Below are 60,948 nucleotides of genomic sequence, written 5' to 3' on the forward strand. Positions count from 1 at the left end.
CCTGAGACCTCTTGATCTGCAGTCAAATGCTCTACCACTGAGCTATACCCCCACAGACATGTGAAAATGGATATACCATGCGATTTTTTTTGAACATGTTATTGTTGATAGTGAACATGTCATTGTAACTCAGTATCGGAACAAGTCAAGAACAAAAGCCAAAGCCTTTGCCCGACTTGAGAATTGCCAACATGCAGCTCTCTTCACAAGACCGTGTCACTTTGCTTCCCCACCACACCCGACAAATAAACGTGTCTTTCCTCCTGATGTGGAGGCTTCTCAATTAAAGGGGGCACCAGGATTTGAACCTGAGACCTCTTGATCTGCAGTCAAATGCTCTACCACTGAGCTATACCCCCACAGACATGTGAAAATGGATATACCATGCGATTTTCTTTGAACATGTTATTGTTGATAGTTAACATGTCATTGTAACTCAGTATCGGAACAAGTCAAGAACAAAAGCCAAAGCCTTTGCCCTACTTGAGAATTGCCAACATGCAGCTCCCTTCACTCGACAGTGCCACTTTGCCTACCCTTCACAACCGAAAAACCTATTAAGGAGAGTTCTCAATTAAAGGGGGCACCAGGATTTGAACCTGAGACCTCTTGATCTGCAGTCAAATGCTCTACCACTGAGCTATACCCCCACAGACATGTGAAAATGGATATAAAATGCGATTTTCTTTGAACATGTTATTGTTGATAGTGAACATGTCATTGTAACTCAGTATCGGAACAAGTCAAGAACAAAAGCCAAAGCCTTTGCCCAACTTGAGAATTGCCAACATGCAGCTCCCTTCACTCGACAGTGCCACTTTGCCTACCCTTCACAACCGAAAAACCTATTAAGGAGAGTTCTCAATTAAAGGGGGCACCAGGATTTGAACCTGGGACCTCTTGATCTGCAGTCAAATGATCTACCACTGAGCTATACCCCCACAGACATGTGAAAATGGATATAAAATGCGATTTTCTTTGAACATGTTATTGTTGATAGTGAACATGTCATTGTCACTCAGTATCGGAACAAGTCAAGAACAAAAGCCAAAGCCTTTGCCCAACTTGAGAATTGCCAACATGCAGCTCCCTTCACTCGACAGCGCCACTTTGCCTACCCTTCACAACCGAAAAACCTATTAAGGAGAGTTCTCAATTAAAGGGGGCACCAGGATTTGAACCTGAGACCTCTTGATCTGCAGTCAAATGCTCTACCACTGAGCTATACCCCCACAGACATGTAAAAATGGATATAAAATGCGATTTTCTTTGAACATGTTATTGTTGATAGTGAACATGTCATTGTAACTCAGTATCGGAACAAGTCAAGAACAAAAGCCAAAGCCTTTGCCCGACTTGAGAATTGCCAACATGCAGCTCCCTTCACTCGACAGTGCCACTTTGCCTACCCTTCACAACCGAAAAACCTTTGACTGCCAGCCATGTTCAGAGCGAAGAGCTCAACACTGCCAGACTTTTGGGGCATTTTCGCTGAACTTTGAAGACCCACCAAATATTGACTTTTCGGACTACATAAACATTGAACATATCTACCAAAACTTTAGACTCTCTTCTTTCATCAGAAAAAGAAAGTTTGTTTCTAGCCTCTTTGAGTGTTTAGAAATCGGCCGTAGAACATAGGGTGGTTTCAGCAAAAACACCTGATTTTGACCAATAAACAGAGAAAACAAGCTTTTTCTTCAGATTTTTTTTTTTTTTTTTTTTTCTGCACTTTTTCTGTATCATCCGACTCTGAACTGTTTGAAGAGTCGCGCGATGGCCGCGATGCTCCGCGATGCTCCGCAATGCTCCGCGCCGCAATGCTCCGCTCCGCGTTTGGCACATACCCTGATCCGTTTCGCCATTACTACAACCCAAAGCAAGCCACTTCCTTCTCCAGGCTTTTATCGAACTACTGCCCCCATCTGGGACCGAAATACATTACACCCAAGTCTGAAATTCACTCGCTAGGTGTAGAACATGTCAATAACGCGAACCCCGCGAAGAAAAAAAAAATTCTATAAGACGCCATTTGGCGTCTTTGGCAGTCGACGTTACTATTCTATAAGACGTCTTTGGCAGTCAATGAGTTAAGGAGAGTTCTCAATTAAAGGGGGCACCAGGATTTGAACCTGAGACCTCTTGATCTGCAGTCAAATGCTCTACCACTGAGCTATACCCCCACAGACATGTGAAAATGGATATAAAATGCGATTTTCTTTGAACATGTTATTGTTGATAGTGAACATGTCATTGTAACTCAGTATCGGAACAAGTCAAGAACAAAAGCCAAAGCCTTTGCCCGACTTGAGAATTGCCAACATGCAGCTCTCTTCACAAGACCGTGTCACTTTGCTTCCCCACCACACCCAACAATTAAACTTGTCTTTCCTCCTAATGTGGAGGCTTCTCAATTAAAGGGGGCACCAGGATTTGAACCTGAGACCTCTTGATCTGCAGTCAAATGCTCTACCACTGAGCTATACCCCCACAGACATGTGAAAATGGATATAATATGCGATTTTCTTTGAACATGTTATTGTTGATAGTGAACATGTCATTGTAACTCAGTATCGGAACAAGTCAAGAACAAAAGCCAAAGCCTTTGCCCGACTTGAGAATTGCCAACATGCAGCTCTCTTCACAAGACCGTGTCACTTTGCTTCCCCACCACACCCGACAAATAAACGTGTCTTTCCTCCTGATGTGGAGGCTTCTCAATTAAAGGGGGCACCAGGATTTGAACCTGAGACCTCTTGATCTGCAGTCAAATGCTCTACCACTGAGCTATACCCCCACAGACATGTGAAAATGGATATACCATGCGATTTTCTTTGAACATGTTATTGTTACTCAGTATCGGAACAAGTCAAGAACAAAAGCCAAAGCTTTTGCCCGACTTGAGAATTGCCAACATGCAGCTCCCTTCACTCGACAGTGCCACTTTGCCTACCCTTCACAACCGAAAAACCTATTAAGGAGAGTTCTCAATTAAAGGGGGCACCAGGATTTGAACCTGAGACCTCTTGATCTGCAGTCAAATGCTCTACCACTGAGCTAAACCCCCACAGACATGTGAAAATGGATATGAAATGCGATTTTCTTTGAACATGTTATTGTTGATAGTGAACATGTCATTGTAACTCAGTATCGGAACAAGTCAAGAACAAAAGCCAAAGCCTTTGCCCGACTTGAGAATTGCCAACATGCAGCTCCTTTCACTCGACAGTGCCACTTTGCCTACCCTTCACAACCGAAAAACCTATTAAGGAGAGTTCTCAATTAAAGGGGGCACCAAGATTTGAACCTGAGACCTCTTGATCTGTAGTCAAATGCTCTACCACTGAGCTATACCCCCACAGACATGTGAAAACGGATATAAAATGCGATTTTCTTTGAACATGTTATTGTTGATAGTGAACATGTCATTGTAACTCAGTATCGGAACAAGTCAAGAACAAAAGCCAAAGCCTTTGCCCGACTTGAGAATTGCCAACATGCAGCTCCCTTCACTCGACAGTGCCACTTTGCCTACCCTTCACAACCGAAAAACCTATTAAGGAGAGTTCTCAATTAAAGGGGGCGCCAGGATTTGAACCTGAGACCTCTTGATCTGCAGTCAAATGCTCTACCACTGAGCTATACCCCCACAGACATGTGAAAATGGATATACCATGCGATTTTTTTTGAACATGTTATTGTTGATAGTGAACATGTCATTGTAACTCAGTATCGGAACAAGTCAAGAACAAAAGCCAAAGCTTTTGCCCGACTTGAGAATTGCCAACATGCAGCTCTCTTCACAAGACCGTGTCACTTTGCTTCCCCACCACACCCGACAAATAAACTTGTCTTTCCTCCTAATGTGGAGGCTTCTCAATTAAAGGGGGCACCAGGATTTGAACCTGAGACCTCTTGATCTGCAGTCAAATGCTCTACCACTGAGCTATACTCCCACAGACACGTGAAAATGGATATACAATGCGATTTTCTTTGAACATGTTATTGTTGATAGTGAACATGTCATTGTAACTCAGTATCGGAACAAGTCAAGAACAAAAGCCAAAGCCTTTGCCCGACTTGAGAATTGCCAACATGCAGCTCCCTTCACTCGACAGTGCCACTTTGCCTACCCTTCACAACCGAAAAACCTATTAAGGAGAGTTCTCAATTAAAGGGGGCACCAGGATTTGAACCTGAGACCTCTTGATCTGCAGTCAAATGCTCTACCACTGAGCTATACCCCCACAGACATGTGAAAATGGATATACAATGCGATTTTCTTTGAACATGTTATTGTTGATAGTGAACATGTCATTGTAACTCAGTATCGGAACAAGTGCCAAAGCCTTTGCCCGACTTTAGAATTGCCAACATGCAGCTCCCTTCACTCGACAGTGCCACTTTGCCTACCCTTCACAACCGAAAAACCTATTAAGGAGAGTTCTCAATTAAAGGGGGCACCAGGATTTGAACCTGAGACCTCTTGATCTGCAGTCAAATGCTCTACCACTGAGCTATACCCCCACAGACATGTGAAAATGGATATAAAATGCGATTTTCTTTGAACATGTTATTGTTGATAGTGAACATGTCATTGTAACTCAGTATCGGAACAAGTCAAGAACAAAAGCCAAAGCCTTTGCCCGACTTGAGAATTGCCAACATGCAGCTCCCTTCACTCGACAGTGCCACTTTGCCTACCCTTCACAACCGAAAAACCTATTAAGGAGAGTTCTCAATTAAAGGGGGCACCAGGATTTGAACCTGAGACCTCTTGATCTGCAGTCAAATGCTCTACCACTGAGCTATACCCCCACAGACATGCGAAAATGGATATAATATGCGATTTTCTTTGAACATGTTATTGTTGATAGTGAACATGTCATTGTAACTCAGTATCGGAACAAGTCAAGAACAAAAGCCAAAGCCTTTGCCCGACTTGAGAATTGCCAACATGCAGCTCCCTTCACTCGACAGTGCCACTTTGCCTACCCTTCACAACCGAAAAACCTATTAAGGAGAGTTCTCAATTAAAGGGGACACCAGGATTTGAACCTGAGACCTCTTGATCTGCAGTCAAATGCTCTACCACTGAGCTATACCCCCACAGACATGTGAAAATGGATATACCATGCGATTTTCTTTGAACATGTTATTGTTACTCAGTATCGGAACAAGTCAAGAACAAAAGCCAAAGCTTTTGCCCGACTTGAGAATTGCCAACATGCAGCTCTCTTCACAAGACCGTGTCACTTTGCTTCCCCACCACACCCGACAAATAAACTTGTCTTTCCTCCTAATGTGGAGGCTTCTCAATTAAAGGGGGCACCAGGATTTGAACCTGAGACCTCTTGATCTGCAGTCAAATGCTCTACCACTGAGCTATACCCCCACAGACATGTGAAAATGGATATAAAATGCGATTTTCTTTGAACATGTTATTGTTGGTAGTGAACATGTCATTGTAACTCAGTATCGGAACAAGTCAAGAACAAAAGCCAAAGCCTTTGCCCGACTTGAGAATTGCCAACATGCAGCTCCCTTCACTCGACAGTGCCACTTTGCCTACCCTTCACAACCGAAAAACCTATTAAGGAGAGTTCTCAATTAAAGGGGGCACCAGGATTTGAACCTGAGACCTCTTGATCTGCAGTCAAATGCTCTACCACTGAGCTATACCCCCGCAGACATATTAAAATGGATATACCATGCGATTTTCTTTGAACATGTTATTGTTGATAGTGAACATGTCATTGTAACTCAGTATCGGAACAAGTCAAGAACAAAAGCCAAAGCCTTTGCCCGACTTGAGAATTGCCAACATGCAGCTCTCTTCACAAGACCGTGTCACTTTGCTTCCCCACCACACCCGACAAATAAACTTGTCTTTCCTCCTGATGTGGAGGCTTCTCAATTAAAGGGGGCACCAGGATTTGAACCTGAGAGCTCTAGATCTGCAGTCAAATGCTCTACCACTGAGCTATACCCCCACAGACATGTGAAAATGGATATAAAATGCGATTTTCTTTGAACATGTTATTGTTGATAGTGAACATGTCATTGTAACTCAGTATCGGAACAAGTCAAGAACAAAAGCCAAAGCCTTTGCCCGACTTGAGAATTGCCAACATGCAGCTCCCTTCACTCGACAGTGTCACTTTGCCTACCCTTCACAACCGAAAAACCTATTAAGGAGAGTTCTCAATTAAAGGGGGCACCAGGATTTGAACCTGAGACCTCTTGATCTGCAGTCAAATGCTCTACCACTGAGCTATACCCCCACAGACATGTGAAAATGGATATACCATGCGATTTTCTTTGAACATGTTATTGTTACTCAGTATCGGAACAAGTCAAGAACAAAAGCCAAAGCTTTTGCCCGACTTGAGAATTGCCAACATGCAGCTCTCTTCACAAGACCGTGTCACTTTGCTTCCCCACCACACCCGACAAATAAACTTGTCTTTCCTCCTAATGTGGAGGCTTCTCAATTAAAGGGGGCACCAGGATTTGAACCTGAGACCTCTTGATCTGCAGTCAAATGCTCTACCACTGAGCTATACTCCCACAGACACGTGAAAATGGATATACAATGCGATTTTCTTTGAACATGTTATTGTTGATAGTGAACATGTCATTGTAACTCAGTATCGGAACAAGTCAAGAACAAAAGCCAAAGCCTTTGCCCGACTTGAGAATTGCCAACATGCAGCTCCCTTCACTCGACAGTGCCACTTTGCCTACCCTTCACAACCGAAAAACCTATTAAGGAGAGTTCTCAATTAAAGGGGGCACCAGGATTTGAACCTGAGACCTCTTGATCTGCAGTCAAATGCTCTACCACTGAGCTATACCCCCACAGACATGTGAAAATGGATATAAAATGCGATTTTCTTTGAACATGTTATTGTTGATAGTGAACATGTCATTGTAACTCAGTATCGGAACAAGATAAGAACAAAAGCCAAAGCCTTTGCCCGACTTGAGAATTGCCAACATGCAGCTCCCTTCACTCGACAGTGCCACTTTGCCTACCCTTCACAACCGAAAAACCTATTAAGGAGAGTTCTCAATTAAAGGGGGCACCAGGATTTGAACCTGAGACCTCTTGATCTGCAGTCAAATGCTCTACCACTGAGCTATACCCCCACAGACATGTGAAAATGGATATAATATGCGATTTTCTTTGAACATGTTATTGTTGATAGTGAACATGTCATTGTAACTCAGTATCGGAACAAGTCAAGAACAAAAGCCAAAGCCTTTGCCCGACTTGAGAATTGCCAACATGCAGCTCTCTTCACAAGACCGTGTCACTTTGCTTCCCCACCACACCCGACAAATAAACTTGTCTTTCCTCCTGATGTGGAGGCTTCTCAATTAAAGGGGGCACCAGGATTTGAACCTGAGACCTCTTGATCTGCAGTCAAATGCTCTACCACTGAGCTAAAACCCCACAGACATGTGAAAATGGATATAAAATGCGATTTTCTTTGAACATGTTATTGTTGATAGTGAACATGTCATTGTAACTCAGTATCGGAACAAGTCAAGAACAAAAGCCAAAGCCTTTGCCCGACTTGAGAATTGCCAACATGAAGCTCTCTTCACAAGACCGTGTCACTTTGCTTCCCCACCACACCCGACAAATAAACTTGTCTTTCCTCCTAATGTGGAGGCTTCTCAATTAAAGGGGGCACCAGGATTTGAACCTGAGACCTCTTGATCTGCAGTCAAATGCTCTACCACTGAGCTATACTCCCACAGACACATGAAAATGGATATACAATGCGATTTTCTTTGAACATGTTATTGTTGATAGTGAACATGTCATTGTAACTCAGTATCGGAACAAGTCAAGAACAAAAGCCAAAGCCTTTGCCCGACTTGAGAATTGCCAACATGCAGCTCCCTTCACTCGACAGTGCCACTTTGCCTACCCTTCACAACCGAAAAACCTATTAAGGAGAGTTCTCAATTAAAGGGGGCACCAGGATTTGAACCTGAGACCTCTTGATCTGCAGTCAAATGCTCTACCACTGAGCTATACCCCCACAGACATGTGAAAATGGATATACAATGCGATTTTCTTTGAACATGTTATTGTTGATAGTGAACATGTCATTGTAACTCAGTATCGGAACAAGTCAAGAACAAAAGCCAAAGCCTTTGCCCAACTTGAGAATTGCCAACATGCAGCTCCCTTCACTCGACAGTGCCACTTTGCCTACCCTTCACAACCGAAAAACCTATTAAGGAGAGTTCTCAATTAAAGGGGGCACCAGGATTTGAACCTGAGACCTCTTGATCTGCAGTCAAATGCTCTACCACTGAGGTATACCCCCACAGACATGTGAAAATGGATATAAAATGCGATTTTCTTTGAACATGTTATTGGTGATAGTGAACATGGCATTGTAACTCAGTATCGGAACAAGTCAAGAACAAAAGCCAAAGCCTTTGCCCGACTTGAGAATTGCCAACATGCAGCTCCCTTCACTCGACAGTGCCACTTTGCCTACCCTTCACAACCGAAAAACCTATTAAGGAGAGTTCTCAATTAAAGGGGGCACCAGGATTCGAACCTGAGACCTCTTGATCTGCAGTCAAATGCCCTACCACTAAGCTATACCCCCACAGACATGTGAAAATGGATATAAAATGCGATTTTCTTTGAACATGTTATTGTTGATAGTGAACATGTCATTGTAACTCAGTATCGGAACAAGTCAAGAACAAAAGCCAAAGCGTTTGCCCGACTTGAGAATTGCCAACATGCAGCTCTCTTCACAAGACCGTGTCACTTTGCTTCCCCACCACACCCGACAAATAAACTTGTCTTTCCTCCTGATGTGGAGGCTTCTCAATTAAAGGGGGCACCAGGATTTGAACCTGAGACCTCTTGATCTGCAGTCAAATGCTCTACCACTGAGCTATACACCCACAGACATGTGAAAATGGATATACCATGCGATTTTCTTTGAACATGTTATTGTTACTCAGTATCGGAACAAGTCAAGAACAAAAGCCAAAGCCTTTGCCCGACTTGAGAATTGCCAACATGCAGCTCCCTTCACTCGACAGTGCCACTTTGCCTACCCTTCACAACCGAAAAACCTATTAAGGAGAGTTCTCAATTAAAGGGGACACCAGGATTTGAACCTGAGACCTCTTGATCTGCAGTCAAATGCTCTACCACTGAGCTATACCCCCACAGACATGTGAAAATGGATATAAAATGCGATTTTCTTTGAACATGTTATTGTTGATAGTGAACATGTCATTGTAACTCAGTATCGGAACAAGTCAAGAACAAAAGCCAAAGCCTTTGCCCGACTTGAGAATTGCCAACATGCAGCTCCCTTCACTCGACAGTGCCACTTTGCCTACCCTTCACAACCGAAAAACCTATTAAGGAGAGTTCTCAATTAAAGGGGGCACCAGGATTTGAACCTGAGACCTCTTGATCTGCAGTCAAATGCTCTACCACTGAGCTATACCCCCGGAGACATATTAAAATGGATATACCATGCGATTTTCTTTGAACATGTTATTGGTGATAGTGAACATGGCATTGTAACTCAGTATCGGAACAAGTCAAGAACAAAAGCCAAAGCCTTTGCCCGACTTGAGAATTGCCAACATGCAGCTCCCTTCACTCGACAGTGCCACTTTGCCTACCCTTCACAACCGAAAAACCTATTAAGGAGAGTTCTCAATTAAAGGGGGCACCAGGATTCGAACCTGAGACCTCTTGATCTGCAGTCAAATGCCCTACCACTAAGCTATACCCCCACAGACATGTGAAAATGGATATAAAATGCGATTTTCTTTGAACATGTTATTGTTGATAGTGAACATGTCATTGTAACTCAGTATCGGAACAAGTCAAGAACAAAAGCCAAAGCCTTTGCCCGACTTGAGAATTGCCAACATGCAGCTCTCTTCACAAGACCGTGTCACTTTGCTTCCCCACCACACCCGACAAATAAACTTGTCTTTCCTCCTAATGTGGAGGCTTCTCAATTAAAGGGGGCACCAGGATTTGAACCTGAGACCTCTTGATCTGCAGTCAAATGCTCTACCACTGAGCTATACTCCCACAGACACGTGAAAATGGATATACAATGCGATTTTCTTTGAACATGTTATTGTTGATAGTGAACATGTCATTGTAACTCAGTATCGGAACAAGTCAAGAACAAAAGCCAAAGCCTTTGACCGACTTGAGAATTGCCAACATGGAGCTCCCTTGACTCGACAGTGCCACTTTGCCTACCCTTCACAACCGAAAAACCTATTAAGGAGAGTTCTCAATTAAAGGGGGCACCAGGATTTGAACCTGAGACCTCTTGATCTGCAGTCAAATGCTCTACCACTGAGCTATACCCCCGCAGACATATTAAAATGGATATACCATGCGATTTTCTTTGAACATGTTATTGTTGATAGTGAACATGTCATTGTAACTCAGTATCGGAACAAGTCAAGAACAAAAGCCAAAGCCTTTGCCCGACTTGAGAATTGCCAACATGCAGCTCTCTTCACAAGACCGTGTCACTTTGCTTCCCCACCACACCCGACAAATAAACTTGTCTTTCCTCCTAATGTGGAGGCTTCTCAATTAAAGGGGGCACCAGGATTTGAACCTGAGACCTCTTGATCTGCAGTCAAATGCTCTACCACTGAGCTATACCCCCACAGACATGTGAAAATTGATATAAAATGCGATTTTCTTTGAACATGTTATTGTTGATAGTGAACATGTCATTGTAACTCAGTATCGGAACAAGTCAAGAACAAAAGCCAAAGCCTTTGCCCGACTTGAGAATTGCCAACATGCAGCTCTCTTCACAAGACCGTGTCACTTTGCTTCCCCACCACACCCGACAAATAAACTTGTCTTTCCTCCTAATGTGGAGGCTTCTCAATTAAAGGGGGCACCAGGATTTGAACCTGAGACCTCTTGATCTGCAGTCAAATGCTCTACCACTGAGCTATACCCCCACAGACATGTGAAAATTGATATAAAATGCGATTTTCTTTGAACATGTTATTGTTGATAGTGAACATGTCATTGTAACTCAGTATCGGAACAAGTCAAGAACAAAAGCCAAAGCCTTTGCCCGACTTGAGAATTGCCAACATGCAGCTCCCTTCACTCGACAGTGCCACTTTGCCTACCCTTCACAACCGAAAAACCTATTAAGGAGAGTTCTCAATTAAAGGGGGCACCAGGATTTGAACCTGAGACCTCTTGATCTGCAGTCAAATGCTCTACCACTGAGCTAAACCCCCACAGACATGTGAAAATGGATATAAAATGCGATTTTCTTTGAACATGTTATTGTTGATAGTGAACATGTCATTGTAACTCAGTATCGGAACAAGTCAAGAACAAAAGCCAAAGCCTTTGCCCAACTTGAGAATTGCCAACATGCAGCTCCCTTCACTCGACAGTGCCACTTTGCCTACCCTTCACAACCGAAAAACCTATTAAGGAGAGTTCTCAATTAAAGGGGGCACCAGGATTTGAACCTGTGACCTCTTGATCTGCAGTCAAATGATCTACCACTGAGCTATACCCCCACAGACATGTGAAAATGGATATAAAATGCGATTTTCTTTGAACGTGTTATTGTTGATAGTGAACATGTCATTGTAACTCAGTATCGGAACAAGTCAAGAACAAAAGCCAAAGCCTTTGCCCGACTTGAGAATTGCCAACATGCAGCTCCCTTCACTCGACAGTGCCACTTTGCCTACCCTTCACAACCGAAAAACCTATTAAGGAGAGTTCTCAATTAAAGGGGGCACCAGGATTTGAACCTGAGACCTCTTGATCTGCAGTCAAATGCTCTACCACTGAGCTATACCCCCACAGACATGTGAAAATGGATATAAAATGCGATTTTCTTTGAACATGTTATTGTTGATAGTGAACATGTCATTGTAACTCAGTATCGGAACAAGTCAAGAACAAAAGCCAAAGCCTTTGCCCGACTTGAGAATTGCCAACATGCAGCTCTCTTCACAAGACCGTGTCACTTTGCTTCCCCACCACACCCGACAAATAAACTTGTCTTTCCTCCTGATGTGGAGGCTTCTCAATTAAAGGGGGCACCAGGATTTGAACCTGAGACCTCTTGATCTGCAGTCAAATGCTCTACCACTGAGCTATACCCCCACAGACATGTGAAAATGGATATACCATGCGATTTTCTTTGAACATGTTATTGTTACTCAGTATCGGAACAAGTCAAGAACAAAAGCCAAAGCCTTTGCCCGACTTGAGAATTGCCAACATGCAGCTCCCTTCACTCGACAGTGCCACTTTGCCTACCCTTCACAACCGAAAAACCTATTAAGGAGAGTTCTCAATTAAAGGGGGCACCAGGATTTGAACCTGAGACCTCTTGATCTGCAGTCAAATGCTCTACCACTGAGCTATACCCCCGCAGACATATTAAAATGGATATACCATGCGATTTTCTTTGAACATGTTATTGTTGATAGTGAACATGTCATTGTAACTCAGTATCGGAACAAGTCAAGAACAAAAGCCAAAGCCTTTGCCCGACTTGAGAATTGCCAACATGCAGCTCCCTTCACTCGACAGTGTCACTTTGCCTACCCTTCACAACCGAAAAACCTATTAAGGAGAGTTCTCAATTAAAGGGGGCACCAGGATTTGAACCTGAGACCTCTTGATCTGCAGTCAAATGCTCTACCACTGAGCTATACCCCCACAGACATATGAAAATGGATATACCATGCGATTTTCTTTGAACATGTTATTGTTACTCAGTATCGGAACAAGTCAAGAACAAAAGCCAAAGCTTTTGCCCGACTTGAGAATTGCCAACATGCAGCTCTCTTCACAAGACCGTGTCACTTTGCTTCCCCACCACACCCGACAAATAAACTTGTCTTTCCTCCTAATGTGGAGGCTTCTCAATTAAAGGGGGCACCAGGATTTGAACCTGAGACCTCTTGATCTGCAGTCAAATGCTCTACCACTGAGCTATACCCCCACAGACATGTGAAAATGGATATATAATGCGATTTTCTTTGAACATGTTATTGTTGAAAGTGAACATGTCATTGTAACTCAGTATGGGAACAAGTCAAGAACAAAAGCCAAAGCCTTTGCCCGACTTGAGAATTGCCAACATGCAGCTCCCTTCACTCGACAGTGCCACTTTGCCTACCCTTCACAATCGAAAAACCTATTAAGGAGAGTTCTCAATTAAAGGGGGCACCAAGATTTGAACCTGAAACCTCTTGATCTGCAGTCAAATGCTCTACCACTGAGCTATACCCCCACAGACATGTGAAAATGGATATAAAATGCGATTTTCTTTGAACATGTTATTGTTGATACTGAACATGTCATTGTAACTCAGTATCGGAACAAGTCAAGAACAAAAGCCAAAGCCTTTGCCCGACTTGAGAATTGCCAACATGCAGCTCCCTTCACTCGACAGTGCCACTTTGCCTACCCTTCACAACCGAAAAACCTATTAAGGAGAGTTCTCAATTAAAGGGGGCACCAGGATTTGAACCTGAGACCTCTTGATCTGCAGTCAAATGCTCTACCACTGAGCTATACCCCCACAGACATGTGAAAATGGATATACCATGCGATTTTTTTTGAACATGTTATTGTTGATAGTGAACATGTCATTGTAACTCAGTATCGGAACAAGTCAAGAACAAAAGCCAAAGCCTTTGCCCGACTTGAGAATTGCCAACATGCAGCTCTCTTCACAAGACCGTGTCACTTTGCTTCCCCACCACACCCGACAAATAAACGTGTCTTTCCTCCTGATGTGGAGGCTTCTCAATTAAAGGGGGCACCAGGATTTGAACCTGAGACCTCTTGATCTGCAGTCAAATGCTCTACCACTGAGCTATACCCCCACAGACATGTGAAAATGGATATACCATGCGATTTTCTTTGAACATGTTATTGTTACTCAGTATCGGAACAAGTCAAGAACAAAAGCCAAAGCTTTTGCCCGACTTGAGAATTGCCAACATGCAGCTCTCTTCACAAGACCGTGTCACTTTGCTTCCCCACCACACCCGACAAATAAACTTGTCTTTCCTCCTAATGTGGAGGCTTCTCAATTAAAGGGGGCACCAGGATTTGAACCTGAGACCTCTTGATCTGCAGTCAAATGCTCTACCACTGAGCTATACCCCCACAGACATGTGAAAATGGATATACCATGCGATTTTCTTTGAACATGTTATTGTTGATAGTGAACATGTCATTGTAACTCAGTATCGGAACAAGTCAAGAACAAAAGCCAAAGCCTTTGCCCGACTTGAGAATTGCCAACATGCAGCTCCCTTCACTCGACAGTGCCACTTTGCCTACCCTTCACAACCGAAAAACCTATTAAGGAGAGTTCTCAATTAAAGGGGGCACCAGGATTTGAACCTGAGACCTCTTGATCTGCAGTCAAATGCTCTACCACTGAGCTATACCCCCACAGACATGTGAAAATGGATATACCATGGGATTTTTTTTGAACATGTTATTGTTGATAGTGAACATGTCATTGTAACTCAGTATCGGAACAAGTCAAGAACAAAAGCCAAAGCCTTTGCCCGACTTGAGAATTGCCAACATGCTGCTCTCTTCACAAGACCGTGTCACTTTGCTTCCCCACCACACCCGACAAATAAACGTGTCTTTCCTCCTGATGTGGAGGCTTCTCAATTAAAGGGGGCACCAGGATTTGAACCTGAGACCTCTTGATCTGCAGTCAAATGCTCTACCACTGAGCTATACCCCCACAGACATGTGAAAATGGATATACCATGCGATTTTCTTTGAACATGTTATTGTTGATAGTGAACATGTCATTGTAACTCAGTATCGGAACAAGTCAAGAACAAAAGCCAAAGCCTTTGCCCGACTTGAGAATTGCCAACATGCAGCTCCCTTCACTCGACAGTGCCACTTTGCCTACCCTTCACAACCGAAAAACCTATTAAGGAGAGTTCTCAATTAAAGGGGGCACCAGGATTTGAACCTGAGACCTCTTGATCTGCAGTCAAATGCTCTACCACTGAGCTATACCCCCACAGACATGTGAAAATGGATATAAAATGCGATTTTCTTTGAACATGTTATTGTTGATAGTGAACATGTCATTGTAACTCAGTATCGGAACAAGTCAAGAACAAAAGCCAAAGCCTTTGCCCAACTTGAGAATTGCCAACATGCAGCTCCCTTCACTCGACAGTGCCACTTTGCCTACCCTTCACAACCGAAAAACCTATTAAGGAGAGTTCTCAATTAAAGGGGGCACCAGGATTTGAACCTGTGACCTCTTGATCTGCAGTCAAATGATCTACCACTGAGCTATACCCCCACAGACATGTGAAAATGGATATAAAATGCGATTTTCTTTGAACATGTTATTGTTGATAGTGAACATGTCATTGTCACTCAGTATCGGAACAAGTCAAGAACAAAAGCCAAAGCCTTTGCCCAACTTGAGAATTGCCAACATGCAGCTCCCTTCACTCGACAGTGCCACTTTGCCTACCCTTCACAACCGAAAAACCTATTAAGGAGAGTTCTCAATTAAAGGGGGCACCAGGATTTGAACCTGAGACCTCTTGATCTGCAGTCAAATGCTCTACCACTGAGCTATACTCCCACAGACACGTGAAAATGGATATACAATGCGATTTTCTTTGAACATGTTATTGTTGATAGTGAACATGTCATTGTAACTCAGTATCGGAACAAGTCAAGAACAAAAGCCAAAGCCTTTGCCCGACTTGAGAATTGCCAACATGCAGCTCCCTTCACTCGACAGTGTCACTTTGCCTACCCTTCACAACCGAAAAACCTATTAAGGAGAGTTCTCAATTAAAGGGGGCACCAGGATTTGAACCTGAGACCTCTTGATCTGCAGTCAAATGCTCTACCACTGAGCTATACCCCCACAGACATGTGAAAATGGATATAAAATGCGATTTTCTTTGAACATGTTATTGTTGAAAGTGAACATGTCATTGTAACTCAGTATCGGAACAAGTCAAGAACAAAAGCCAAAGCCTTTGCCCGACTTGAGAATTGCCAACATGCAGCTCCCTTCACTCGACAGTGCCACTTTGCCTACCCTTCACAACCGAAAAACCTATTAAGGAGAGTTCTCAATTAAAGGGGGCAACAGGATTTGAACCTGAGACCTCTTGATCTGCAGTCAAATGCTCTACCACTGAGCTATACCCCCACAGACATGTGAAAATGGATATACCATGCGATTTTCTTTGAACATGTTATTGTTGATAGTGAACATGTCATTGTAACTCAGTATCGGAACAAGTCAAGAACAAAAGCCAAAGCCTTTGCCCGACTTGAGAATTGCCAACATGCAGCTCCCTTCACTCGACAGTGCCACTTTGCCTACCCTTCACAATCGAAAAACCTATTAAGGAGAGTTCTCAATTAAAGGGGGCACCAGGATTTGAACCTGAGACCTCTTGATCTGCAGTCAAATGCTCTACCACTGAGCTAAACCCCCACAGACATGTGAAAATGGATATAAAATGCGATTTTCTTTGAACATGTTATTGTTGATAGTGAACATGTCATTGTAACTCAGTATCGGAACAAGTCAAGAACAAAAGCCAAAGCCTTTGCCCGACTTGAGAATTGCCAACATGCAGCTCCCTTCACTCGACAGTGCCACTTTGCCTACCCTTCACAATCGAAAAACCTATTAAGGAGAGTTCTCAATTAAAGGGGGCACCAAGATTTGAACCTGAAACCTCTTGATCTGCAGTCAAATGCTCTACCACTGAGCTATACCCCCACAGACATGTGAAAATGGATATAAAATGCGATTTTCTTTGAACATGTTATTGTTGATAGTGAACATGTCATTGTAACTCAGTATCGGAACAAGTCAAGAACAAAAGCCAAAGCCTTTGCCCGACTTGAGAATTGCCAACATGCAGCTCCCTTCACTCGACAGTGCCACTTTGCCTACCCTTCACAATCGAAAAACCTATTAAGGAGAGTTCTCAATTAAAGGGGGCACCAGGATTTGAACCTGAGACCTCTTGCAAATGTTTTATCAGTCGGTGGTTGCCAGCGTTCTGTTCTTCGCCGTGGCCTGCTGGGGTGGAAACATCTGTGCCAGGGATGCTGCGAAGCTAAACAAACTGGTGAAGAAGGTCAGCTCTGTGGTGGGGACCGGGCTGGACAGCCTAGAGGTGGTGGCAGAACAGAGGATGGGGAAAAAACTGGCGGCCATGCTGGCCAATCCCTCCCACCCGATGTACTGCGAGCTGGCAGGGATGAGGAGCAAGTTCAGCCACAGATTTGTTCTCCCCCGTCAAAGTACAAAAAGATTTGGACAGTCCTTTATTCCAGCTGCACTCCGACTCTACAACCAGGCCCTGCAGGGTGGGGGAGACCCGGAGATGGAACTTTTGGAACTTTTTAATTGCCAACATGCAGCTCTCTTCACAAGACCGTGTCACTTTGCTTCCCCACCACACCCGACAAATAAACGTGTCTTTCCTCCTGATGTGGAGGCTTCTCAATTAAAGGGGGCACCAGGATTTGAACCTGAGACCTCTTGATCTGCAGTCAAATGCTCTACCACTGAGCTATACCCCCACAGACATGTGAAAATGGATATACCATGCGATTTTCTTTGAACATGTTATTGTTACTCAGTATCGGAACAAGTCAAGAACAAAAGCCAAAGCTTTTGCCCGACTTGAGAATTGCCAACATGCAGCTCTCTTCACAAGACCGTGTCACTTTGCTTCCCCACCACACCCGACAAATAAACTTGTCTTTCCTCCTAATGTGGAGGCTTCTCAATTAAAGGGGGCACCAGGATTTGAACCTGAGACCTCTTGATCTGCAGTCAAATGCTCTACCACTGAGCTATACCCCCACAGACATGTGAAAATGGATATACCATGCGATTTTCTTTGAACATGTTATTGTTGATAGTGAACATGTCATTGTAACTCAGTATCGGAACAAGTCAAGAACAAAAGCCAAAGCCTTTGCCCGACTTGAGAATTGCCAACATGCAGCTCCCTTCACTCGACAGTGCCACTTTGCCTACCCTTCACAACCGAAAAACCTATTAAGGAGAGTTCTCAATTAAAGGGGGCACCAGGATTTGAACCTGAGACCTCTTGATCTGCAGTCAAATGCTCTACCACTGAGCTATACCCCCACAGACATGTGAAAATGGATATAAAATGCGATTTTCTTTGAACATGTTATTGTTGATAGTGAACATGTCATTGTAACTCAGTATCGGAACAAGTCAAGAACAAAAGCCAAAGCCTTTGCCCGACTTGAGAATTGCCAACATGCAGCTCCCTTCACTCGACAGTGCCACTTTGCCTACCCTTCACAACCGAAAAACCTATTAAGGAGAGTTCTCAATTAAAGGGGGCACCAGGATTTGAACCTGAGACCTCTTGATCTGCAGTCAAATGCTCTACCACTGAGCTATACCCCCACAGACATGTGAAAATGGATATACCATGCGATTTTCTTTGAACATGTTATTGTTACTCAGTATCGGAACAAGTCAAGAACAAAAGCCAAAGCTTTTGCCCGACTTGAGAATTGCCAACATGCAGCTCTCTTCACAAGACCGTGTCACTTTGCTTCCCCACCACACCCGACAAATAAACTTGTCTTTCCTCCTAATGTGGAGGCTTCTCAATTAAAGGGGGCACCAGGATTTGAACCTGAGACCTCTTGATCTGCAGTCAAATGCTCTACCACTGAGCTATACCCCCACAGACATGTGAAAATGGATATACCATGCGATTTTTTTTGAACATGTTATTGTTGATAGTGAACATGTCATTGTAACTCAGTATCGGAACAAGTCAAGAACAAAAGCCAAAGCCTTTGCCCGACTTGAGAATTGCCAACATGCAGCTCTCTTCACAAGACCGTGTCACTTTGCTTCCCCACCACACCCGACAAATAAACGTGTCTTTCCTCCTGATGTGGAGGCTTCTCAATTAAAGGGGGCACCAGGATTTGAACCTGAGACCTCTTGATCTGCAGTCAAATGCTCTACCACTGAGCTATACCCCCACAGACATGTGAAAATGGATATACCATGCGATTTTCTTTGAACATGTTATTGTTGATAGTTAACATGTCATTGTAACTCAGTATCGGAACAAGTCAAGAACAAAAGCCAAAGCCTTTGCCCTACTTGAGAATTGCCAACATGCAGCTCCCTTCACTCGACAGTGCCACTTTGCCTACCCTTCACAACCGAAAAACCTATTAAGGAGAGTTCTCAATTAAAGGGGGCACCAGGATTTGAACCTGAGACCTCTTGATCTGCAGTCAAATGCTCTACCACTGAGCTATACCCCCACAGACATGTGAAAATGGATATAAAATGCGATTTTCTTTGAACATGTTATTGTTGATAGTGAACATGTCATTGTAACTCAGTATCGGAACAAGTCAAGAACAAAAGCCAAAGCCTTTGCCCAACTTGAGAATTGCCAACATGCAGCTCCCTTCACTCGACAGTGCCACTTTGCCTACCCTTCACAACCGAAAAACCTATTAAGGAGAGTTCTCAATTAAAGGGGGCACCAGGATTTGAACCTGGGACCTCTTGATCTGCAGTCAAATGATCTACCACTGAGCTATACCCCCACAGACATGTGAAAATGGATATAAAATGCGATTTTCTTTGAACATGTTATTGTTGATAGTGAACATGTCATTGTCACTCAGTATCGGAACAAGTCAAGAACAAAAGCCAAAGCCTTTGCCCAACTTGAGAATTGCCAACATGCAGCTCCCTTCACTCGACAGCGCCACTTTGCCTACCCTTCACAACCGAAAAACCTATTAAGGAGAGTTCTCAATTAAAGGGGGCACCAGGATTTGAACCTGAGACCTCTTGATCTGCAGTCAAATGCTCTACCACTGAGCTATACCCCCACAGACATGTAAAAATGGATATAAAATGCGATTTTCTTTGAACATGTTATTGTTGATAGTGAACATGTCATTGTAACTCAGTATCGGAACAAGTCAAGAACAAAAGCCAAAGCCTTTGCCCGACTTGAGAATTGCCAACATGCAGCTCCCTTCACTCGACAGTGCCACTTTGCCTACCCTTCACAACCGAAAAACCTTTGACTGCCAGCCATGTTCAGAGCGAAGAGCTCAACACTGCCAGACTTTTGGGGCATTTTCGCTGAACTTTGAAGACCCACCAAATATTGACTTTTCGGACTACATAAACATTGAACATATCTACCAAAACTTTAGACTCTCTTCTTTCATCAGAAAAAGAAAGTTTGTTTCTAGCCTCTTTGAGTGTTTAGAAATCGGCCGTAGAACATAGGGTGGTTTCAGCAAAAACACCTGATTTTGACCAATAAACAGAGAAAACAAGCTTTTTCTTCAGATTTTTTTTTTTTTTTTTTTTTCTGCACTTTTTCTGTATCATCCGACTCTGAACTGTTTGAAGAGTCGCGCGATGGCCGCGATGCTCCGCGATGCTCCGCAATGCTCCGCGCCGCAATGCTCCGCTCCGCGTTTGGCACATACCCTGATCCGTTTCGCCATTACTACAACCCAAAGCAAGCCACTTCCTTCTCCAGGCTTTTATCGAACTACTGCCCCCATCTGGGACCGAAATACATTACACCCAAGTCTGAAATTCACTCGCTAGGTGTAGAACATGTCAATAACGCGAACCCCGCGAAGAAAAAAAAAATTCTATAAGACGCCATTTGGCGTCTTTGGCAGTCGACGTTACTATTCTATAAGACGTCTTTGGCAGTCAATGAGTTAAGGAGAGTTCTCAATTAAAGGGGGCACCAGGATTTGAACCTGAGACCTCTTGATCTGCAGTCAAATGCTCTACCACTGAGCTATACCCCCACAGACATGTGAAAATGGATATAAAATGCGATTTTCTTTGAACATGTTATTGTTGATAGTGAACATGTCATTGTAACTCAGTATCGGAACAAGTCAAGAACAAAAGCCAAAGCCTTTGCCCGACTTGAGAATTGCCAACATGCAGCTCTCTTCACAAGACCGTGTCACTTTGCTTCCCCACCACACCCAACAATTAAACTTGTCTTTCCTCCTAATGTGGAGGCTTCTCAATTAAAGGGGGCACCAGGATTTGAACCTGAGACCTCTTGATCTGCAGTCAAATGCTCTACCACTGAGCTATACCCCCACAGACATGTGAAAATGGATATACCATGCGATTTTCTTTGAACATGTTATTGTTACTCAGTATCGGAACAAGTCAAGAACAAAAGCCAAAGCTTTTGCCCGACTTGAGAATTGCCAACATGCAGCTCTCTTCACAAGACCGTGTCACTTTGCTTCCCCACCACACCCGACAATTAAACTTGTCTTTCCTCCTAATGTGGAGGCTTCTCAATTAAAGGGGGCACCAGGATTTGAACCTGAGACCTCTTGATCTGCAGTCAAATGCTCTACCACTGAGCTATACCCCCACAGACATGTGAAAATAGATATATAATGCGATTTTCTTTGAACATGTTATTGTTGATAGTGAACATGTCATTGTAACTCAGTATCGGAACAAGTCAAGAAAAAAAGCCAAAGCCTTTGCCCGACTTGAGAATTGCCAACATGCAGCTCCCTTCACTCGACAGTGCCACTTTGCCTACCCTTCACAACCGAAAAACCTATTAAGGAGAGTTCTCAATTAAAGGGGGCACCAGGATTTGAACCTGAGACCTCTTGATCTGCAGTCAAATGCTCTACCACTGAGCTATACCCCCACAGACATGTGAAAATGGATATAAAATGCGATTTTCTTTGAACATGTTATTGTTGATAGTGAACATGTCATTGTAACTCAGTATCGGAACAAGTCAAGAACAAAAGCCAAAGCCTTTGCCCGACTTGAGAATTGCCAACATGCAGCTCCCTTCACTCGACAGTGCCACTTTGCCTACCCTTCACAACCGAAAAACCTATTAAGGAGAGTTCTCAATTAAAGGGGGCACCAGGATTTGAACCTGGGACCTCTTGATCTGCAGTCAAATGCTCTACCGCTGAGCTATACCCCCACAGACATGTGAAAATGGATATACCATGCGATTTTCTTTGAACATGTTATTGTTACTCAGTATCGGAACAAGTCAAGAACAAAAGCCAAAGCTTTTGCCCGACTTGAGAATTGCCAACATGCAGCTCTCTTCACAAGACCGTGTCACTTTGCTTCCCCACCACACCCGACAAATAAACTTGTCTTTCCTCCTAATGTGGAGGCTTCTCAATTAAAGGGGGCACCAGGATTTGAACCTGAGACCTCTTGATCTGCAGTCAAATGCTCTACCACTGAGCTATACTCCCACAGACACGTGAAAATGGATATACAATGCGATTTTCTTTGAACATGTTATTGTTGATAGTGAACATGTCATTGTAACTCAGTATCGGAACAAGTCAAGAACAAAAGCCAAAGCCTTTGCCCGACTTGAGAATTGCCAACATGCAGCTCCCTTCACTCGACAGTGCCACTTTGCCTACCCTTCACAACCGAAAAACCTATTAAGGAGAGTTCTCAATTAAAGGGGGCACCAGGATTTGAACCTGAGACCTCTTGATCTGCAGTCAAATGCTCTACCACTGAGCTATACCCCCGCAGACATATTAAAATGGATATACCATGCGATTTTCTTTGAACATGTTATTGTTGATAGTGAACATGTCATTGTAACTCAGTATCGGAACAAGTCAAGAACAAAAGCCAAAGCCTTTGCCCGACTTGAGAATTGCCAACATGCAGCTCCCTTCACTCGACAGTGCCACTTTGCCTACCCTTCACAACCGAAAAACCTTTGACTGCCAGCCATGTTCAGAGCGAAGAGCTCAACACTGCCAGACTTTTGGGGCATTTTCGCTGAACTTTGAAGACCCACCAAATATTGACTTTTCGGACTACATAAACATTGAACATATCTACCAAAACTTTAGACTCTCTTCTTTCATCAGAAAAAGAAAGTTTGTTTCTAGCCTCTTTGAGTGTTTAGAAATCGGCCGTAGAACATAGGGTGGTTTCAGCAAAAACACCTGATTTTGACCAATAAACAGAGAAAACAAGCTTTTTCTTCAGATTTTTTTTTTTTTTTTTTTTTCTGCACTTTTTCTGTATCATCCGACTCTGAACTGTTTGAAGAGTCGCGCGATGGCCGCGCTGCTCCGCGATGCTCCGCGCCGCGTTTGGCACATACCCTGATCCGTTTCGCCATTACTACAACCCACAGCAAGCCACTTCCTTCTCCAGGCTTTTATCGAACTACTGCCCCCATCTGGGACCGAAATACATTACACCCAAGTCTGAAATTCACTCGCTAGGTGTAGAACATGTCAATAACGCGTACCCCGCGAAGAAAAAAAAAAATCTATAAGACGCCATTTGGCGTCTTTGGCAGTCAACGTTACTATTCTATAAGACGCCAATTGGCGTCTTTGGCAGTCAATGAGTTAAGGAGAGTTCTCAATTAAAGGGGGCACCAGGATTTGAACCTGAGACCTCTTGATCTGCAGTCAAATGCTCTACCACTGAGCTATACCCCCACAGACATGTGAAAATGGATATACCATGCGATTTTCTTTGAACATGTTATTGTTACTCAGTATCGGAACAAGTCAAGAACAAAAGCCAAAGCCTTTGCCCCACTTGAGAATTGCCAACATGCAGCTCCCTTCACTCGACAGTGCCACTTTGCCTACCCTTCACAACCGAAAAATAAACTTATCTCTCCTCCTATTAAGGAGAGTTCTCAATTAAAGGGGGCACCATAATTTGAACCTGAGACCTCTTGATCTGCAGTCAAATGCTCTACCACTGAGCTATACCCCCACAGACATGTGAAAATGGATATATAATGCGATTTTCTTTGAACATGTTATTGTTGATAGTGAACATGTCATTGTAACTCAGTATCGGAACAAGTCAAGAACAAAAGCCAAAGCCTTTGCCCGACTTCAGAATTGCCAACATGCAGCTCTCTTCACAAGACCGTGTCACTTTGCTTCCCCACCACACCCGACAAATAAACTTATCTTTCCTCCTGATGTGGAGGCTTCTCAATTAAAGGGGGCACCAGGATTAGAAACTGAGACCTCTTGATCTGCAGTCAAATGCTCTACCACTGAGCTATACCCCCACAGACATGTGAAAATGGATATACCATGCGATTTTCTTTGAACATGTTATTGTTGATAGTGAACATGTCATTGTAACTCAGTATCGGAACAAGTCAAGAACAAAAGCCAAAGCCTTTGCCCGACTTGAGAATTGCCAACATGCAGCTCCCTTCACTCGACAGTGCCACTTTGCCTAACCTTCACAACCGAAAAACCTATTAAGGAGAGTTCTCAATTAAAGGGGGCACCAAGATTTGAACCTGAGACCTCTTGATATGCAGTCAAATGCTCTACCACTGAGCTATACCCCCACAGACATGTGAAAATGGATATACCATGCGATTTTCTTTGAACATGTTATTGTTGATAGTGAACATGTCATTGTTACTCAGTATCGGAACAAGTCAAGAACAAAAGCCAACGCCTTTGCCTTAGCCGAGATAATGAGTTTAATTCAAGATTTAAAGGGAACTGATGTTTATGATTGTATTTCAGTCGTCCTTTTATCGCTCCGGAGCTGTCAAGGCAACGCCATCTCCCCTTCAACATGCCTATAGTCCGCTCCACAATGGACCTTCCCCGGCCAATGCGCTAAATTATACTGGATTTTCCTCCGGTGTCTTGGGGTTCGCAAAGGGAGTGAGCAGCCATGTTTTCAATGTCACCTGATAAGAATAAGACCATTATATTATTACAGTATAAGCATTTGCCTGGTTAGTGTTCATGATCAAACGTTACAAATGCAACTTACCGAGAAGCCACCCTTCTCTGCCCTCTCCCGCTTCCAGACGAACGCCTACCCTATAGCACTTGGCTTAATTGAGCCGCTTTCACAGGGCGTAAATACAAAGCTCATTCACCTGCGTTCAATTTCAAGTATATTTGGTATTCATAGACGGAAGTACGTACGCAATTTTAAACAAGTGCAGCCCGTTTTATAAACAATGCTTAGGCTACGTCCATTTAGAATGTGCTTACGTGCAAGTTAAAGATGACGTTCAAGTACTTTTTTTTATTTTTTATAAATGAGGCCCTTGGACCGAATGTTAGGGATCTGAAGGCCTAGGTATGTTATCATCTTAGAGTTCCATTGAAAAGGTATAGGTATATTCTCCCCAGCTGAGTTCAGTGGCATAACCACACTCTTAGTAAGATGTATCTTGTATCCGGAGATAGCACTATATTCAGTTAATGTTTCTAACAATGCCGGAATTGATACTCCAGGTTCCGTCAAATAAAGTAGGACATCGTCAGCGTATAGTGTATAAATGCGTATACATTTTATGAGTAACCCCACCTATCTGCTTTCCTTTGATTAGTGGGTGTGATCTAATCGCTACCGCTAGGGGTTCAATGGCAAAGGAGAGAGTCCGCAACCTTGTTGTGTAGAGCGTGAGAGGAGGAGTTTAGGAGAAATATCATTATTTGTTTGGGCCATTGGGTGCCTATATAGCATTCTAACTAATTTGCAGTAATTGGGGCTCATATTCATTCTTCTCATTACATCGAATAGATAGGGCCATTCTACACAGTCTTTTCCGCGTCCAAAGACACAACGACCGTTGGACAATTGTCACTTCAGAGGCATGTATGATGTTGAACAACCTTCTGATATTGTCAAATGAGGAGCGATTCTGGATAAACCCAGTTTGGTCTAAATGAATTAAATCAGGGATATACTTTTCTAGTCTTAGCGAGAGCATCTTAGAAAATATTTTATAATCGGTTGATAAAATTGAGATTGGTCTATACGAATTGCATAATTTATAATGTTTCTTAAGAACAGCGAACTTGATTGATTGATTGATTGAAAACTTTATTAGAAGATTTGCAGGAGTAGGTACATGAAAGTACATATTACATACAAGGTCAACTAACAGGATAAAAACCCAAGAAAGCCACTGGCTTATTTCAATTGGGGTCCTTGATTCTCAATTCATCGTTACATGTAAGACAGACAAAAAAAACTAGTACTATCTACAAGATAATACAGACAAATAACTAGTACTATCTACAAGATAAACATACATCCATCATGGGAAGAACAATATAACAAAACATTAGGTATGTACAGCGGGTAGGACAGGTGGGGACATACACCACAGGTGGGGGCGGGGGACAAAACACAAAGTATGTACAGTGGGTAGTTCGGGTCTTTTAATCAGATTTTTGATTTAGAGGGTCCAGTTACGGATTGCAGCCTCCTGTAAATGTTTTTTGAGAGTGGTTTTGAAGGTGGGCAGTGTTTTGCACTCCTTTAAGATTATAGGAAGGGCGTTCCACATTTTTACTGCATAGTTTGCAAACGAGTTTAACCCCTTGTTTGTGGTGCAACGCGGTTGAACGTGGTTCGTGGAGCTTCCTCTGGTATTGTATGTGTGGACGTTGTTCACTTTTTGGAAGTATGTTGACAGGTACTTGGGTGTCTTTGTGGTGTAGCGTATCTTGAAGACCAGGCCCAGTGCAAGCTTAGAAGGAAACAACATTGTAATCTCTATCGGAATACTGTAATCACCCAAATAGAAAGTTATGCAGATGCTAGAACTGCAATCTATGAAACATCTGTGCAACATCTGACATAAAATGTATGTCTCAAATCACAATCTGGAGGTCAGATTTAAAACTTTAATTTAATCGACTACACTCCCATTTAACTGGTCATGGTACTACATATTTGTGCTAAGTAGAGGCGCTGTACGACAACATTCTTATTGGGACAAAATAGAAACATGGGAAAAGTTTGACAGATACTCTCAGATTTACAGTGTAATGCATTTTTTATCATTTGATATATTGCCAATGTTTACCATATCTGACCACCTAAAGCCTGTGGGGGTTAAATGCAAAAGCTCTGGTCCAGTACAGGTGAGCCATCTGGACCACCTGGTTCTGACTGTGAAGAGTGGGCCCAACACCATCAATTTCTACTCATCTGTCCTGGATATGATATGTAATGTAATGTAATGTATGTAATGGAGGTGATTACCTTTAAGGTAGGGAGTGGGACACAACATTGATAGATGAATGTTTGCTTCTATTAAGACTTCCTTCTTTTTCTTTGTCGAATTGTTTGCTTGCTGTGTCATGGTCTTCGAAATAAGAGCTCCTCGACTGGACTTTATACACAACTCATAATATATACTGTATAATAGCAATATCCAGCAGATGGCAGCCTTTAACAAGTCAGTGATAGCACTGCCTCTGATTCTCCAAACCCCTTGCTGTACTGGTCTGCATAGTGTGACATGCTGATTGAGCAAAGGATGGGACTGCTTAGGCTACCACCAGTGCAGTTAATGTTTTATGTTTTATCCCTCTGGTAGTGTTGATTCAAGAAGCCTTATAGCCTTGTAAATGTAGAAGGACCGTTATTGTATCCTAATCATGATCCCAACTGGCCTTATTTTGCAGACCCATTTTGGTACAAAGGTTCATAGTAGCCAACGGACCCACAGGTGGATCCGAAGTGATATAAAGAGCTTACCTCGATCAATTCTCTTCATCGATATCACATTTTTTTCACAACTTTGCATGCTATACGATGCCACCATTTTTTTTGCGAGACGGTAAACACGGCCTAAGTCACATCCAGTTTTCTCCAACTGGAGAATGTGTCATGTCCGGTTTCAACGCCGAATTTCCATACCATTGGTCGGCCAACCCCAAAAAATCCCCCCCAATTTTTTTTTTGAAATCTGATACATGAGAAAGGTCAAAGGTCAAAGATGGTGCCAAAATATCTCCAAATGGCCTAAACATATAGGTGTCCGCCTAAACATACCTGTACTAAAACAGGTACAAAGTTGCATTTGCTCACATTACTAGCATCGACTTTGGCACAAGTACTAATAAGACCCTGGAGTACTGATTCCTAGATGATTTGGGCTTGGTCATCAGGTTTCCAAGGTGATATTCACTGTAAAAGCAGTTGTTTTTTTAGGCGGAGACTGAATTTGAGATGTTTTATAATGTTCTAGCTCTATTTACTCTGACACAGTAACATAGATTTTGATTCTGACACTTCTACAGCCACCCCACAGGTGTTAGCTTTCATTTGATAACAAGATCATTATGAAGGCCCTTGTGATTGTGAAGATATTCTATATTCACTGTGGGCATGTCATTTTCGAGCAGAAAACCAGAAAAATGAGGTGGATTAAGGGCCGGTTTCACAGACAAGGCTTAAGCCTAGTCCTGGACTAAATCACACTTTCAATGTAAAATCTCCATTGAAGATGCTTTTTAGTCCAGGATTAGGCTTAAGCCTTGTCTGTGAAACTGGCCCAAGATCTGGTTAAGTTCACACTTATCATTAAGCGTCCACTTATATGGTCCCAACAGCACTACTACTACTTGTTTCAGATGGGCTGATAGTATCAGAAAACTATGCTAGGCCTTATTACTCTGTAATTCTCCTGAACAAGCTATTTTTGATAAGTGCAAGTAGGCCACAGTACTCCTGATCTAGCAGTCCCACTGCAAAACCATCTTATACAGACCTTACTATGCAAATTGGACTTGCTAAGCTAATTCAAGTGCCTTGAAATAGTGATTATGAATATGAAAACCTAGCACAGATAATTTATCTGTAACATTCAGTAGATGGCCGTGTGGCATTCTATCTGAAATATTAAAAATATCCTGTAACCGGCGATCAGGCAACTCGGGATTGGAATTCAAGCCTCAGGTGATTCCTCGAACGAGGATCAGGCTCGTGTGATGAGTGTTCACAGAAGACAGGCTTACAAATCTTCGATATGGGCGCGTGCACGCAGACATAAAGAGCCCCGAAGAGTCGATCTGTCGAAATGAAGATACTCCACTCTGCAGGGGTACTACATTTGCGCAGCATTCCGAATTATTGATGTTTATGAAGACGGAAAAACAAGATGTGCAATACTGCCGCAATTAACAAGGCGAGGGAAATGGTTTGGCAAGAAATTGCTGACCGATTAAATGCGTAGGTCATACTAGCCACAGTTATTGTTATATGTTCATGTTCAAATGAATATTACTACTGTGGTGATATCAGCAGCAGGCTACAAACCGTCAACTCGCCGTAATGGCCTAGTGGTATCGACCGCTGCCATAGGATTTATTCGTCATTTTTAGACGGTGGTTCGAATCCCTCTTCGTGGAGGGATTTTTTTTACTGCATTTCGTTGTCTGAATCTAATCTAAAATCTCATCTAAAAAAGTATGTAGGCTATAAAATTATGGTGCAGGCTAATTTACAAGAACTGACGCGATTACAATGGTGTTTGAAGCCTTTGCATGAAATCTTCGGTTAAATGTAAAAAAAAAAAAAAAAAAACTTTGTCAAGTCTCGAACACGCAACCTTTGGAACTCTGGTTGGCTGCCTTAACCACTGCGCCAGCCAGACCGCTGTGATGACAGCAATGCAAGTTGAGACAATTACCCATATTTTTTTTACACTTTTATTTATTGATCTATCTATCACACTTTCAAAATATCAAGTTATCTATCTATCACACAGTCAACCTATCCATCTATCTATCTCGTGTGAAGTGGGAATTAATATTTCCTAAAAGAGGAACTGTCGTTCGGGATGTAGTTTCCGCCTGTGAGCCTTTTTTTGACTCGCGTCTTACTTTAGCCAGTGTTTTAGCCTCTAGAAAATGTAGGCTACACCAAAAATGTAAACAGCACAAGAGGTGAGTTTGAACATTAAGAAAATATCCTTTAGCCAATACCCAACAATTTGATTAGACTTGAAGGGCATATGAGCTTTCAATAAGCCCAATTAGGCTGTTCTCAGTCAGTCAACACTTGCCCTTTAAACCCTAGGGTGGAATATTCTTGTTGTTGCAAACCTAGGAGGAGAATGATACATAACAATACATCACAAGTAAATAGCAACATCATTACAATTGAATATACTTAATAGAACAGCAGAAGACTATATTTAGCTTTCCATGATAGCCTACATGGGGTTGAATGTCACGTCAGATCAATGTAACACAAAGGCCCCATTGCCTCTTACATAAACAATACTGCTTATCTCTACCCCCCTACCTCTAACATGTATCTCTACCCCCCCTATCTCTAACATGTATCCCTACCCCCCTACCTCTAACATGTATCTCTACCCCCCTACCTCTAACATGTATCCCTACCCCCCTACCTCTAACATGTATCTCTACCCCCCCTACCTCTAACATGTATCTCTACCCCCCTATCTCTAACATGTATCTCTACCCCCCCTACCTCTAACATGTATCTCTACCCCCCTACCTCTAACATGTATCTCTACCCCCCCTACCTCTAACATGTATCTCTACCCCCCTATCTCTAACATGTATCTCTACCCCCCTAACTCTAACATGTATCTCTACCCCCCTATCTCTAACATGTATCTCTACCCCACTATCTCTAACATGTATCCCTACCCCCCCATAAAGTAAGGTTTACTGACGTTCCAATCTGGGCGATCTGATATGCAAGGTCGATGGTTCCCTTCCCAGCAGACACTGCAGCAGTCAGCATCAGCGAAGGACGGTTGGTCTGGGTCGCCTCCGCCTCAAACGCAAATCTACTGGGAAGGCTCGTATGTGTGAAAGTGGCTTTACTTACGAACTCACAACCTCACGGTGGACACTCTAACCGCAAGGCCACTGAGCTGGTCAACACAATGATTGGCATCACTAAGAGCCAATCAAATTGAGGGGGCACATGGGGTGGCCAATCCAATCGCATTGCTTCTCGATCGCATCGCTCATGGAAACTTTGCGAAGCACAAAGATTGCAAAACGTGAACGTCTTTACTGATTGACAGCACTCAACACCCAATGGCGTTGGGGAGGCTCAAGGGGGGGGGTCAATCAGATCACAGCCCCTGATCTAGGGTCGAGTAGACTCAGCCTTTAAGTTGGAGTCAGGAACTGGAGTCTAGTTTTGACAGATAAACACAAAGAGGACAACATAAGATTAGAGGGTGTTGCAAACTGAAATAATGAGACATTAAACAGTAGGAGAGAATCCTGTAGTAAAGAGTATAAGAGAGCATAAAACAAGTTGCCTGAGGCCCCCGGTACATTACATTTTAAGTGACAGCTAAAATACATCTCAAGGACAAGGCCAGCACCTGCTTTGAGTTTATTGTTCATTGTGTATAACATGTTGATAAAGAATGAAACTAAATAAACTAAAAAAGCAAAATAGATAAAGATAATAAGTGTTTATTTAAGGTCGTACTACATAAGGCATACATACATTATGTATTAGGGTGGGAGGTGGGCGAATTGTAGCATAACAATTATATCCCGTTAACAAACAAAAGCATGACAATTTATCTAGCCACTGGAGAAAAACAAATCTAATGATCACACTCCTCCCCAAGAACAGTAGATTTCTTCATTTAATGAATTCTGTTGGTCTTGTTCCTCAATGGGGGTGTTTGTATATCTCTGAATTAAATGAAAGGCCTCTACCCAGTACTTATTTCTTTAAGTTGATTTAGCCAAGGTTTGTACCCACTCTGATTAAAATAAGCTATTATCCTTAACAACAAATGGAGAGGAGGCAGCTCAGTGATGCTGAAGTGGCTGTGTGTGTTCCCTTTTTAGAGTCTATGAGGCGATGACAGCTTCCTGGGGTATAGTCCTCAGGGCGGCCAGGCCACGACAGTGCAAGTAGACGTTGACAGGATGGATGAAGGGCAGCAGACTGAGAAGGACCAGGGCAATGTTCAGCTGCAGGCAGAGAGAGAGAAAAGATAGGGTCACTACTACTAGTCTCTCTACTTTCGTGATGGCCAAGTTGATCCCGTCTCTTGTGTGAATGGTAAATGACTGGGAGCTCTAATCAAGGTAGTGTTTTGGTGATGGTAACAGGTAGCTTCACTCACGTATAGCGGGTCCCCTCCCAGTATTCCTTGGATCAGGATGAAGCAGGGGTACTGCAACAGGCCCACCACTGAAGACAGGGCCAACATCAGGCCGTAGAGCTTACCAAAGTGACAGGCAGGAAAACTACAGAGAGAGAGAGAGCAGGCCAAAAGGTAACAGGGGAGTAGGGAGGGAGGCAAGAGAGAGGAATCAAGAGATCATTTCATTGACCTGCAGTGCAAAGGTATGAACCATGTGTGACAGTCAATCCATCCATCATCCTGTTGAACCATGTACAGTATTTTTTATTTTTATTTTTTTTATTGTTTGCCATTTAGCAGACGCTTTTATCCAAAGCGACTTACAATTACGAATTACAGGGACATTCCCCCTGGAGTAACTGAGGGCTAAGTGCCTTACCCAAGGGCACACTAGTAGTGGTGTGGCTTCAGGCGGGATTTGAACTCACAACCTTCCGATCACTTCCGATTTGAACTCACAACCTTCCGATCACAAGTCCAACTCACTATCCACTAGACCAGAGGTTCCCAAACTTTTTTTAACCAAGGCACCCCTGAAGCTTTCCCCCTTCTCCAAGGCACCCCAACTCTACGAAGATTTTAAAAATGCCTCGGAGCTTAAACTAAAAACAATACACGATGAATTGGTTTGAAAATGTGTGTTTATATATAATACATAAGTATTGCCCCAATGAATTTTAACAAGATAATAAAAGTAATAAATGAACTGTAATGGATGGGCAAGAATGCATAGGTCAGTCAAACTATCGCTAAATTAAATAAAATTGTGGCCCTCAAGGATTGTACAATATGGGAGGAGACTCAGAGGGAATTCTTCACACAAATAAAATATCAAAGGCCTGTATAATCAATCAATGGAACAATGCTTTTTTGGGGGGCTTAAAATAATGCCTTAAAATGTAATTCTCATTTCAATGCTCATTCTGAGATTATTATTTCACATCTGAACCAAACGGGTAACTCACAACTATAATAATTTAACAATAATAATCATGACAGAATTGTAAAAATTGAAAGAAATACAAAACAAATATGTTGTGCGCATTAGTGGGACACATGCGCCTGCTTTTGGGAGCAGAGTCTCTTTATGCGGGGAGAGATAATGGACAGCGCGACACGCAGGTCCTGTTCCACTGACAGACGCGTGCGTGTCTTGTTCTTGACGTATGCTAGAGAAGAAAAAGCCAGCTCGCACAAGTAGGAAGTTGGGAAGGGTAAAAGCACCTTGATGGCGCTCTCTGAGAGAGATGGATATTCATGTCCCACAAGCAGTCAAAACCTATCCAAACCTAGCTCACCATGTTTGAGCTTCAGTGTGCGGTCCATAATGAGCTCTGCCAGTTCATCTTGAGCTTTGCTGCTCAAACTAGCGGCTGATGCTGATGAGAGGGGGTTGAACGGATCCCGGAGCCAGTCGAAGTCTTCGTTCATTGGAGGGAAATAGGACTCAAATCTCTCCTCCAGCATACGTAGGTGCGCAGCGATCAGATTCAAGAAAGACGCTGACTTGTGTGCTGCGTCATTGGCCGTCAACGTAAACATTTCAATGTTTTTCTTGGCCACCCCGTCTTGCCACCGTCTCAATTTGGATCGGAATCCGTTCAGTTTGTCTGTCGCTGTCAGGATATTCTCAGCCTTCCCTTGCATTTTTATGTTGAGGTCATTAAGGTGGCTGAAAATATCTGCCAGATAAGCAAGCTTAATCCACCACGATTCATCTTCCAATTGTTCTTTGTATGGCAAGTCGTGCTCACTGACAAAAGTTATCAGTTCATCTCGGAGCTCATATAGACACGGGATAACACCTTGCCCCGCGACAGCCAGCGGACCTCTGTGTGTAATAAGAGCCCCTCATGCTCGGACCCCATCTCATTGCACAATGTGCTGAACAGCCGTGACTTCAGCGGGCATGATTTTACATAATTAACCATTTTCACCGCTTGGTCCAAGACTTCAGTGAGGAGTAGTTAGTTAGTAACTAGTAGGCCTAGTTAGTAAATTAATATCTTTCAAATCTGAAAAATATATCTTTTATTTGCTTATGAACTCCATTGCACATGTAATAAACAAACGTTTATGAATGTATTATTATTATGATACATAATCTGCTTCTGTTCCCGGTCCTGTCTCCTGTCTTTTTGTATCCTGTCTTTTTGTATCCCGTCCTGTCTCTTTTTGTATCCTGTCCTCTTGTATCCTGTCTTATCCTTTTTGTATCCTGTCCCGCCGACCTCCGCTGCCTTCCACCCCGCCATCTCCTGCCTCTCACCGCCTTCACTACCGGACTGCAATACTCACCGCCTTCACTATCGGACTGCAGTACTCACCGCCTTCACTACCGGACTGCAGTACTCACCGCCTCACCGTTCCTGTCCCCCGGCTCTGTGTTGCCGACCGACCCGCTGCGCGCCGCTCTCAGACATCGCTAGCCTGGCCGTGCTGTGCTACTACCCTCGTCCCGGGAGGTAGCTACCGCTCCCTCCCCGGTTCGGGGGTTGCCATCTCCGCAGGTGAGTGTCGGTCCTTCCCAGCCTTCACTCACTGCTGCGCGATTTGGTCGCTGGCATGGCACGGCTAGGCTGGCCGGCCGCGCGGGTTCGGTCCCAGGCTGGCAATACTGACGACAACGGCAACGGCGGCACCGCCTGTCGTTTTGCCCTGGACTCCCGGCCATCCCACCTGCCCCCACCTCCCCCTGCCCTTCTCTCGTCTCACCTACACTCTGCCGCCGCCACATCCATTGAGGCTCCCAGCAACACCAACACCGGACTCTACACCACCCCCCCCCCTCCCCGTTCGCTGACTCTGTGTTCCATGTTACTCGTTGTTGTTACTTGTTGTTTTTGTGTCTCCCATATATGTGTATCCTATATTGTCAGCGTCTTTGAGCCATGGAAAAGCGCTATATAAATTCAATAAATTATTATTATTATTATTATTATTATAATTTTATATTATACTTTTTTTTTTTTTTTTTTATATTATACTTTTTTTTTTTTTTTTTTACGAGCAGATTTGGCGGCACCCCCGGACAGGTGCCGCGGCACCCACTTTGGGAACCTCTGCACTAGACCACCACTACTATGTGTTGGCGAACAGCTGGTGTCTATGATGTGAGTGTTAACTGTGTACATTGTGTGTAGTGTACATGTGTGTGAATAATATGATTTGGTCAATGGACTGCACTTATATAGCACCTTATTCCAAAGAACTTTACAACGGCCTCTCATTCACCCATTCACACACACATTCACACACAAATGGCCATGTAAGGTGCCGGCCTGCTCATTGGGAACAATTTGGGGTTCAGTGTCTTTCCCAAGGACACCTCGACACGTGGCCAGCGAGGGATCGAACCTCCGAACCTTGCAATCATTAGACGTCAAACCAGTGAACTCAGTGTGTGTGTGTGTGTGTGTGTGTGTGAGTGTGTGTGTGTGTGTGTGTGTGTGTGTCAGGCACACAGGGTGTTGTGATTTATCTAGTGCAGTCGTGCGTAGTTAGAGGGAAGGTGCATGCCTTCTTCCCACCTGCTTGCGACCCTCTCACTTACAGCTTGCTGCCGCTGGCTAGCCCTTGTGGTGAACCATGAAGCAGCTTTGTGTGTAAGTATTCTTTTGCCAGTACACAGCCTCTCCTTTTCCAAGACTCCTGCCAGGCATCATTATGGACCCATGGTAACTGGGTATCCTCACAGCCCCAGGCTAACTTGGCAGGGACTCTCGGAGCTGCTGTGGTCCCAAGAGGTGTGACCAACTGAAGACTGCCCTAAAGAATAGACCTATCGCTAAGCCACGCCCCATCTTTAAAAAAAGATTACTTACTTGTAAATCAGAAATTTTAACTCCAGCCATTGTAAGAATGTCATTCAGTCACGGTCGGTCAGTCAGTCACTGTCAGTTAAGAATTTGAGCGAGCATTGTTTGTTTGTCTGAGATTTCAAAGGGGGCGTGGCTTAGCGATAGGTCTATTGCAGTATGAACCCTACCACCCTTGAGGCTGCTGATGTGGATCGCTCCACTTTGCCACCAAGGAGTGCAGCTAGCAAGGAGACAGAGATGAAAGATACCAGTGGCTGCACATGCCCCAGTGGGTCAGGCTTTCATATACCCTGTTTGTGGCAGATAGTGTGCATCCTGCATTGGACTATACAGTCATCAACGGACCCACAAACAGTAGTAAAAGTCATCATCGGCCATGATGGACTACCAGAATCAGCAGTAAGTAAGTAGCCTGTGTGTGTGTGTGTGTGTGTGTGTGTGTGTGTGTGTGTATGCGACTGTGTGACTTACGCAATGCTGATGAAGGCGGGGTTGCCTCCAGAGAGGAAGGAGCGGTTGATGACCTGCAGTATGAAGGTGAGGTACTGCACAGGGAGGACAGGTGTGGCAGCACAGATGGAGAACAGGACGCACTGCAGCGACGTCAGAGACAGAGAGAGCACAGAGGACCGCAGGTCTGCCTCCCGCTCGCTCTCTCCTGCACACACACACACACACACATAGACACAAACACACACACACACACACACACACACAGATAGGATTAACATTAGAGTACATAACCCCTATCGATTTCTTCCCTTCCATCGCCTGTCCCAATACACACAGATAAATAACAGAGTCAGAGACTGCGCCAATACTCACATGAGTAGTGTGTGTGGGTGTGTGTGTGGATGTGGGTGTGGGTGTGTGCGTGTGCATGTGCATGTGCGTGTGTGTGTGTGTGTATGAAGTGGTTTGGTGTGTGTGTTGTGTTCAGTGGTTGCACTGTAGGTGTATGGTTGGTACCTGGGGCCCTGGCCTTGCCCTTGTGTCGGTCCATGATGAGGCCATTCAAAGGGGCAAACAGGACCCCACACAGCTGGGTCACCGCAAACGCATTGGTGTACGTGCTCACTGGAGGGACAAAGAGAGCCAATGAGGACAGGGATGGATCCTGTGTTACATGTGGTCTTCTCTGGACAATATTCCTCAGCAGCTTAGAGGAGAACAGTCAGAACAGTCAGTCAACAATATACAATAGTGTATTGTTTGTGTGTGTGTGTGTGTGTGTGTGTGTGTGTGTGGTTACCCAGGGAGGGTTTGCCCTCAGTCAGTCCCTGTAGCATGGGGTTGAGTGTGCCGATGAACAGGTAGTGTCGTAGCCGTATGACAGACACCAGGAGCAGATGTAACATGAACAATTTGGACAGGACACAATCCCTGAAACTACACTCTGAGAGAGAGAGAGAGAGAGAGAGAGAGAGAGAGAGAGAGAGAGAGAGAGAGAGAGAGAGAGAGAGAGATAGTGGCTTAGAGTCAAATCAACTTTGGCCACAAATATTGCAAAAATTCCCAGATCAACAAATGGAGCTGCTCTTCCTAGATGGAGCAGAGCACTTCCTCCCTGGGAAAGCCCACTCCAAGACTTTTCCATGACTGTGCCCCCCCCCCCAGACAGCCAAGAATCTTAGGATGATCCTGGACAACCAAGTTACTTGGTTGTACAAGTACACAAGAGTAAAATTATTATATAAGTATATAAGACTCTGGGCCGGTTTCAGAGACAAGGCTTAAGCCTAGTCCTGGACTAAATCACACTTTCAATGTAAAATCTCCATTGAAGATGTTTTTTAGTCTAGGATTAGGCTTAAGCCTTGTCTGTGAAACCGGCCCAGTATGTTACAATTTAGTCCAATGGTATACACGTATAAGTATATATAAGTACCGGTATATGCCTCTGAAGAAGGCCCCAAGGATCTTAAGCCCTAAGCCAAACTTTTTCAGCCACCTGAGATCACCACATTGCAGCAATGGCCCGCTCCTGTACATTCTTCCTCTTTAACTGTCAGAGGTCCAAGCACTGGTGAGACTGATCTAGACTACTGCAACTCATGTATGTGGTCCCTGACCTATCAGACCCATCAGACCTCTGCAAAGAGACAAGATTTCTGTACACTTCAGAAAACAGTCTGCTGCTGCCTTCAGGGTCACACAGGGTCAGCCATAGTCAGTGCCCCTGGAGCAATTAGAGGTTAAGTGCTTTGCTCAAGGGCACAACAGCAGCGGTTGTGCCATAGCAACTCAGATATGATGCCAGCTCACATGCAGCTCCCTCCTGAGGCGGGAATCGAACAAGAAACCTTTCGATTGCTAGCCAGCGTCTTAGTACAGGCATTTTGTGAGAAAAGAGGGGGGAACCTCAGACAAATTGCAACAGAAAATCTTTCAACTGTTTATTGCTCATAAATGTCTCCTATATGACTTATAAAAAGTCTTAAGAAATCCAAGTGGTGGAAAGTATATTTTTTTTACCATAACCTGGTAACACGTTTTTGCTTCCAAAAATTACATTATAAAGCTTTAAAATGTTGAAACTTTAATCGAATCACTAAATTAATATACTTTTATACAAGGCAACATACATTGGCAGTAATCAACATTAATATAGGCATTGATTAACAACAATTGAAAACAATATTATTAAAATATCACTTTTATGTTACTTTCAAAAAGATTGTGACTGGGCCGCTTAGGTGGCTTAGCGGGTTAAGTGCTGACCATGTAACCGCAGGGTCCCCGGTTCGATTCCCGGCCAGGGACATATCCTGCATGTTATCCCTCCTCTCTCTCACCCATCCTTCCTGTCTAAACCTTCACTGTAACTATCAATAAAAATGAAAAATATGAGTGGGACTGCCCCACTCAGAAAAAATAACTTTAAAAAATATATATATATATATTTGTGACTGGTAGATTTGCACTAATCAACATGTTGGCACTATTGAACAAAAACGTAAACATGTAAACTTTTAAGTAAAACTTTATCAGTAGGTGTCTGGTTCATCTTCACCATCTTCATCGTCATCATCTTCATCACATGCAGCCTGAGATGAGTTTGCACACCCCAATCCTTTGCAGTTGCTACATGCAACAGAGCACTCAATGCCATGCTTCTTGCATGTGCACCTCAGGCTGCTGCAGTCTGTCTTGCAGGTGCATCTGATGAACCGGAGGAATTCCTGTGGAGCTGGTGGTAAGTCAGTTTGGACAGGGACAAGCCTCATCACTCTCTTTCCATCCCCATTCTTGTGGCAGGAGTTCATTTGAGGTTCCCTTCCACTGCTGCACCTGGTAGGACACACAAAGACTGTGGTACTTCGCTGCTGCTGACGTAGGTGGCAGACTCTGCGGCTGGCCATGAGAAGTGCTAATAGCTACCTTCTACAAAAACGATAGTGTCATAGAGAGTCGAGTCCCTCCCCAGGTTTCCCATTGTCCAGGCACAGCAAAGCATTATTTGTTATTGTGCAAAGATTAGTTATTGTGCATTCTGCTGTGGTAGCTGACTGTGTGTCAAACATTTTAGCTTGCTCACAGAAGTCATCACTGGTTGTGAATTTCTTGAGGGGAGCTCCTTTCCCAATGCCATAAATGCGGGAGGTAGTGTCACACCCAGCTATTGCATGGATGAAGAGGATGTGAGGACAAACACTGGGACCCAGCTGCTGCTTGGCGGCCTTGATGTTCCAGACACGTGGCTTCTTCATGCTCTTCTTCGCCTCAGGTTTGAAGAAGAGGTCATGTGACTTGAGGTTGGTTTGGTATATGAGGAGGACGAGCAGATCTGTATCATCACCAATGAGCTCAGTGTTTGTTACTGTGGCAGACTGCACTGCTTTTTGCACAATGAGGAGATCAGCATCACCTGGAGCATGGTACGTCTGACAGTTCTTCTGTAGGTGACCACTGAGCATGTTGATGAACTGCTGCTTGTTTGTGTTGTTTGAAAGGAACAGGTCTTTATTCATCGTAATAGGCATGTCTTCATCCATGGTTACGGCTGCTCCAGTCCTCCCACCTGCTCGCCTGCGGTGTGTCATGTCTTTTGTGGATGTGTCTGTGTTTCCCGGAAGGTCAGGTGTGAGGAGCTCCCAAATGGCATCTGCTAGCACTGGCTTCTGTGGCTGTCGAAACAGCGCTGGAGGATAACTACACAGCTCATACCTGAACACTGGTGCCAGGTCTCATACTACTGAATCCATTGCATTGCAGTATTTTGGCTTGACTAGCGAGTTTGTGTTGTGATTTTCAACAACGTTGAAATGTATTTCCATCTTTCAAAATAAAAGTCAGAACATTTTGATTGCCGACTTGCGGCCCAAATGACAGCTCTCTTGACAGCTCTCTTATGCCTGCACAAAATGACGTGAAGGAACATACATGATTTACAAGAAACACCTGTCAAGCCAATTGTTCCATTACTTTCGAGTACCCTAAAATGCACTATGCACTATGCATAAAAAGTATTTTCTTTATGGTAAAACTAATAACTACACAAAAATCATTAAATCAGAGCTGAAAGTTGAAAACTTCCTAGTAATTGTTCAATTTAAATAAATGTAAACACCTGTGCGACTTATATGATCCAATTTAGTATATTGAAGTAAACCCACAAACACCTTCATTTTCCGTGTTCCTGTTGTTATTGGGTGTGACCTCGGTCACAGCATCACCCTGCACGCTGCCATTGATTGCTGCCGGCTCTGGGCTGACGTTCTCTGTCTGTCCACAGTTCATCCTGTCAAAGGAACAACCTGAGGTTTGTACTCAATCAACTAGAGTAGAAGAACAAAACTGCTGGAGAAATGTTACCACTCTCAAACTCATAGACGTGGATAGCTTTGGCCAAGGATTGACCATCCATGAGTTCACAATCGACTATGTCTTAAAGATATACATTGTTTGTTTACCATTGCAAAAATGTTGGGGTCTGATGGGGTAAGCATTGCTTCAGACTCAGCCTTTCCCCAACTTTTTCATTTGGTTGCACCAAAATGTTGGCACAATAGAAAAATAAACATTATCAGGCCTATTGAATTATCTTAGAAATTAACTTGCCATTACATTCAGAGATAACTTGTGGTATTTGTGTGCTATAACATTCCTCTTCTCATTGAAATTGTCACATTCATACAGTAAAACAATTACCCAAAACATAATGCCACAGCAACTAGGGTGTTTTTCAGGGCCAAAAAGTGGACACGTCTTGACCGGCCAAGCCAATCTTCAGAGTCCAGACAGACTTCAGAGAGATCCAATTGAACATGTATGTCATTCCCTGATGATAAGATTTTAGGCAAAATGACCTCAAAACAAACAACAACTGAAGATGACTGCAGTAAATGCCTGGCAGAGTATCACTAGAGAATATACCCGGCGCCTGGTGGCGTCATTGGACCACAGACTTCAGGCAGTTATTGCATGCAAAGGATTGTCCACCAAATACTACACAAGTGCTTAATTTTGACCTATTTTTAATTTAATTTATTTAACCTTTATTTAACCAGGCAAGCCATGAAGAACACATTTTTATTTACAATGGTGGTCTGGCAAGATGCAGACAAACCTCTTGTTACATTTGATGAATCTGTCCCATTACTTTTTGGTACCTTGAAATAGGGGGACTATGCATAAAAAGTGGTGTAATTTTTGAATCATGAAACCAATACAAATGTACTCTTGGTAAGGCCACACTAGTATGCATTCTTCACTACAACAATGTTCACCAAGTTGGGAGTCGGTCTACAAACAGGCTGTTCGAGTGGAGATTCCTTCTTCTAGCATTGTGACTGCCAATGGCCCCTAGTCGTAGCATACATTTGTTCTTATGATGACTGATGTGTAGATGGTTTGGATAAATGCATCTGCTGAATGTCAAACATGTAAATGTCTGATCTAATCTAATCTAAATGTAAATGTAAATGCATTGTACCAAAACATGGCAGAAGTCTCCATCAGATAAAGGATGCTTGAGGCAATAAATCAAACACATCATCTGTATAGATAATATTATGAACATTAGGCCAAAACTAGTTCCTCACAGCATTCTAAGGAAACTTGGCAGATGTCTCCATCAGATGTCTCCATCAATCAAGGATGAGACAATGCTTAACTTAACACAAGTCATACTTTGTGTTGTGGCTGTAGGCTTTTTAAAAATGGCACCAGGACACATTTGCCTGAGAGGTGTCTTGCCAAGTCCACACCTGAGAGAGGGCACATATGTACAGGTGCATCTAAAAAAATGTGAATACCGTGGAAAAGTTTATTGTAGACTCACACAGTCCTGAGAAGAGCTCTAATCAGCTAATTAACTCAAAACACCTGCAAATATTTCCTGAGCCTTAAATCTCTCAGTCTGGTTCAGTACACACAACCACAATCATGGGGAAGACTTGACAGTTGTCCAGAAGACACTCCACAAGGAGGGTAAGCCACAGAAGGTCATTGCTGAAAGGGCTGGCTGTTTGCAGAGTGCTGTATCAACGTACATATCCATGGAAAGTTGACTGGATGGGAAAAGTGTGGTAGGAAAAGGTGCACAAGCAACAGGGATGACCGCAGCCTTGAGAGGATTGTCAAGCAAGGCCGATTCAAGAACTTGGGGGAGCTTCACAAGGAGTGGACTGAGGCTGGAGTCAGTGCACCAAGAGCCACCACGCACAGATGTACCCAGGAACTGTGCTACAAGTGTTGCATTCCTAGTGTCAAGCCACTCCTGAACCAGAGACAAGGTTAGAATCGTCTTACTTGGGCTAAAGAGAAAAATAACTTGACCATTGGTCAGTGTTACAAAGTCCTCTTTTCAGATTAAAGTAAAGGTTGCATTTCTTTTGGAAATCAAGGTCCCAAAGTCTGGAGGAAGAGTGCAGAGGCACAAAATCCAAGTTTCTTGAAGGCCAGTGTGAAGTTTCCACAGTCAGTGATGATTTGGGGTGCCATGTCATCTGCTGGTGTTGGTCCACTGTGTTTTATCAAGCCCAGAATCAACGCGTCTACCAGGAGATTTTAGAGCACTTCATGCTTCCGTCTGCTGACAAGCTTTATGGAGATGCTGATTTAATTTTCCAGTATGCCAACGGTGCCAAAACTACCAGTGACTGGTTTGTTTAATTACCATGGTATTACTGTGCTTGATTGACCAGCCAACTCGCCTGACCTGAACCCCATAGAGAATCTATAGGGTATTATCAAGAGGAAGATGAGAGACACCAGACCCAAAAATGCAGACGAGCCGAAGGCCGCTATCAAAGCAACCTGGGCTTCCATAACACCTCAGCAGTGCCACAGGCTGATTGCCTCCATAACACGCCACATTGATGCAGTCATTCAGGCAAAAGGAGCCCTGACCAAGTATTGAGTGCATAAATGAACATACTTTTCAGAAGGTCGACATTTCTCTATTATAAATCCTTTTTTACATGTTTTTATTATGTAATATTCTAATATTTAGAGATACTGGAATTTTGGATTTTCATGAGCTGTAAGCCTTAATCATCAACTTTAAAAGAAAAAAGGCTTGAAATATTTCACTTTATGTGTAATGAATCTAGAATATATGAAAGTTTCACTTTTTGAATCAAATTACGGAAAATGTAAGAAAATAATGTAGATGCACCTGTATGTATGGTATTACCCTTCAGTCTACTACGGCCAAGCCTAAAGGCCAATGCACACGGCCCCGATTTTGTCACACCGCCGAATTCGATTCCATTGTTTTGAATGAGACAATGCACACGGCGTGCGATGCGATTTTATCGCACGACAACATTCGATTCTCCATTCACACCAATTGAAATAATTCAAAGAATTGAGAATCGAATGTTCGGCGGTGCGACAAAATCGGGGCTGTGTGCATTGGCTTTAACAGTTTGTGGTGTTATTTTACTGTATGAATGTGACAACAGGCTGTTAGAGTGGAGATTCCAACAAATGCTGGAGGGGAGGAGGTGGCGGAGGAAGGTGCTACTATAATATTTGTGGCTGACCATGACTACACCAGCCAGCCTCCTAAAAAGATTTCCTAGCACTATGACTGCCAATGGCCCGTAGTCCTAGCATAGTTCTTTTTTTTTTATGATGACTGATGGATAGATACTTTGGATAAAGACGTCTGCTGAATGTCAAACAAAACTTGGCAGAAGTCTCCATCAGATAAATGATGCTTGGGGCAATAACTCATAAGCACATCATCTGTACAGACGACATTCTGTACATTAGGTCAAAACTAGTTCCTCACAACTTATCAGGTGTCTCCATCAATCAAGGATGAGACAATGCTTAACTTCAGTCATACCTGTGTTGTGACTGTAGGTTTTATAAAAATGTCAGAGATGTCTTGCCAAGCTCACACCTTCAGGAGAGAAGGCACATAATATGCATATACTGTACATATTATGTATATGTGACAGCAGCTGGTGAAAGGGGGAACAAGTCTGCAACAAATCAAAATGTTCAGACTTTTATTTTGAAACATGCAAATACATTTCAATGTTGTTGGAAATCACAACTCACACTCGCTAGTCAAGCCAAAATATTGCAATGCAATGGATTCAGTGAGTAATCCCCACTGCTACCTAGTTAACTATAACACTACTTTACATTGTTAGCAGGCTCACAAAACATGCTGTGTTAGTTGACTAGCGAGTGTGTCATTGATTTTCAACAACGCTGGAATGTATTTATGTAATCTTTCTAAATAAAAGTCTGAACATTAAATCGGCTGCTGATTTCACCAGCAGCTGTCACATATGTGGTATTACCCTTCAGCCTACCAAGGCCAAGTCTAACAGTTTGTGGTATTACCCTATAGCCTATAAAGTGTGTGGTATTACCCCTCAGGCTCTTTATGGCCCCTTGAGTGTTCACAAGATGTGAGAACGCAGCCCTGAGCTCCTTACACCTACAGGGAGTCAAGATTCTACCTTCTATCGATGACAGCTTATATACTATTCTGCCCCCAGGGAACCAGTAAACCTATTAGGGTAAAAAACCCTATCAGGTAAAAACTTTAACCCAGTCAGGTCAGTGAATCAAATAATTTGAAATTGTAACTCGACTTATGAACATTGAAAAATAGTATGCAGAATCCACATTTATATCAACTAGTAAGAAACTGTCACACAATGTTTAGGCTGCTTAGGGTCAGAGAGGGAGCTCAGATGGGCCCTCAAGGCATTGTGGGATCTGTAGTGCTTACCCGTATGAGTAGCCCTCAGGGAGGGGGTAGGGGATGTGCTTCTTGGGTAACAGTAGGAACGTCCTGACCAAGTGTATGACACCACACGCGGACAAGAAGAGGAAAGAGTCTCGGAGAGAAACCCCAGCCTCAAACAGCAACTAAAGAGAGGAAGAGACAGGAGTGGAATTATCATCATCACCATCATCTGAGGTCATGAAAATAATATTAATGTCTGTGAGAGCCATACAGTATGTGAGCAAAAGGGTGTGTATGTATGTGTGGTGTGTGTGTGCATGTGTCTTACCTTGATGATGAAGAAGAGGGCAGCAGAGGAGTCGAAGGCTCCATTGTACAGAGTGATGATGGTGGAGCGATGGGAGCCAAACAGGTTTCCAATCTACAGGAGGAGAAGGAGCAGTTTACCTCCTGTGTGTGTGTGTGTGTGTGTGTGTGTGTGTGTGTGTGTGTGTGTGTGTGTGTGTGTGTGTGCGTGCGAGGAACGGCTCGCTCCTGCAGATTCGTCCTCTACAACATCAGAAGGATACGACCATTCCTTACCAGAGAGGCAGCGCAACTCTTGATCCAGGCACTGGTCATCTCCCGCCTGGATTACTGCAATGTACTCCTGGCTGGGCTCCCCGCTTCAGCCATTAGACCTCTGCAGCTCATCCAGAATGCTGCTGCCCGGCTGGTATTCAACCTCCCCAAATACTCGCATGTCACCCCTCTCCTTCGCACCCTGCACTGGCTCCCGATAGCAGCTCGCATCAGATTCAAGACCCTGGTGCTTGCATACCAGGCAGCTAAAGGGACAGCCCCTGCCTACCTGAAGGAAATGGTAACCCCCCAAACCCCTGCCCGCTCACTCCGCTCCTCCACCTCGGCTGGCCGACTGGCCCCACCTCCTCTACACAGCAGTCGGGCTGCCCGATCACGTCTCTTCACAACACTGGCTCCCCGCTGGTGGAATGAGCTCCCCACGGCTGTCAGAACGGCAGAGTCACTACCCATCTTCCGTCGTAGACTGAAGACCCATCTCTTCAGGTTACATCTTAACTGCTCCTCCTGAGACATCTTCTGACCCTCACCACTACGTCTCCTAAAGACACCCGCTTTCCCCTCTACTGTGTCCCTAAGAACTTCTATTGCCCCCCTTGTACTGTTTCTCAGTTTCTCCAGTAATATAAAAAATAATAATAATAATAAAAGTTTTAGTAGAAGGCGATAATAGGGAGAAGGTTTTTCCTTCTATCAGTGGCCCCGGGCCCGAGCTAGAGTACTCTTCCTGCAACGAATGGTGGACTGCTGATTCACATGCTTAGTATTCAAATGTATTGATTGTAAGTCGCTTTGGAATAAGGCATCTGCTAAATGCCAAAAATGTAAATGTAAATGTGTGTGTGTGTGTGTGTGTGTGTGTGTTTCTCGTGCCATCATGATTATAGTAATGGATTTTTCACATGTATGGGATAGCGTTTACTACCTGAGTGTTCTCCTAAAAGTTCTCACCGGGGGCTGCAAAGCTAGTGTTTATTGGTTCCAGTTTATTTCCATACTATTGTTGGGGGCGGCGGGGGGGAACTGATAGGCTAAGTACCATACTGCTTACGCTGCAGGCCGGACACATCTAAAAGCGAAACAGAGAAGTTATCGCAACTTCCTAATACGAATACATTTTTAAGACCTACCAACTCATAATTAAGACCTGCCAACTCATATTTAAGATTTGATTTTGTGGCCAGCGTTTTTCAGTTGAAAAAGACGTTATGCATGAACACCCAAGAACACCTGGAGCTGTGTCACGTCCCAGCGTGCTTCAAGGCATCAACCATCATCCCCGTCCCCAAGAAGGCCAAGGTCACAGGCCTCAACGACTACAGACCCGTCGCTCTGACCTCTGTCGTCATGAAGGTCCTGGAGCGCCTTGTCCTGGCCTACCTGAAGCTCATCACGGATCCTGTGCTGGACCCCCTGCAGTTCGCGTACAGAGCCAATAGATCCACGGAGGACGCCGTGAACATGGCTCTGCACTACGTACTAGAACACCTAGACACTGCAGGCAACTACGCCAGGATCCTGTTCGTGGACTTCAGCTCGGCCTTCAACACGATCCTCCCACACATCCTGGAGCACCAGCTATCCCTGCTGCAGGTGCCGGTCTCCACCAGCAGGTGGATCACGGACTTCCTGACTGACAGGTCTCAGCGGGTGAAGCTGGGGAAGAGCATTTCCAGCTCCAGGTCCACCAGCACGGGCTCCCCGCAGGGCTGCGTCCTGTCTCCAGCACTATTCTCCCTTTACACCAACAGCTGTGTCTCCCGCCACCCCTCGGTCAAGCTCCTGAACTTTGCAGACGACACCACCCTGGTGGGCCTCATCTCCGGGGGGGACGAATCTGCCTACAGGGGTGAGATCGAGGGGCTGCAGAGCTGGTGCAGTTTAAACAACCTGGAGCTAAATGCTCTGAAAACAGTGGAGATGGTGGTGGACTTCCGAAGGAAAGCAGCCCTGCCCCCTCCCATCACGCTGGGAGGTACCCCGGTGGCCTCCGTGGAGTCATGCCGCTTTCTAGGCATGACCATCTCCCGGGACCTAAAGTGGGAGCAGAACACCGAGGCCCTCACAAAGAAGGCCCAGAAGAGGATGTTCTTCCTCCGGCAGCTGAGGAAACTCAGGCTGCCGAGGTCCATGATGGTCCAGTTCTACACGGCCATCATAGAGTCCATCCTCACCCACTCCATCATCACCTGGTTCCCTGCTGCAACGACCAAGGACAAGGCCAAGTTGCAGCGGGTGCTACGTTCAGCAGAGAGGGTGATCGGCTGTCCCTTGCCCTCCCTCAACTCCCTGCATGACACCAGGGCTCTGAGGAGGGCAAGGAAGATCATGGCAGACCCCTTCCACCCCGGCCACGGCCTCCTCACCCTGCTTCCCTCTGGAAGAAGGTTGCGGCTGCCTAAGGCACTGAAGGCCCGCCACAGGCTCAGCTTCTACCCCTCAGCCGCCAGGCTGATAAATGACTCTGGCTTCCCCCTCCCCCCCGCCCCCAAGTCTGCCCAGGACTGAACTGGACTCACTGTAAAAACTCTGCACTGCACTTTATACCGCACTATCCAATGCACTGTTGTCTGTCCTGTGTTGTTGTTGTTGTGTTGTCCTGTTTTTTGACATGTGAAAAAAAGTATAAACGCACTTGCTGTGGTGACGAAGCAAATTCCTATATGTGTAATGCATAGTGGCAATAAACTGAATCTGAATCTGAATCTGAAACCTCAACGCCCCCCTTTCAAAAATATTCCTTCCAGCGCCCCTTGATGTACTCTCAACACCTCAACACCTCCCCGTTGAGAACCAGTGCCTTAGAGTATTAGACTGAAGGGTGGCAGTATGATCATATTTTTATTTTATTTTTCATCATGTAATCACTCTACTCTACATAAGTATTGTTGTCATTGCATGATGGGAAAAACTTTGCCATGTATAATAATAATAATACATTCGAATGACTAATTGCCTTAAATGGTTTTGTGGAAAATATTTTGTCTTCACTGAGAGGTGTAATTCAGCAGACATGCTAGTGCACACCCGAGGGGTATATATGTACATGTATATTTTGTGGAGTGAAGGATTTGAACAATATTTTGTATCACAATATATTATATCCACTGTGTCTAGATTAGATTTATTACAGAGGGTGAAGATGTTGTGCTGTGCTGTATTTTCTCATGCATTAAGACTATGTGGGGGAGAATGTTTTCAACAACTTTTTGTTGTTGTTGTTTTTGTTGTTTTTTCATATGTTTATATAACTTACTTATTTACTCAGATATACATTGGGTTTATTTATTTATTTTAAATTATTTTCATATGTATTAAATCCTTCAGTATGTTGTGATGTGAATGTGTTGAGTAATGTCATAATGTCATTATGTTATTCTCTCACCCGAGAGGGCTGTTCACCAGGAGGCTATTCCACTAACGTTGATTAGTATATCGGCGATTAAAATAAATGCGGCGATCAGGCAACTCAAGATTGGAATTCAAGCCTCAGGTGATTCCTCGAACGAGGATCAGGCTTGTGTCATGAGTGTTCACAGAACACCGGCTTAGAAATCCTCGATATGGGCGCATGCACGCAGACATAAAGAGCCCCGAAGAGTCAAACTGTCGAAATGAAGATACTACACTCTTTTTGCGCAGCACTTTTTGCGCAGCACTCCGACTTATTGATCTTTATGAAGACGACAAATAAGATGTAAAATAGTGCAATACTGCCGCAATTAACAAGGCGAGGGAAATGGTTTGGCAAGAAATTGCAGGCCGATTAAATGCGTAGGTCATAGTAGCCCCAGTATATGTTCATATTTTAATAAATGAATATTTACTACTGTGGTGATATCAGCAGCAGGCTACAAACCACCATATTGTCAAGATGGCATAGTGGTATCTACCGATGGCATTTATTTGTCATTTTAAGACAGTGGTTCAAATCCCTCTTCAGACGCACTTTTTTACTGCATTTCGTTGTCTGAATCTAATCTAAAAGCTCATCTAAAAAAGTATGTAGGCTATAAAATGATGGTGCAGGCTAATTTACAAGAACTGATACGATTACAATTAATTGTTTGAAGCCTTTCTGAGTAGTAAATTATGTTCTTCTAACTGGACCCTGGGTTTGGCACAGATTATTTTTTTCTTATGATTACTGATGGATAGATGATTCACTTAGACAGATATATCTATTGTAAATCGATTTGCATGAAGGCTTCGGTTAAATGTAAAAAAAAAACATTCAATTAAATCAAGTCTCGAACTCGCAACCTTCAGAATTCTAGCTGGTTGCCTTAACCACTGCGCCAGCCACACCACTGTGAAGATGGCAATGCAAGTTGATAGACATACCTATTTATTTTGTATTTATTTTTTTACACTTTTTTATTTATCTATCTATCTATCTATCTATCACACGATCAAACTATCTATCTATCGATCGATCACATTTTCAAAATATCAAATTATCTATCTATCACACAGTCAAACTATCTATCTATCTATCTCGTAAAAAGTGGGAACTAATATTTCCTAAAAGACACTTGAGGAACTGTCGTTCGGGATGTAGTTTCCGCCTGTGAGAGATTTTTTGACGCACGCATTACCTAAACCAGCCTGTAAGTCTGCTCGGGACCAGAATTACTCAGAAGGATTGAACGAATTATTTGAGCCACATTGATGGAACCGACCGCAAGATTATTTAAACCTGGATCAGAGTTAATCGCCTGGATCAGAGTTAATCTCGCATAGTGGAACAGGCCCCAGGCTGATGATTTACCTTAAGTAGGCTGGGTCCAACTCGAGTTGTGAAAGACTATTTTCTTTAATAAATATTATACCTAGATTTAAAGCAAGTTCCTATCTTGAGTCTCATTATTAATCCACAACATTATCGACAGTATGCCTCAGACTGATTGAGGAAAGAAACCCTCTAGCCTGAGGACTATGTTCATGTAGGAGACAGAGATCATGAGAGAACCCCATAAAGAACACCCTGGGGGTAGCTATGTTAACACCATGAGTTCAGTGGAGACTGGGCCTACCTGTATGTTGGTGACCAGAAGTATGATCCCGCCAACTGCAAGGAAGAGGAGCGCCGGGAAGAGGAGGCCAGACAGAGCTGACACACAGAGCAGAAAGCTTTAGTACATTATAAACTCCATGGTGTCTGAGCATGTTACGCCATCATCATGATAGTAAACAGTATTGAAGGATAAGAGAAGGATTTTACCTGCACTAGAGAAGGCTACTAACAAGGCACCGGTGGTGTACAGGGATCTGTAGAGGAAGTGAAAACATTACATTACATTATTTTTTGGGGATTTTTGGCATTTAGCAGACGCCTTATTCCAAAGCGATTTACAATCAATACATTTGAATACTAAGCAAGTGAATCATCAATCCACCAGTCGTAGCAGGAAGAGTAATCCAGCTCAGGCCCGGGGCCATTGATAGAAGGAAAAACCTTCTTCTATCACCTTCTTCTAACCCTTTTCTTCTTTTTTTTGACACTGGAGAAACAGAGAAACAGTACAATGGGGGCAATATAAGTTTTTAGGGACACAGTAGAGGGGAAAAGCGGGTGTCCTCAGTAGGGCTGGGACGACGTGTCGACGTAATCGACTACGTCAATACGTCGACTTGCGTAATGTGCATCGGTGCGTCGCAAATAAACAACATGGCTGCGACCAGTTACGAGCGACGTGTCATTGATTTTCAACAACGCTTAACTCACGCTTTTATTTTGAAGACGCGAAAACGAAACCGGAAGTCTATAATATCAGAATGTGCCTCTTGTTGTCTTTCTGAATCAGAGAACAGATACCAAACTGCCGACAAGTTTGCTGTAATTATATTACTAGCATGGGTTGCTTGCACTGTTTGATCGCGTCATAAAAAAAGGTAGTCAAGTCTCACATTGGCGAACATTCACACGGAACACGGAATGGCCGAACTCCAGTCAGTACAGTACAGTCGTACATCAATGGCGCGGTTAAGGCTTATCCCTCTGAACCTGGCCGATCATTCGGTGCATCCCTACTCTCAAGTATTGTGATTTTCTGTCGTTTTTCTTTTCCCTGTCAGTGTCCCTGTTAGACATGCCATCATTATTAACAGCTAAGATACTGTAACTTGTTGACCTCCTAACTGTCTCTCGTGACGCGCACGCCCCACACTTTGAGAAATACTGACCTATAATAATAATAATAATAATAATAATAACCAGGAGGCAGGCGGGGGGAGAGAGGAGGGGGGGGGGAGAGAGGAGCGTGGGAGGGGGAGAATGTTATATTGTTACTGAGATCGTTATTGTTACTGAGAGGTATAGTTACGGTTAGAATTTCACTCGAATTGCACTAATTAGAGGATTTTATGTTGGTATTTATTTTGGTATTCCTCCTGAAAATGACTTGAACTTGCCTACTGCATTACTTGCACTTTTCCTTTTATTTGAAGTTAACTTTTATATTTTATAATATTATATTTTATGTTGGACTGTAAGAAAGAGAGGATATTTTTTGTTGTGGAATATTGCCCTGCAGTGCAGAAGCCTAATTTATATATTTGTACAAGAATAATTGAATAAAATACTGAAATGTTAATGTTTTTGACACTTATTTGGGGAAAATTAAGTGATACATTAATCGAACAGCAAAAATAATAATCGTTAGACTAATCGTTAAATAAGACGTAAGAGTAATCGACTAATCGAAAAAATAATCGCTAGATTAATCGTTAGAACAATAGTCGTTAGGGACAGCCCTAGTCCTCAGGAGACGCAGTGCTGTCTCAGGAAGCGCAGTTAAGGTGTAACCTGAAGAGATGGGTCTTTAGTCTACGACGGAAGATGGGTAGTGACTCTGCAGTTCTGACAGCCGTGGGAAGCTCATTCCACCAGCGGGGAGCCAGTGTTGTGTTGGTGTCGAGGTGGGGGGGCCAGTCGGCCAGCCGAGGTGGAGGAGCGGAGTGAACGGGCTGACTGCTGGGTTGATGAGCCAGCAGTGGCGGCTGGTGCTAAAAATGTGATTTTTTTCGCGTGCACGCGCATAAAACGCACTGGCGCTCAAAACAAAGACGTAATTTCACTTTACCCACGCAATACCCACTTAAACATGTGTGAGGATACGTAACGGTGTTTTGTGACAGAACTTTCACTTTCATTCATGAAATTCACCCCGTCTGTGTTACTGTTTACACAAGTACAATCACAGTGTGACAGTCAGATGGAGCATTCGGTAAACAACAACAGCAAGGTAATGCTATCAGTTGAGTTAAAGAAAAACAGCTCTTACCTTTGAGGACACCATTATGAGCCGTGTTTACCCGTACTTCCGCCGTTCTGTTCGTTAAATAGGCTGATTTAATTGACCATGAACATCAGAGACAGACATTACGAATGTTCATTTAAAATACTCCGGAAGCCCGGAAGTCGGAAGTCCTCAGCATAATGCATTGTCTGCAATACAACCGGTTATTCAGGACGCACATTTTTGCGCCCCGGCCTAGAAATAGACACAGCCAATTGGAGCGCTGCTACAGCTCACGTGTAAGCGAAATGTATTCGGCCTGCCATAGACTGGCATTGACCGGCGCCCCGCGACTCCTCCTATGTATTTTAACAGTGAATTTTACACACACACAGATAAAATGTTTATTGTATTGGAGGATTTTTAATGAATGCTGATAGGCGCCGACAGAATATCAGCCGCATTTTGTGAATAAACAATGTTTATTTTAAAAAGAAACGTTTACAAATCGCAACTAGGAAGTGAAGGTGGGGAACTAGGAAGTGAAGGTGGGGGCGGCGCCCCAGCGCCCTCTATCGGCCAGCCGCCACTGTGAGCCAGTAAGGTTACAATATTAGGTTGTTACGAATCAACGCAAATGAGCTGTTGAATAAAGAGATAAGTGTCCGTCAATGGAAAGCCTGCGATATAATCGTGCTTTGATTAGCTCACCAACATTGCTGAGATATAGTCGGCCCGTTTCCATGTGCTGTAACATTAATGCATCGGTTACCATGGAGTTCGCACAGCGTACACTGAGTGCAAAGACGAAGCACACTGACACAATAATAGTAATTGTCATGTGCATGGATGGCGCTTCTTGAGTAGGCTATATCAAATGAGAAGACTTGCCTAACTTAGTTTATCATTGTTTATGTTTATTTTATTTTGCACACATTTCGAAGGTACACAGTTGACAGAGAAACAATAAATAAACAGTGCAAAAGGAGGCAAGAAAACCCAAAAGGCTTATGTGGCGCCTCCACCTAATAATCACCAAGGCTGGGTTGCACCAACCTGGTTTAAATTTTAAACCGGTTTAAATCAAGGCTTATCTACTAATCCTGTTGCACCAAACTTTAATCCTAGCTTAAACCTAGTTTAATTTAAACCTGGTTTAAATCAAGTCTGTTGCACCAGTAATTTTAAACCTAGTTTAAACCTGGATTAGCAATTAAATTTAAACCACCCCTGGAGGAGGTTTATGTTAGGTTTATTTCAGTTTTAATGACAACATGGCTGCATATCTTCGCTGGATGAGAATAAAGGAAAGAGTTTCTCGCAGGAAAATTCAAGACAGATTAAACCTAATTTAATAATAAAATTCATTTTAATTTTTAATCATAATTTTATTGTGATATCATTTTATAGTGATAGAAAGTGAATAATTCAATTGTGAGTTTTCCCAATGGTATAGCTTTACAAAATACTGTTTACTGTCATATACCTCAATGGGAAGGTTGCAGCTGTCAAGCATGGAAGTGAGAGGAACTCTCAAACACCCTCCCAGTTCTGGGGGGCTGCATGTCTACTACCTACATGGATTGTACAGTATTTAGAACCATCTTCAAACCAATATGAATAATGAATATGAATACACCAACCAAATAATGTGGTTGATTTAGCTGTTCATATTATAGGGTCTGATATCTATTTCATATGCAATGGCCTGTCCTTTTTACACATACTCAGTATTTTGTTTCCCTCAAAAGTAGTGTTGTTCCGATACCGATACTAGTATCGCCATGGCCACCGATACGCACAAAAATGCTGGTATCGGTATCGGCGAGTACTAACAAAAAAAAATCCGTTTTTTTTTTTTTTTTTAAAGTACTAAAGTTATTTTGTTTGTAAATGTTCACTCGCTGTTGCACTACTACTACGACTGTTTTATATCTTAAATGGATATTGCACTGATTGGCATCTGTGAGAGCCACATTTCAGGTTTTATAAGGGGTTGATTTTCTTGTCACCATACCAGGTAGACAATAAAAAAAAGTTCTATAGTATTCACTCTCTGTTGGTATTTTTTCCTGTTTTACAAAGGTTTTGAGCAGTGCCAGACTAAGTGTTAGCAATAATTTTACATCGAGGTGAGTATGCGGCTCAAAAAACATGTATTTTTGTTTTGTTTTTTCAAACGCCGTGGTATCGGATCGGTACTCGGTATCGGCAAGTACTGCACGGTCAGGTATCGGTATCGGTATCAGGATCAAAAAATGGTATCGGAACAACACTACTCAAAAGTAACACTGCATTGAACCTGAGATTTACAAATTCATATTACACCTCTTGGAAGAGGAAAGAGAAAGAAAAAAAAACATAGACAAGGGTACAGTTATATTTTGTGTACCCTTGTAAATGGAAAATCGTCAGTGTGGAATAGCGCTAATGGTACAGGGTAGAGTGGTAACAACACTGCTCCCTGTTTTATTTTAGACTCAATGCATGACATTGAGCCATGGTGACAGAATCAAACAAGTGTATTGTTACATCCCATTATGCAAGTATCTTTTTGGAGTTCACTAGACTAGTCCACAGTGTGCAGAATTGTCAGCAGAGTGTCAAAGGTATATAATAATATACCATGCCATCTACCGCATCGCGCAAGCCTTGCAATCGCAATCACTCGCAAAAAAACTCCGCTAGCACCATCGGTGGTCTTATGATACATTTGATAAGTAAGTAAGTAAGCTAGCTAGCTAGCCAGCTATGACTGGAAACAAATTAGTATCCAGTTATGGAATTTATCACCACTTTGGCTGATGTGACGTGGCTTTGTTTGGCTAGTTAACTAGTCACCTTGTAACATTCGCATTGCGAAATTAGCATGCTAGCAGCTGTTTTAATATAAAATGGTCATGCCAAGATAAAAGCTATAGCTGACTAGTGAGCCCGCATCAACCTTAATGCTATTTAAGTGCGAGATGCTATCTATAATTTATCTAGGGCCATATTTATCTAGCCAACATCATTTTTTTTTTTTTACATTTCGTCTGAATCCAAGATGGCGGACACTGAAAATAAATTAATCCTGGTTTAAACCAGGTTTAACTAATCCAGGATTAAAATGATGATGTGCAACGCGTCTCTGATTAACTTTAAACCTAGTTTAAACCTGGATTTACTAAACCTGGATTAACTCTAAACCAGGGGGCCGTTCCACTAAAGTGGATTAGTATATCGGCGATTGAAATAAATCAGGCGATCAGGCAACTCGGGATTGGAATTCAAGCCTCAGGTGATTCCTCGAACGAGAATCAGGCTTGTATCATCAGTGTTCACAGAACACCGGCTTACAAATCCTCGATATGGGCGCGTGCACGCCGACATAAAGAGCCCCGAAGAGTCGATCTGTCGAAATGAAGATACTCCACTCTGCAGGGGTTCTACATTTGCGCAGCATTCCGAATTATTGATCTTTATGAAGACGGAAAAATAAGATGTAAAATAGTGCAATACTGCCACAATTAACAAGGCGAGGGAAATGGTTTGGCAAGAAATTGCTGACCGATTAAATGCGTAGGTCATACTAGCCCCAGTTATTGTTATATGTTCATATTTTAATAAATGAATATTTACTACTGTGGTGATATCAGCAGCAGGCTACAAGCTGTCATATCGTCACAATGGCCTAGTGGTATCGACCGCTGCCATAGTATTTATTCGTCATTTTAAATCGGTGTTTCGAATCCCTCTTCCGACACACTTTCTACTGCATTTCGTTGTCTGAATCTAATCTAAAATCTCATCTAAAAAAGTATGTAGGCTATAGAATTATGGTGCAGGCTAATTTACAAGAACTGACACGATTACAATGGTGTTTGAAGCCTTTAATGTAAAAAAAAAATAAAAAAAAATAAAAAAATCAAGTCTCAAACTCGCAACCTTTGGAACTCTAGCTGGTTGCCTTAACCACTGCGCCAGCCAGACCGCTGTGACAAAAGCAATGCAAATTAATAGACATACCTATTTATTTTATTTTATTTTTTACACTTTTAAATTTATTTATCTATCTATCACACTTTCAAAATATCAGGTTATCTATCACACAATCAAACTATCTATCTATCTATCGATCGATCACACTTTCAAATTATCAAATTATCTATCTATCACACAGTCAAACTATCTATCTATCTATCTCGTAAAAAGTGGGAACTAATATTTCCTAAAAGGCACTTGATGGAACTGTCGTTCGAGATATAGTTTCCGCCTGTGAGACAATTTTGACGCACGCATTACTTTAGCCAGCCTTTTAGCCTGCTCGCGACCAGGCTAATTATATCTGACTCAGAAGGATATGTTGCATAGCAACCAAACAGCGAATTATTTGAGCCACATTGATGGCACCGAACGCAAGCTAACATTATCGCCGATTAGAACTTTATTGAGGATTAGAAGATAATCCACCTTAGTGGAACGGCCCCCAGGATTAGTTTAAACCAGGGCCATATTCCACTAAAGGTGGCTTAATATAGCGGCGCTATAATTAAATGCGGCGCTCAGGGGACTCGAGATTGGTATTCAAGCCTCAGGTGATTCCTCGAATGAGGATCAGCCTTGTGTCATCAGTGTTCACAGAAGACAGGCTTACAAATCTTCGATATGGGCGCGTGCACGCAGACATACAAAGCCCTGAAGTGTCGATCTGTCGAAATGAAGATACTCCACTCTGCAGGGGTACTACATTTGCGCAGCATTCCGAATTATTGATTTTTATGAAGACGGAAAAATAAGATGTAAAATAGTGCAATACTGCCGCAATTAACAAGGCGAGGGAAATGGTTTGGCAAGAAATTGCTGACCGATTAAATGCGTAGGTCATACTAGCCCCAGTTATTGTTATATGTTCATATTTTAATAAATGAATATTACTACTGTGGTGATATCCGCAGCAGGCTACAAACCGTCATATCGCCACAATGGCCTAGTGGTATTGACTGCTGCCATAGGATTTATTCGTCATTTTATATCAGTGGTTCGAATCCCTCTTCAGAGGCACTTTTTACTGCATTTCGTTGTCTGAATCTAATCTAAAATCTCATCTAAAAAAGTATTGTAGGCTATAAAATTATGGTGCAGGCTAATTTACAAGAACTGACACGATTACAATGGTGTTTGAAACCTTTGCATGAAATCTTCGGTTAAATGTAAAATAAAATAAAATGAATGACTTAGTCAAGTCTCGAACTCGCAACCTTTGGAACTCGAGTCCGCAGTCTTAACCACTACGCCAACCAGACCGCTGTGATGACGGTAATGCAAGTTGAGACAATTACTTCTTTTTATTTTTACACTCTTTTCTTTATTGATCTATCGATTTATCTATCACACTTTCAAGTTATCTATCACACAATCAAACTATCTATCGATCGATCACACTTTCAAAATATCAAATTATCTATCACACAATCAAACTATCTATCGATCGATCACACTTTCAAAATATCAAATTATCTATCTATCACACAGTCAAACTATCTAATCAAACTATCTAATCTATCTATCTCGTGTGAAGTGGGAACTAATATTTCCTAAAAGACACATGAGGAACTTTCGTTCAGGGTTTAGTTTCCGCCTGTGAGCCTTTTTTGACGCACGGATGACTATAGCCTGTGTTTTAGCCTGGTCGGGACCAGGCTAATTATATCTGACTCAGAAGGAGCTCAAACAAGCAGCGAATTATTTGAGCCACATTGATGGCACCGAACGCAAGCTAACATTTTCGAGGCTTAGAACTTTATCGAGGCTTAGAACTTTATCGAGCTTTGTGGAATAGGGCCCAGGTTGGTGCAAGCCCAGTGTTATAAAGAACACAACAATAACATACAGAAAAATAACATAAGTACATTATCGTTTTAAATGGCGTCTCAGGGAGTTTTCTGTTTGTTCAACCTTTTAGTTGTTAACACAATGGTCACTTGATAAACAAGCTGTATTAGGTCTTTAAAAACAAGGTTGTGTCAGACTCACATTCCCCACAGCCTGGCTACCGTGGTGCCAAAGTGGTCAAAGATGAAGCCGTTGGGCAGAAACAGGAACGTGTACAAGGTGGTGATGGTGAAGATGAGGGAGAACTGTTCATCCTGCCCACTGCAGTCTGAGAGACAAGCAGAGAAGTGTAAGTGTGTGTGTGTGTGTGTGTGTGTGTGTGTGTGTGTGTGTGTGTGTGTGTGTGTGTGTCTGTGTGTGTGTGTGTGTGTGTGTGTGAGGTCACTGACCTAGGACCTGTGTGCTGTTGACCCTGGTGGTGTTTACACACAGATAGCTGAAATAGCCCTCCATCTTCAGGACGAACACCAGGGAGGCCCAGCCGAACACAACCCCAGAAAAACACAGGCATTCCAGCAGCCCAGTGGCTAGGGTCAGCCAGCGCCACACCCCTACCCCACCCGTACACCTCAGCATGGTTCCCCCCCACACACACACACACACACACACACACAGCACCTAGACGTCACTCTTCCTTTAGGTTCGTCTCCTAAAGCTTCTGCTGTGGAGTCACCTCCTCTTTCTCCTTCTCTGAAGTGTCTTCAGATCTCAATGAGTTTTTCCTAAATGTGTTGATTTAATGACAAACAATGTCTTTCTGAGTTTATTAATTACTGTCCACAGCACTCAGGAACATACAAATAGTTGTTCAAATAGATAATAGAAAGTACAAACAAATGTGTCACTCCATCATAAAGAAACTACACACAAACTACCCAATTTCCACATTACTACCTACAGTACTCACAATTCAGAAGAATCTCCCCCAGCCACTCTTAAAATCCTCCTCGCTCCCTCTGACTCTCTCGATCATTATTTATACTGTAGCCCTTCCTTCCACCCAGTCTCCCCACCCTTCCACTTGTAATGTCTCGTCCTGTTTGTTAGTCCTCAAAAATCCTCAAGTAGGGCAGGTCATATTTCTGATTTCAAGTGCAGATTGTAAGCATGACAAATTATGTGTCATAGATTGAAATCTGAAAATGGTTGAAGAATCAGAATCAGAATCAGAATCAGAAGACTTTATTGCCATGACATGTAAACATGTTAGGAATTTGGTTTGGGACAGTGGAGCACGGTTTACAGCAGGACAGGTGCAAGACAGGACAAGACAGTGCAAACCAACATCAGTGCAAGAGTCATAATTAATATAAATATAAAGTGCAGAGATCAAGTGTTCAAGTGTTCATATCCAGACAGTCCAAAGCTCTCTGGGTGGGGGTGGAGGGAGGGTAGATAGATAGGGGTCAGGTCAGGGGGGGGGGCAGCAGCATTTAGGAGCCGGATGGCTGTGGGGGAAAAGCTGTGTGCATGTTGGGCCTTCACAGTTTTTAGGGACCGCACCCTCCTGCCTGAGGGGAGCGGGGCGAAGAGACCGTGTCCTGGGTGTGCGGGGTCGGCCATTATCTTCCTGGCCCTCCCCAAAGCCCTACTTTTAAACAGGGCCTCAAGGGGGGGCAAAGGGCAGCCAATCACCCTCTCCGCCGAGCGTATCACCCGCTGCAGCTTGGCCTTGTCCTTGGCCGCTGCAGCGGGGAACCAGATGATGATGGCGGAGGTGACGATGGACTCAATGATGGCCATGTAGAAGTTCACCAGCGTGGTCTTTGGTAGGTGGAATTTCCTGAGCTGCCTCAGGAAAAACAGTCTCTTCTGGGCCTTTTTTGTGAGGGCGTCGATGTTGGGCCCCCACTTCAAGTCGCGAGAGACTGTCACCCCAAGGAAGCGGCATGACTCCACTGTGGTGACTGGAGTGCCTCCCAGTATGATTGGAGAGGGAGGGGATGGGTTCCTCCTGAAGTCCACTATCAGCTCCACTGTCTTAAGAGCATTCAGCTCTAGGTTGTTCCGGGTGCACCAGGAGACCACCAAGTCAATCTCGCTCCTGTAAGCAGATTCATCCCCCCTGGAGATGAGCCCTACCAGGGTGGTATCGTCCGCGAACTTGAGGAGCTTGACCGACTGGTGGCTGGAGGTACAGCGGTTGGTGTAGAGGGAAAACAGGAGGGGAGACAGG

At 43.4% G+C, this 60,948-nt stretch overlaps 1 protein-coding gene across 1 annotated transcript; it reads right to left on the reverse strand.

Annotated features, from left to right (window-relative positions):
• Nucleotides 1–31,795: 31,795 nt before the first annotated feature.
• On the reverse strand, nucleotides 31,796–59,348 carry LOC308153795 (equilibrative nucleobase transporter 1-like; the record flags this gene model as incomplete). Its single annotated transcript, XM_080526986.1, has 14 exons — nucleotides 31,796–31,918; nucleotides 32,074–32,197; nucleotides 36,387–36,573; nucleotides 36,885–36,992; nucleotides 37,168–37,311; nucleotides 37,988–38,007; nucleotides 39,531–40,042; nucleotides 40,575–40,656; nucleotides 45,118–45,257; nucleotides 45,404–45,496; nucleotides 50,694–50,770; nucleotides 50,882–50,928; nucleotides 58,914–59,040; nucleotides 59,162–59,348. The coding sequence occupies 14 exons, from the start codon at nucleotides 59,346–59,348 to the stop codon at nucleotides 31,796–31,798; spliced, it is 1,971 nt and encodes a 656-aa protein (XP_080383112.1).
• Between the last annotated feature and the right edge of the window lie 1,600 nt (nucleotides 59,349–60,948).

The sequence above is a fragment of the Nansenia antarctica genome, assembly GCF_963989245.1.
Source record: "Nansenia antarctica genome assembly, chromosome: 3".
NCBI lineage: Eukaryota > Metazoa > Chordata > Actinopteri > Argentiniformes > Microstomatidae > Nansenia > Nansenia antarctica.